The 72089-nt window shown below is 35.9% G+C and overlaps 2 protein-coding genes across 2 annotated transcripts; both read left to right on the top strand.

Annotated features, from left to right (window-relative positions):
- Positions 1-17728: 17728 nt before the first annotated feature.
- On the top strand, positions 17729-51834 carry EPYC (epiphycan). The gene is made up of 6 exons (XM_061205550.1): positions 17729-17893; positions 38352-38523; positions 43559-43717; positions 44555-44757; positions 46063-46158; positions 51664-51834. Exons 1-6 carry the CDS (start codon positions 17729-17731, stop codon positions 51832-51834), a joined length of 966 nt encoding a protein of 321 aa, XP_061061533.1.
- Positions 51835-58541: 6707 nt separating this feature from the next.
- Positions 58542-59705, top strand: CCER1 (coiled-coil glutamate rich protein 1). Its single transcript, XM_061206252.1, has one exon. It carries the CDS (start codon positions 58542-58544, stop codon positions 59703-59705), a length of 1164 nt encoding a protein of 387 aa, XP_061062235.1.
- Positions 59706-72089: the final 12384 nt, after the last annotated feature.

Genomic DNA, 72089 nt, shown 5'->3' on the forward strand with positions numbered 1-72089 from the left:
AATCAGTTGAAGGCCCGTAGAGGAAAAACTAAGGTTTTGAGGGGAAGAAGAAATTCGGCTTCAAGATTGTAATATAAAAATCCTGCCTCAGATTTCAACATTCATTCTCCCCTATAAATTTCAGATTCAAGGCTACCTCAACTACTGCCTGAATTTCCAGCTTGCTGGCCTGCCCTAGGAATTCTGGGCTTGCCAAGCCCTCACAATTGTTTCAGCTAATCCCTTAAAGTGAATCTCTATAGAATATACATAGATTCTATTGGTCCTGCTTCTCTGGAGAATCCTGACTGATATAGAGGGCATTTGCACCTACCCTAACTTGCATCATGTACATCACTGACAAGGAAAGGTGTTGGTTAAAAACCTGCTTAAATTAGACTGTTATAACAGAACCCATAAATGGCACTATCTTATGTTACATGCTGACTCACGCTGGCCATTATAAATCAAAGGCATTTTTTCATGCATACTTTCAGAAATCCTACACGCTGCTTTGAAACTCTACATGACGTTAAGATTTCAGGCAACTTCAAGGATATCACCTTAGATTTCAAACGATAAATAAACCTCCCTTGGCCCATTCCCACTGCCCCCGGGCTCCACACACTTGCTCCCAAATTCTTCTTGATTGCCTTCAATGAAACCTCATTTGAATACCCCACGAGAGGCATTTACGTATTGTACATTTTACATTCCTAGAAGACCTTTAAATTCCCTGTCATTTTAGAGATTTTGAGGTTCTATGTGGGATCTTTGCAATGACTTGCTGGGTTTGAAGAGATCCACTCTTACTTTTTCTCGCTCAAGTTCTGAACAAATTAGAGTTGACCATAAAATACAGGACACTCAGTTAATTTAAATCTCAAGTAAATAATAAATGACTTTTTTAGTATAAATATGTCTCAAATATTGCACAAGACATACTTATGCCTTTAAAACATGTCACTCACTTGAAGTTCAAATTTCACTGTGTTTGCTGTATTTTTATTTCCTAGATCTGGCAACACTCACTAGTAGTTGAGAGATATAATTACAGAGTTAACCAAACAGGAGAGTAAAACGTAACATTTGCTATTGATATAATAATCAGTAATATTGGCAAAATAATTAATAATTGCCAGAGATTTTACTTTAACTTTTATAAGAATACTATAACAAATTATAATCATAAAAACTGATTAAAGAGCTTTGACTTTTCCAGGTAGCATAGTGCAATTGACATTTTGCTCAGAGCTGATGGAGGTTAACGACAGATAACACTTCTTCAACTTAAATGATAATTTTGAAAAATGAAAGTTGTATAAAAGATAAAGAAAAAACAGTATTGTCTGTAATTTTAAACCATATAGACAAACCTCTATAACTTGGTATATTTCCCTCCAGTCTTTGTGTGTGTGTGTGTGTGTGTGTGTGCATGTGTGTATGTATGAGTATTTACACAGAATGTGGTCTAGATGTGCATAGGCAGAGTGAAGAATTGGTATTATAGTCTCTCTACTGCCTCCTGTCAACCTCTCCAGCTCTAAAGTTTATCATGTTTATTAATTTTTATTCCCTATGACTTTTGAGTGACTGGCATATCATGACTGAATAAAGACTTCTTGAATGAAAAAGGGCTCTTATGAAATGGTGAGTAGAAGAAAAGTTAGGAAAACCCAACAGTAATTACCCACTGAGTGCCTAGAATGGTGCGTCTTTCAACCAAGTGTCAGCTCAAGGACTGACACAAGATGTACTGAATAATCACCCATACCAAGTACTGTTTCCAAAATAGACACTTTGACCATATGAGGAAACAGTGATCCAGGTGGTCTTTACTTGGATCCTATGTATTTCTGCACTAATTTGTGTTAGTATTGTGTTTCTATACTAACTTGACTCAATAAAGCTGAATGGCCTGAAGAGGCTTACAATTTAAATTTTGAAATAATATCTTATTTATTCAACAAACATTGATTGGAGCCCTCCTTTGTTCCAGAGAAAGAGCTAGATAATGGGTATCCAAAGGTGGGAAAATAAAACATAATTTTTGCCCCCATTAAAGTAGTAACAGTGGGAGAGGTAGTACCCATAACAATATTTACCTCATTTCAGTTTTGTGGAAGTTATATTTGATAGTACATAAACACAAAATATTTGATAAGAAATATGGTAAAATAAAGCAGGATGCTATGGAGAAGAAGAAGAAGCACTTGAAATGGGAATGAACTTGGTGTACTGGAGGCAAAGAGGACTGATGTGGCTGAATCTTTGATGAGCAAGGAACACAGCAGGATAAGATCAAGTTGGAAAGGCACTAGACCATATCAGAAAACGTATTTCAGCTATATTTGTGTTTTTCTATTTAATTCTAAGCATAAGAGTCATTGTTTCATTCTGGATATCAACCGTATTATCAGAGGGTTATCTTAGTAACTCCGGTGTAAAACTATGCACTGTAGACAACTTAAAGAAACTCAGACCAATGCATTAATTAGAAATATAAATTTAGTAGTCCTTCAAATGGAAAAGTTCCTTAGTCATTGTAAACAGTTTGTCTATACTTTCTCTTGTAAAGAGAAGCATTTATGATTCTTTGAGGCATTTACTTGGTATTTTAAATCATAAAAAAAACGACTAAGTAGAATTAAATCTTTAGGTTTGGTGTCCATACCACGTAGTATACTATACAGTTGCTTTTAAAATTTTTCATCAATTATTAATAAACTTCCTAAAACCCCATTCTAGCTCTCTTTCTTAGGTATATTTGTTTTCTTTTTTATTATCTATCTTTTTGTTAATGATTTTGGTATTAAATAATTAAAAAACAAAGTCTAAAAAATGATTATAACTGGGGAAACCTGTGAGAATAGGAGAGAAAATCTTAGTAGCGACTTCTAAAACCTGTATTGAATGCTATCTGAAGTGGCAAACACCAGAGTAAAATCAACGTTTGAAACAGAAAGAGTGAAAATTGGATGATATTTTGGGATCAGAATCAAGCTTGAAGCAAAAAGCCTATTCACCTACACTCCCTGTGAAGGCCAAGATGAAAAACATAATATCTTGTAAACAAGTACATGAATTAACTTATTCAATCCAGAACAAGTGATTTAACCAAGTTAGACAACACAAAGTAACTCCAGCCAAGAGAAGACTAGATATTAATTGTAACAGAGCCAACAAACATCAGACTTAGAAAACTTGGGAATGAAGTGTTAAGACTGCTGGCATTTATATGGCTGTGCAGACCTTAAAAGTTAGACGTCAGAAAATATTTTCTAGTAAGAACATCATAAATGTACTGTGTGATACAGTTTCCTGCTCTGATAAAAGCCTCTTTTGATTTCAAATGTTTTCCTTTAGCAAATATTTGCTAAAGGAGACAAAATTTCTCAAATAGGTATATAATGTACACAGTGTGTGGGTTATCCCTGAAGATTGACGTAGGAACACAACCATAATTAAAGTAGCAACAGTGGGAGAGGTAGTACCCATAATAATATTCACCTCATTATGAAACGTGGTCAATCTTTAATCTGGTATAATATGTGTATTTAGTCTCGGTTCTTTCTACATTAGGAGAAGTCTGTAAAGCCATATACCCCAAGTACTGTGCCTGATATATAATAGGTACATAAAAAATAAGGCAAATTAGGGAGTACATTAATATATTAATCTTTTTATTGGTGTGAAATGAAAAGACTGGATATTTAATTTTTTTAGAACAGTTTTGGATTTACAGAAAAATTGAACAGATGGTACAGAGATTTTCATGTTACTCTCTCCCATCCCCTGCACACATTTCCTCTATTATTAATATCTTGCATTAACATGGAACATTTGTTATAATAAATGAACCAATATTAATACATTATTATTAACTAAATTCCATAGTTTATATTAAGGTTTGCCACTTGTGATGTACAGTGCTATAGGTTTTGGCAAATGCATAATGTCAGGTATCTACCATTACAGTATCATACAGATTAGTTTCCCTGCCCTAATAATTCACTCTGCCTCACCTCTTAATCCCTACTCACTCCCTCTACACCCCTGGCAACCACAGATCTTTTTACTGTCTCCATAGTTTCCCTTTTCCAGAATGTCATATGGTTGGAATCACACAATATGTAGACTTTTAAGATTGGCTTCTTTCACTTAGTAATATGTATTCAAATTTCTTACAAGTTGTGTTATGGTTTGATAGCTCATTTTAAAAAATTGTTTTAGGAATGCTCCATTGTGTGGACATACCACTGTATATTCATTCACCTTTGAAGGATACCTTGATTCCTTCCAGTTTTTGGTGATCATAAATAAAACTACTATAAACAGAGTATTCCCAACCTCTTCCTTCCATCCTTTATAACATTGCTGTTATTTATTTTATTTGTCCATATGCTATAATCACCTAAAACATTATTGCTATGATTATTTAAACAACTATTTATTAAATTAAGAATAGGAGAAAAGGTTTTATTTTATCATCATTTATTCCTTCCCTTATGCTCTTCCTTTCTTTATGTAGATCTAAGTTTCTGACCTATATCATTCTTCCCTCTAGACTTCTTTTAACATTTCTTGCAAGGAAGATCTGCTGGCAACAGATTTCCTCAGTTTACATTTGTCTAAGAGTATTTCTCCTTCACTTTTGAAAGTATGTTAGACGAATACCTAATACATTAGGATTTGGGGCTTTTTCCCCCTCAACACTTTAAACATTTCACTCCATTCTCTTCTTGCTTGCATGGTTTCTGACTAGAAGTCCAATGTAATTCTTATTCTTATTCCTCTAAAGATAAGTTTCCTCTACCACATAATAATTTTTTCAAGATTTCCTCTTTGTCTTTGGTTTTCTGGTGTTTGCATATGATATTTCTAGGTGTAGTTGTTTTGGTATTTATCCTGCTTGTTGCTCTCTAAGTTTTCTGAATCTGTACTTTGGTGTCTGTAAATAATTTTGGAAAATTCTATTATTAGTACTTCAAATATTTCTTCTGCTCCTGCCTGTCATCCTTTTCTTTCTCACGTTTCTATTATACACATGGTACACGTTTTGTCATTTTCCCACATTTCTTGGATATTCCATTTCTTTAATTGTTTTTCTTTTTTTTTACTTTTTGCATTTCACTTTTGGCAGTTTCTATTGGCATATCTTCAGGCTCACTTATTATTTCTTTCGCCATGTTTAGTCTACTGATGAGGCTATCAAAAGCATTCTTCATTTCTATTACAGTGTCTGTGATTTCTAGAATTTCCTTTTGACTTTCTTGGAGTTTCTATCCCTCTGCTTACATTACCCATCTGTTCTTGAAAGTTGTCTACTTTTTCCAATAGAGTCTTTACCATCTTAAACATAATTGTTTTAAATTCTCTATCTGATAATTTCAAAATTCATGCCATATCTTAGTTGTGTTGTTACTTTGTTTGCTTTGTCTCTTCAGACTGTGTATTTGTTTGTTTTGTCTTTAGAATGCCTTGTAATTTTTTGTTGAAAGCTGGACACGATGGATTGGTTAATAGGCACTGAGGTAATTAAGCTTTTAGTGTGAGGCTTTATGTTAATCTGGCTAAGAGTTGGGTTGTGTTTAAAGTTTGACATAACTGTAGGTGCCAGAAGCTTCAATTTTCTCTAGTTTCCTTGTCAGACTGTTTTCCTCCTGTTGCCTTTGGGTTTCCCTTGGAACTTCTTAAATAGAGTCTGTGACTCTCACTTGTAATCTGTTTTTATATCGATGCCCTGTTGGTGTGACAGTAAGGTGCTGGGAAGGGTAAGAATTCTATATTCTTATAATTAAATACCAGATTTTTAATAGTCCCTGGGATGTGATCTTCAGAACATTCCTTAGCCTTTTTTTCTCATTCTTTATGAGAGACAAGTCTAGCAGGGCCTGGATTTGTTTGATTGCCCTTTTCTCAAGTCAGGTAGGGTAGAGTACCTTCCTACGGAGGGCGTTGTTAAGTTTTCTTTGGGCATACTTTTAAATATTTACTAAAATCCGTAGAATAGTGGCAGAGTTAAGAAAATATACAAAAAGAGTGAAATAATAAACAAATTGACTGAGTGAAAAATGATGGTGATGGAACAAAGCAAAATGAGTTTCAATACAACATAATTATTATTCCAGAAAAATGATTACAGTGAATTAAACAGAAATAAAAATTCAAAGGTACGCTAGAAGAGATTTGTCCTGAAATTAGCAATAGTAATTAACCTGCAAGTGAAAAATGGACCTTCTTCTTCTGGAAAGATTGATATGAAACTGTAAAGGGCAAACCATCATTTGTGATGTTACCAAGGTTCAAAGCCTAGAAAACATCTTGTGAGCCTCCAGAGAGGAAAAGTAAGTGACCTAAGCAGTGGAAAATAATTAGGCTGGTTTCAGACTTTTCCACTGCAACCTTTAGTGCAAGAAGACAATGAAGCAATGTCTCAATGTTCTAAGAAAAATGTTACCTAAGACTATCCCACCAAACTATTTGTCCTTAGAGTAAAAAGTTCGCAGACATTTTAAAAAATGCAAGGACTTAGGGAACATAGCACATAAGGGATGGAAAGGAATATAGCTTAAAAAGATTTGTATCAAAATCGTACATTCAAAACTAAAGCAGATGTGAAAAAAAAAGAATAGGTCATTGGTATTAAATACTATTGTGTATATATCTAAGGTCAAACATAAGACACATAATTGTATAATGGGACAAATAATTGGTCTGGATCCAGATTCCTATATTATAGTTTCAACTCTGATGCATTTTAGGTGTATAATCTTGGGCAAATTAATAATAAGAAAGATTTCAGGAGGCCGTTGTGAAGATTAAATGTGTTATAATATGTAAATAAAAGTGGAGGATACATTAGAACCCCTCAAAATATGTTAGCTAAAGCAAGCAAACATGTGTATTCAGACAAAAAGAAAAATTATCAATCTCTGATAAGTAAAATATAACAAAATTGGAAAGTGAAAAGAAGTGCAAATGTAAATGAGTGCATATAAACTAGAAATATTTTTAAAAGATTTAACTCAATAACTTTCATAATTTTTAATGTTTAAATGGATAATTTTGGATATTTTCTGGATAAAATGTCTATCAAACTTTTACCAATTCCTTAAATTAAAGTTCAGTAAATTTTTCTCATATTAAATATAAGTAAAGTTAAATATTTTAAATAAAATATATTATATCATAGTATTGTATCTTGTAATATTATTTACACCTACCTCTTTCATCCCTTTTTATCTGTAAATATGCAGAGATAATAACATTTTGGGTGGTAAACATGTGGATGATTATTTTGCCTTTTTCTCAAAACTTAATTATAGTCCTTGAATTTTCATAATGATGAATATGTATAATTTCTACCAAAATAATAAGCTTTTTATAAAAATTCAACATAAAAAAGACAAGTAAAATGTAACAATTCAGAGTCTCAATTATGATAAAATAAGCATTAACAGTATCTAAAATTGTTATTTTAATTTTTACTGATTAAGCATGAGTAATGTGAAAATGACAAGGAAAATGTAGTATACCATAAACTATGCATGAAGCAGAGACTTAATGATACTACCATAATATCTTGTTCATCAATGATTTGTATATATCTTACATCCAATTCATTTGCAAGACAGAAAAGAATCAGAAATTTAGCAAAAGAAACAGCCAAAATAGTTTTCAGAAAGTCCATGCACAAAAGTTAAAAGACTTTGCGACTCATGACTAATTCACCCTTCTTTCACTAGTTTTTCCTGGGAACTACTCTTCACTCCCTTTTCAGTCTGTTGCAAGCTCAAGGAGAAAGCATTTGGCCAAAGGTCCAAGTCAGTTCATTAATTTATTCAACAAATATTTATTGAATGCCTAATATGTGCAATGTACTAGAAGTACAGCAATAAACATAACAGATAAACCATGTTTTGTGGAGATAACATTCTGGTGGAGAAAATAAATAAACTAATAATTTATGCATTGTCATATAGTTGTAAGCGTTATGAAGAATTTGGTGCTCTTTTATATGGAGTGGTCAGGAAAGGAGTAACTGAAAGGTAACATTTAAGCAGAGCCTCGAATGAGGTACAGATTCAACCAAATAGACACCAAATTCTCCCAAATCTATCGTTATTTTTTTGGTGTTTGTTTTTTGAGTGATGAGCCTATGATTTGATCAGAATCAATAGCACAAATGGAAATATTTTCTTGGGTTATGAGAATAAAAAATTGTCACTTTCTCTTTTTGATTTTAACCTAAAAAGATATAAGATATGGAGCAGATGTAGCCAACACCTCCATGTGGAAGACCACCAATTATGACATCAACCAAAAGGAAGTTCTCTGGAAAAACAGAAACTTGTACTTTTCAGTTACTTGGGTCAATTACCTTTTTTCTTTTTCTTTTTTTAATAAATTTATTTATTTATTTATTTTTGGCTGCGTTCTGTCTTCATTGCTGCTCGCAGGCTTTCTCTAGTTGCGGCGAGCAGGGGCTACTCTGTGCTGCGGTGCGTGGGCTTCTCATTGCGGTGGCTTCTCCTGTTGCAGAGCACAGCTCTAGACGCACAGGCTTCAGTAGTTGTGGCACGCAGCTTAGTTGCTCCGTGGCATGTGGAATCTTCCCAGAACAGCGCTTGAACCATGTCTCCTTCACTGGCAGGCGGATTCTTAACCACTGTGCCACCATGGAAGTCCCCAATTACCTTTTGTCTAAGTCAGTTTGATTTGGAGTTGTCTATACTTCTATCCAGCAGTCCTAAGTGGTATGGAACTATCTCAGATTCTCATCAAAAGTCTGTACTATATATCTTCGTATGTAACACAAGAAAGTCTTCAGCAAATAAACATAAAGCCTTGCTGCATGAGGCCCATGAGCAACGGCTTGAAAAGTGTCACCAACCAGACAGATTGGCAGTTAGCTAGAACAGAAAAATGCAATTAAAAAAAAAAAAACAAAACAGAGAAAGAAATGAATTTGGCATGTTAACCAAGAACCAGTTATCATAAGTGGAAGTAATCCTATATATCTTAGAATAGCCCAAGGAAATCATTACAGTTTATTAAGTGATTGTTTATTATTTTGAATTACTTTGCATTTGATTCATACAGTCAATCATTAATTGATTGATTCATTCAAAAAACACTGGGCAAAAATTGTGGGCCAAGGACTACTTTAGACATTAAGGATGCAACTGTGAATATGACCAGTAAAGATAATGCACTGTGGAGTTTGTATTCACCTGAGAGAGACATATATAAGAACAGAAAAATATAATAACAGGTTGTAGCAAGTGCTATGAAAAACAACTGTGGTGAGGCATCACCTTCTTTTCCCATGAAGGAAGAGGGTCTGCTTTGATGGTGAGGGGGACAGGGAAAGGCCCTTTGAAGTGACATTTATGCAGAAATGTAAACTATTTAAAAAGTGAGCCAGTCATTCTAAAATGAGGGGCAACGATATTAAGTGCAATACTTGGAGGAAACAATGATTGGGCGTGATTCAAGAACAGAAAGGTCATCCATATGACTGCAGCAGAGTGACTGAGGGAGAGGTGTTAGATCTAAGCTTAGAGAAGTAGGTAGGCCCCAGCTGATGGGGAGCTTTCCAGGACATGGCTCAGGAGTTTAGATTTTGTTCAAAGAGAAATATAAAGCTACTGAATGTTTTCAATGAAAAAATGTGGAGTTTTATATATTTACATTTTAAATGACCTCTTGCTGGTCTTTGGAGAGTAAATGATAGAAGCATAAAAGAGGAAGCAAGGAGACCCAGAAGTATGCTCTTTTGGTAGTCCATGGGAGAGAGGATGGTGAAATAAAATATATTTTAAGTAGAACTGATCTCTTCGATAGATTGGATGGGAGAGACACATTAAGGAAATGGAAGAAATCTACAATAATTGTAAGCTTTGGGCTGGAGTCAACTAGAGAGATGTGATATCATTTAATAAGATGCAGAGTAGAGGAACACAGTTTAGGGGGTGTCCAAAGGCCATTATTTCAGGCATATTGTGATTTTCCAATTAGACATCCAAGTGAAGATGTCAAGTTTTAAGTAGTCAATGGCATAAAAGAGTCAGCAGCTCAGAGTGAATTGTGCAGACTGGAGATGTAATGCTGGGAAATTTAAGCATAAGGCGGTGGTTCAGTGCTGTGGTTAAGAACTTGGGCTTTGCTGCCAGATGGCTTCAGCTCTGATTTTGGCTCTGCCTCTTACTAGCTGAAGTCACTTAATCTCCCTGGACCTTGGTTACCTCTCCAATAAGTGAGGATGACAAAAAATGCCAGGCACATAGTGAGCATTCAAAATGGTAGTTATTATTAAAATTACTTTTGTTTTTGTTGTAATTTTAGAGTGGAAACAGATGAAGTCACCCAAAGACTAAAACCTGAGGTACTCCAACATTTATAGGCCCGGTAGAGAAAGAGACGGCTGAGAAAGGAATTGAGAAGGAAGGTACAGCCAACGAGGTATGGAAACCAAGGTGGGCTGCCAGGACAGCAGTAAAGGCAAAGCCAGAAAATTACCCATACAGAACCCCAAACTGCAGTACAATGAAGAGTGAATGGGAACAGAGCAAGAAGAAATAGCAAATGCATACCATATTTTTTGAGAATTTTTTCTGTAAAAGGGGTCATAAGATGGGATAGTAGGAGGAGGAAAATGTGGAGTCTAAGAGCCATTATTTTTTAAAGATAAGACATAATATCCGAAGTCATAATTGAAGAATTTATAGGATGACTCAAGTCTGTAGATACATTTTTGGACTCTGGAGTGTTTTAAAATAATTTGATTTTGAATTTTATTTTAGAAATGGCATGTGTTCTCACAGCTACTACTGTACCCATTTTTGTATTTTCATTCAGTTCACCTATGTTACGTAGAATGCCTGCCTGACTGTGCACAGACCATGTATGTCTGTACATAGAATTGACCTAGTAGGGAGGGGAGATACTGAGGGGGAGGAGATAATTAAAGAAGTGTAGACCTTGAGAAGAGGAAAGGGAATTAGATCCTGGGCATCATTTGGGGAATTTACTTTTAAATTCTTGCACTGTCACAGAAGGGAAAACAAAGAAGACACATACAAGTGCAGGTGGATTTTATAGTGGAAAGTTAATTGAACACTTCTCTGATGACTTCTACCATCACTCTGTTGATGTTCCGTGAGGAGAAAAGGAATATAAGACTTTAAGGACAAAGAAAATGTTATAATGTAGTCATCTTAGAGTGTTGGAAAGGGAATCAACATCAGAAACACAGCAGATCTGCTGGCTAGGGTTGACGCTTATCTTTGAGAATTTAAAGTAACACCAATTGTTGTACATGATTTTTACTAGGAATATACTCAGATGCAGGAGAGAAGAGAGTTGGGTGTTGTGTTCAACCGAAATTTAAGTCTTCATAAATGAGTATGATAGAAGGAAAGCAGAAAGTGCTTGAAAGGGAGTAATTATGATAATGGTCCATCAAAACTAAAGTTAAGGAAGGATTTGAAGATAGGAGATTTAATAAATAGTGAAAAAGAGATGCAGTCTGTGGAATGAAGTTCTCACGAGGCAAAAGGAAAAATGATAACAATACCCCAGTAGTAGGGTTATATAATGCCCAGTGATAATAAGCTGGAGGGTATGACAATAATAGTGGGTAACTTTACTACACATGAGGAGATAAGGCAACTCTGAGGCCACCACGGTACGTGGATTATGCACATGGAAGCATGTCACCGGACATGATGACCAGGTATCAGTAGAGAGTGTGAGTGAGCCAGGAGCAAAAGTCATTGACAAGGAGAGGCTCGACTAGGAGGTCCAGCAGTTGGGGACAGGGAAGAGGTTGTAGGTAATTAAACCAGATGTCATGAGTTTCAGAATGCATGGAGTTTTTTGAAAGAGTAAAAAGAAGAAATTGTTTGGAAGAGAAAATGTAGAGCAAGGAACAGTAGAGTGTTCTTTGAGTTATGTGAGTGAAGAAGAGAACACAGCCACTACTTTAAAGGACTGCAGTGCAAAACCTTTGTCAGGAGACAGCCAGATACTTTTAAGATTAAGAAAAGCAAAGGGAAATTTTCCAAGAGAAACTGAGGACAAAGGAGAGTTTCTGGGTTGCGGATCAGGCTTGAAAGTTTCTGGAAGAGGAGACTGGGTAAGATTAGGGAATACAAGCAGCACATCGTATATGAGTTTATGGTGATGCTGGAAGACTTGGAGCTTTGGACTTCTGCTGATAATTAGGTATCTGAGGCAATGAGGGAATTCCTCATAGTGGGGTAGCTAATCATTTCAGGCAATGGTTTTATTCCTTATAATCAGTGGAGTGGGATATCTATACCGTCCTGCAGGTCTTACTGATGTGGCCTTTGGGGGCTGGGGACAAGGGCAGAGCGCAGTGGACGGTCCTCAGAGTGACTGCTCCTCTCTGCTCACCACTGTTACAGAACAGAGAGAAGGCACTCATTAGCAGAAGACCATTCCGTTTAAAATTAATTCTGTCTCAGCAAGTAGGATGGCATTTAATTAATTTTGTAGAGAGTTGTAGCCAAAAGGATTTGTAAAATGTTTGGGGACTTAAAGGGATAAAGGCATAAGGCCTCTGTTACTAGATAATACAACTAGTCATAATAACTGATCTCCCGAGGGTGTCTGATAACAAAGTTCAGGCTCTATTAAGAAAATTATCATGAAACTAGAAGATATTTACCAGGGATATGAAAGGCTAGAACTGGTAATTAATCCTCCCTCACTGTTCAACGGAGATTAGAGCCTCATGAGGTGGTTACAAATTTGAGCTCCCACCGTTCAAAACAGATTTTGAAATATTGGAGAGAGTCCAAATAAGAATAAGAGAAATTATTTTTTAAATTGTCCATTTTTTTTTAAAATTTTTATTGGAGTATAGTTGATTTACAAAGTTGTGTTAGTTTCAGGTGTACAACAAAGTGAATCAGTTATACCTACACATATATCCAAACTTTTTTTTTTTTTAGATTCTTTTCCCATATAGGCCATTGCAGAGTAATGAGTAGCGTTCCCTATGCTATGCAGCAAGTTCCTATCAGTTATCTATTTTATATATAGTAGTGTGTATATGTCAGTCCCGATCTCTCAATTTATCCCTCCCCTTCCCCCTTATCCCCTGCTAACCATAAGTTTGTTTTCTACATCTGTGACTCTACTTCTGTTTTGTAAATAAGTTTATTTGTACCCTTTTTGTTTTTTTAGATTCCACGTATAAGCGATATCATATGATATTTGTCTTTCTGTGTCTGACTTACTTCACTCAGTTTGACAATCTCCATTTTTATAAGGAAAGAGAATTTGGAAGAAGAGAATACTGACAAATGATCATTTCTGCTTTCAGTTCTATATTAAGACTCGTACTTGTCTTAATCTAATGTTAATTCTGTATATAGTATTACTTCTATATATAACACAAGTAATTTGGTTATTAAATTATCATGAAAAAACTGCATTTGTGCAGAGTGTTCTGAGGCCTATAGAAGACATCACTTAAACACCAATAGTTAAAGGATAGTGTGCAAATGTTATTTCTGGAAATAGTCTTACAAAGTCAGCCAGAGCCTTCCAGAAAGCAAGGAACTAGGTAGATCCCACCTCACCGTCACCTGACAATGTGTGCAGAGTACTAGATTAAATAATGCAGGAAGAGGAAGAAATATTAGATATTTTCATGGATATTTTATTCATCTATTTTTATTCTAAAGCATTTGAAAGAGCTGAAAAACTAGTGGCAGGTAAGCAGCTTTCGAATCTAAGTAACTGAGAGATATCTGCCTTTTTACGTTCACCGATATCCCTTAGATGGGCCCAGTAACATCTGGGAACTTGTCCCAATTGATTTTCTCTTTGTTTGTGTCACATGTGACACTGGATAATTTAACCTCTGTAAAGAGTGATGATCACTCTGATTGAGAATGTGTTAAAAAAAATTAACAACATATAAAATCATCTAACACACAGTGTGGGACATTGCTGCTGAACAGAGCCAGGGTAGGAATTCAGATTCAGGTCTCTTTCCAGAAATGCTTCTGAAAGCAGCCTCTACATGATGTGGTAAGACTGCCAGCATGCAGGACTGCCAGGAGGAAATCACTGCCTCCAAGATGGCCTCTCTATTGCTTGAGAGGTCTTGGTAGATTTCATACTTTACCTTGTATCACTGCTTCCATTACAAGTAAAGCTGGTCCCAAAAAAAATAATTCACACTGAGAACAAATTATTTGGAAGCAGGTATAGATGATGGGAGTAATGACTGAGAGTGCCCTGAATAGACGGGCAAAGCAGTCTGAGGGAGGAAAGATGGGAGGGAAGCAGAAAGGGGAAGAGAGTTCTGAAGACACGCCATCTCCTCCGTCAGTTTGTCCAGGACCAAACCTATTTCCAAAGTCTAGTACGTAAAGCTATTCACCTCTGGTCACGAGGAAAGATTCCTGATGCACAGGTGAGAGCTAGATTTACATAACGCATACCAGAATACAAAATGCAAGTTTTATCTTTCTCTAGAACTTTTGCAGTGTGAGTGGAAGTGAAGAACAGAGATTTAATACAAATATATTTTCTCTCCATACCTGTAATAAAACTCAGTTTCGCAAACCATGTCAGGTACCAAAAGCCTAAAACAAATCTTGTACTCTGGGAGAAAATTTTTTTTAATGTAATTTGATTTGTTTGGCTCTGATAGATAAAAGAGAAGAAAAGGAGCCTTCTTTTCAAAACACTCAGATCATATTTATGCATTATTTCTGGGCATAATTTTTCATAAATATTCATGCAAGAGGTTCATGGTTTGATTGCTCTCAAAGCATTCCAAGCAATCAAAATAATTTTTTTGTTTCGTTTTGTTTTTTGCTTTTACTTACCCAACATTATACAGGTAAGGTTTTTGCAACATTTACTAAACTTCAGTCAACATTAGTGAAAATTGAAGAAAACAATTCAAGATATGCAAGGTTTGGGAAAATTATTTCTTATTAGAACATTTCTGAAATATCCATCTATAGTATCACTGTTTACATTAATGTCTTAATTGGTGAATTGGTTATAGATGAGATATGTTAAAACCAACTTTTTCCATTTAAAATTTTTAAGGTGACACATTTGCAATTATACCTCCTTTAACATAATTTCAAGAGCTTCATATACTCTGTAGTTTGAATTCTACTGCTTAATTTGAGTGATTATAAAATAATTTGGAGTTTTTAGAGACTGAGAAGTATTTCCCAAGGTTAGCTTTTCCAAACAGAAAATTGAGTATTATAAATTCCACCTCCCACAGACCAGAATTCACAACTATTGGTCAGGGGCAAACACCACTGGCTCTGCGTCCTCAGTCACTGTGTGCCATTTCACCAAGTAGGAGCCAAAGGTAAGTTTTTACACTTGCTTTCTTCTCAGGTTATACACTTTTTTCCCTACTATAATAACCTTTAAAAAAAATAATTCAACTTGCTTTAATATTTTGTGGTGAACTTTGATTCAATCAGTTGGGTTTAATTTTGCTCTTTTTATATTTATATTATTCTTGGAAGATCCAAAATTCTGAATTAGCTTAGGAATTCATAACATACAGAAAAATAGTTGATCTTAATAGCCATGACAATAAAATTAGATGCCAATAAAATTATAGTAGTTTCCAATATATTCCTTAAGTCAGGTGCCCTGACATGGAACACGTTCTTTGCCAGTATTGACAGGCACTATTGATTGTTATTGATTGAAATATTATGCAAAAGAAGAAAATGATAAGATTTCAGGTGTTTAAAATATACTGATGATTATATTATAATTTTCCTTTTACAATGTCTTTTTAAGCTATATATTTTAAATTTTTATATAAGTATATGCTATTAAAATGTCATTAAATGGTATAGAGTGGACAATATGTTTAAAGTTTCAACAAAGACATTACATTAAATACTAATGTAAGTATTCGAAGGAAGGAACATGCTTTTTTAAACTACACATGGATATGTGTTCTTCATATTTCTAAGGTTCACAGACTGCCTTATTGATGATAGCTTTAGGGGATATGTCAAATGTAAGTAAACTCTAATATGCAGATATATATAATCAAACATAGAGTATGAAGTGAGAAAAAGAATAAGCAAGTGCATAATTTTTCTGAACAATGAAAGTTGCCAGAACCGTACAAGGAAAATATATATTTTTTAGGTTAGTGGTGGCCACGGTTAATGCTTCCCATCTGAATATGGGAGAATGGTTTCTGAAAGATTTGCAAATCACACTGTTTTATTAAGTAGGACTTTGTTGATAATTGCATAAAACTGTTCCAAATCTGAGATCCTGCAAAGACCTCTGCAAAGGCAAGTAAAATAGAGGCTTAGTTTATCCAGTATGAATAAAAAATTTATTTGAAGAAAGCATAGGAAAGGATAAAAAGGAGCTCCTTGTACTACTTCTTATTCTCAGAGGAATTTCATATCCTTCTGCCTAAACCTGCTTCATAAAGACTTTCTTTCAAGTAACTGAAGGTCAGTTTGTCTGCCAGTGCATTCAAGTTTAAAAGGAGTATTTATCATGAATTCCTTTTTGTATGTGTGCATAGGTACAAACACCACATGTACTGTTCTTAAAGTAAACCCAAGAAGTGTATCCAAAATACAAAACCTTTAAAACTAGACATGCTTGATAAAAATTTTACAAATACTTTGCTTCCTCAATGAATGATCACTAGGTAACACTTTTCATAGGCCTAATTTAAATGTTTAAAATTAAACATAAGAGATTTTTTTCTAAACTAAAATGTATGCAAAGGAGTACATACAGAATTAAAATAATTAAAATTATAAGATCTTGACTGAATCTCCCAAAAGCATGATGTTATCATGGAAACTAAGAATAGCATTTATTAAAGAATTACAAAACAAAAGATTGCTCTAATCCCATGTGTGTGCAAATCCTCCTCTAAGGAAATCTTGCTAAATGGTGACTTTTAGACATGTATTCCTATTGATTCTGAGTTTAAACTTTAGATAGCCATTAAGGATTGAAATAAAACACTAAGGAATAAAGGAAAAAAATAATTTTCTTGTCTGCTCCATTTAGTTAAGACAAGTTTTGAAAATATTGCATGAAATATTAATTTTATGTGTGTATATATTAAATTATGTATGTATTAATGACACCCAGAGGCAACAAAGAAGAAAAAAAAAAACCAAACCTTCATTATTTTGTCTGGAAAAAGCCCTAGACTTAAATGTACAAGAAACAGTCCTAGCTGTATTACTAGCCAGCTCTGTCTTGGTTTCCTCATTTGTAAAGTGGTGTGACAGTTACAGTGATTATCATCATCATCATCATCATCATCATCCCTACATCCCAGAGCTGATGAAAGAATCTTAATGCTTAGTAAGTGGTAAAACTCTTAGATAATGTGAAGGCTTTTGTGAATAAATATACCACAATCTTTCTGCATCCCATTTTCTCCATGTTTCTCTATAAAATAAAATCAATTTCACCATAATTCCAATATCTACTGTAAAAATGTGGATAGGTTTGTGAATTCATTTGAGTATCTGGCATCAATAGTCCTCGCAAGCCACACAATTTCATGTGCTATGTTTATAAATTATCCATGGAAAGAAAGCTACCAGCTTGAGTTTCTCAGTATTGACAGTGATTTATCATTCCTATTTAGTGCAAACTATTCATAAGTTATTATCAATTAAATATGTATGTGTTTTAATATTTTATGATTAGGAAAGTTTGAAAAATGAAAACATTAGCAAGACTCGTTCTGGGACTTGTCGTCTTGGATGCTGCTGTGACTGCCCCAACTCTAGAATCCATCAACTATGACTCAGAAACCTATGATGCCACCTTAGAAGACCTGGATAATCTATACAACTATGAAAACATACCAATGGGTCAAGCTGAGGTAACTGATTCCTCCCACTCCTGAGACTTTTTAAAGCATTGTATGAGGAATTATTAGGGTTTCTTCTCTTTAAATAGATTTCTGTTTACTTATAAGTGGAGATGTTCCATCTTAATAATTTCATATTAACTTTTTCTCCAGAACATGTTCAATGTGATGGAGGTTAACATTGGGAAACTCTTTTGCTTTCTTTATACTTCACTTTATTTTCTTTATATTTCCTCATAAAATTGAAAAATAAAAGAGTTTCTATCAAGTTAGAACAGAGAAAATTAGGGGAAGAGGCAATCAATGAGGAAAAGGTGAATTCAAATAGTACACATAAAATGATAAGTAAGTTTGGGAAGTTTGAAGTAAAGAGAAAAGACATGAGATTAAAATGTAATAGAAGAAAACTAAAAGAATGCAGAAAAAGGACAATGATTTGAAACTTTACTGTATTCCAAGCACAAATACGCTTCCCTAAATGACTGATTACCCTCAGCAGTAATGTAGGCATTGGCAAGGTTACAGACCATTACCTAAATCTGATATGACATGTTCCTAATTAAATGGTAGGCTTTTTACATAACTAAAGGATACAGACTAATTTTTCTGAATCAGAAAACAAGCAGACCTTGAAATGCTGGAGTCTAATGAATGTACAACATTGACAAAAACTAATTAAGTACAAATAAACCGAAAGGGAAATTACATCACCTTTACAAGATCAGAACATATTTGGGGCAGTCATTCAAGTGTAAATTTTCTTAGAATAACTACTTTTGATAACTAGGGAAATGAAATATTTAGACAAAAGCATGTATTTAAATTGTATGGGACTTAGATACATCTTTATTAAGATAGTAAACATTCTCATTATTGTTTATGTTGCCTTCTAAAATACAAGAATTAGATTTTCACAGTACAGTAGTTTTTATGTATTCTCCCCCTGCACTGTTCTTTTCCTGTCTTTCTCTCTTTTGCCATCTGTCTCTCTCTCTCTCTGTCTATATTTCTCTTCCCTTCTTTTTAGTAAAGTTTCAGGCTTGACAGCAGGCCGCTTTTCTTCTGAACATTTAGTTATGACTCTGTTTTTAAGTCTTTATCAACATTCAGTGCTTGATTCATTTCACTGTGTGGCTTCTATTATGTGAAGGGGATTTTCTGTTGAGAATTTATAGTCATTAATACCAATCTTGCTATATGTGATCTCTGTATCTCTAATCTAATGCATCAATGTAGAGTATAAGAAGAAAGTTTTTCAGTGCTCAACTCATCTGCCCTGTTCCTTTTTCCATCTTGCAGAAATATTTAAAAAAAAAAACAAAACTCAGTGCATATCTGCAGTTATCTACCAAATTAAATATTTTAATTTAAACTTATTTGTCATTCTTCAAAAAAATATTTCATTGGATTGGTGAGTACCATAGTGAATTCTTTATTTTAAGTAGGGCTGGGGAATTTGGATTCAAGGGTTTATTTATTCACTTCAGAAGACCAAATGCATAATAGAGGGACTACCATTTGAGACCAAGCCTACCCTAGGCAAAACTGTGAAGGAAGTGAATTTTATCTGCAGACTGCTTTTAAGCTATTCCTTGCTGTCAGGATCCTTTTTGTTGCCCAGGAGGCCCTAGACATTCTCATGAGAGTCTGAAGTTCTTCCTGCCATCAAGGAAAATTAAGCTAATATATATATACATATTAGCTTAATTAGCTTAATTATATATATATAATATATATATAATTATATATATATTATATATTAGCTTAATTATATATATGTATATATATATAAAGATGATTTATTATACAACCTTTCCTCAGTATTTGCTTATTCTGGAATAACAGCCTTCCTGTAAGGTACTGAATATGTGGCATTGTATCCTTACACACCCTAGCCCTTACTTCATGCAAACATTTCTAATTTTCATACTGGCTAAGCCAGACTCAGAAACCCTAACAACTGAGGGTTCCAGAAAGCCACTGATAATCCCTTGTAGTTGACTGAAATATACAAGTCAGCCCTGATTTAACAATCCTTTGTGGTGAAGTCATCATCAGAAAACTGGTTTTAGGTAGATGATAGATATAGATACAGATACAGATATAGATATAAATATATACATGTGCTATAATAAAACTATAACACATTTGAAAACATCAATTATACATATTTTTTAAAGATATTTATGAAGTTGTTCCAACAGCAAAAATCAATCAACCAACCTACTCACCCACCACCTATTGGAAAAAAATCCCAAAACAAACAAAATCAATATGATAAAGAAAATAAGATGACATAAGGAACAAAATTCAGAAATTTAACTCAGATCTCAATAACTTATTACTATAAATTCTTTACAAACAAACAACTAGCATATATGAGAAAATATGGAATAAACCAATACTTCCAGTCATGTGAATGGATTCTAGAATTTGGTTAACATGGCATGAATTTCTTGAATGCAGTCTTGTAAGTTCAGATTCTGGAAGGTCAAATAAACTTATTTATCTCGTCTTTATAAATTAAAGGCAGTGGTTGCACATGTTCTTGATCTTATGTGACACTTTTTGAGTGAACACTGATAACACACCCATATAAGGTCCAGTTGATGAAAAAGTTCATAGTAAATGATAGATACAGGGAACGATGGGATCAGATTCTTCAGTTTTTTGTCCTTGATGCCAAGAGTAGGGTTCTGCATAATTTAGCCTAGAATTTATTTCATCTGTACAAAAGACAACTTTATATTCTAAAGTTGTAAATTTATAGGATAACTGCTTCTAAATGCCAATTTCTTTCTTTTAAAGTCAAAAACTTGGCATCTTATGCCAATAGAGTAGACCCTTTGGTCTAAACTTGGAATGATTAATACTTAAGGCCTTTGATATATGTGGTAGGTAGAATTCTAAGATGTGCCCTAAGTGGCCCATCCCCTGATGTGTCCATGCTCTTTGTAATTGTTAACATCATGAATATATTGGGATATCACTCCTGTAATAGGTTATGTTATACGGCACAGTTGAAATTTAAAAAGGGAGATTATCTTGGTCAGCCTGACCTAAAGTCATGAGCCCCTTAAATCAGTGTCTTGAGGTTAGGGACAAAATTTGAAGCATGAGAGAAATTCAATGCAGGGGAAACTGTTTCTGGCTTTAAAGATATCAATAGATGGGCCTATGTTCATAACAAGAATGCAGGAATTCTCTAGACGCTGAGGAGAAGCTGACAGCAAGCATATAAGGATACAAGAAACTCAGTCCTAAAGATACAAGAAACTTCAAGTACTTCAAGTACTACATGAGGTTACAGCCCTGGCCCTCACTTTATTTTGGCCTTGTGAGACCCTAAGCAGAGAACCCAGTCAAGCGATCCTTGGACTTCGGATCCACAGAAACTATGGGTTTAAAAATGGGTACAGTTTTAAACTGCTAAGTTTATAGCAATTTGCAATGCAGCAACAGAAAACTACTACAATGTAATGATTTAAACTTTTTTTTCTGAAAGCCAGATTTGAATTACTATAAGGCTGCAAGGCTTCCATTTATGAGTCCAACAATTTATCTAGTCAGTGAACCAAACCACCCCTGATTCCCAGGGTTAGAATCTCAATAGAGCTTTATTGATTTCTATTGGTGGTAGTATATTCATTACCTCCTCAGTGGTTGGAAAAGGGTAATTGAAAGTATTTCTGTTTTGAAAATTATATGCAGCAATAGTATTTCAGACTCATGACTTATGATGATCTAGAATATCCAGGATCCACTGGATACTATGTTAGAAAAAGACTTTAGGCCCAGCAATTCCATCATAATGTTCTATATTAGCCAGTGGATAAATTTGTTGGTATAACATAAAGTTGTTGCAGTTTTTACTGAGCTTTCATTTTACTTTAATGATATGGATAGGAACTGGTTATAAGCCACAAGACCAAAATGCAGACGTTTTGCTTACTGATGAATACTAGCTAACCCTGAGCACTTATTATGTGTCAGTAGTGTTCTAGGAATATCACATGTATTATCTCATTTATTCCTCCCAAAAAAACAATGAAGTGCCATTATTATTCCCATTGAATATAGATGAGGATATTGAGACACAGAGCAGTTAAGTAACTTGACTAAGATTACAGTTATTCATAATGGGTAATCATAGTGATGTTCTCATATCAGAAAATAATTTCCAACAGACTAATGAAAGATTATATTATCCTCCCTCCATTTTTTACCACTTTCTAATTGTCCTTTTAACTTGAACTGGTTTCGGTTGAGCTGAATGCCAGGTGCATTCTATACTGCACTCTTAGAAAGAAAAGCATTCTTCTACGGGTGAATAATGTGAACTAGAAGTAACATTTATAGACAACTGACTGTTATCTAATTACTGTAAGGAAAAAATGGCTTAGACTAACTACTTAGTTAGACTAACTACTTAGTCTATACTTCAAAGAATAATTGTGAATATGTATTTGCCAACATATATCTAAGTTATGAGTAATAACCTGAATATATGCATATATACACATATATATATACATATATATATATATATTTGGGAGTCTAGGATCCAGGGAAACATTTCCCTATTTTCCTTAAAGGGTTCACCAAAAAACGAAATAGTTCAAAATTCTGTATTCTTTGAGTGGCTTAAGTTGAGACTGCGTTTTTGACCAAGGCAGGTATTTGTTTCCATTTTCATGCTATAGTTTTTGGGTTATTGATTTTCCATTCCTCTTAGGTCTAAAAAAACATTGGTCCTGACCATGAGTAATTTATTTTGCCCAGAAAAGTACTCAGTGACTATGTTAATATTTATGGAAGTTCTGCTGAAAGATATGAACTTCCATTCCTCCAGGAAATTCGCCTTGGCTCCAACCAGATAATTAGACTTCTCCTCACCTATATCACATTATTTAGTCTTACATAATTACCTCTACTTAAGTGAGCCTGCACTGTTCCTGCTTGTTCAATAAATACCAGGAATGTTATACCCTGTGGTCCCAAGAAGCACTTGGTTGTATTTGCTGTAGGGTGGCGTGAGGGCATTTACAACACCACACAATGCTCTTTCATGAGAACGTGGAGGAACAGGTTGCAATTTTTGAGAAATTTGTTTATTTTCTGGGCCATACATCTTGTAACTAAGTGTGCTTATCATTTTGCTCAGAAAAATGGCTCTTAATTGTTGCCTCATTCTTCCCTGGTGTCATATTATTTCCCACACCTTTATTTTCCTATCATCCTACTCTCCTCATGGAGATTTTTTTGAAGTATTACCATACATGCTTTAAAAGCTGCCTTATATACTTTCTGGAATGAGATAAGGTATGCATGCATAAGTAAATAACATTAACAACTAATAAAAAAAAAACACATCAGTAACAATTGGCCAATAGGAAATTTCTTGAATGAGGAATGCTTTTCTTGCTATTACTCTCCATTGATCTTAAAATGAAGGCAAATTTTTCTCTTTCACAGAAAGAACAAGTGGCTAGATTGTTTAAAATTAACCCTATAAAGAAAACTCCCATTGAAATAAACACACTCAGCTTCAAAAATAGCACTTATGGATGAAGAAGCTATAAGCTCTTCAAAGGGATGAAAATTAAATTTAGTTAAGTTATAGGAATGGGAGAGAACTCAGTGAAGGCAGTTGTATCAATTAACAATGGAGCAATGATTTCTTTTCTCTTGTCATAACAGGGTGTTATGCAACACATATTATTATTCTTTTAGAATACGTATTGATGGTCTGTAACACCTGAAATTACTTAAGTAGAATCAAACTAATTTAGGACTACTTATAGAAATCAACATCCACTTTAGATAATGATGTATAAGAAGGATCTTAAAATTAGGTTATCTAAGTATAATAAATTGGTATAGAACTTTGCTAATGCTAGAGGATAGTTTGTCTCAAAACTCATCTTTATACTTTCTGAACAAAAAGTAATTAAATTACAAATATTTCTACAATTTATTTCCTCTGGTGAAAAAGGCATGCAATACTTTTACCTTTATATTTGGAATTATGTCTCACTTTGGCCAATTTATACAATACGTTTTAAAGTTTCAAATATATGGTTGGCATATAAAATACCCCTTATTGGAAGAAGTAACTTGTTAAAGTGTCAGTCAGCCTGAAGTAAATATTCTTTTCAGGATATGGCAAAAAATAAAAGCTAATCTTTCTCTTTACCCTCCCTTTGCACTGAAGGTGCTCTGGAGGATGAGAGGAAAGAATTTTGCTGATGATCTTTTAATACGATTGTCTGACTGACTTTCCATATGCTTCTTTCAAAAGCAGCCTTAAACCATTTGATTCTTATTGTAAGCTATTTGAAAACCTTAAAAAAATGAAGCAACAAAAATGTACAATCATGCAGGCTCACAGGAAACAAAAAATTATTCATAGTATTTGCCAGTGATTTGTTTGTGTTTGTATCTGTATTATACATTATTTATGAGACCACAAATATAAGTTAATTATCATAACTGTCCCTTGAAATAAGACTTGTTATTATTATTATTATTATTAAAAACAACTAAGGATCAGAATGTTGCCCAAGGTTATTCAACTAGTAAGTTTCAGAGTAAAATTTAAACCAGGTTCTTTTAACATCAAACTAGAGAGACCCTGGCACGAAAACCTCCATTATTTTCCTGTTCCTTCTCTTTCATCTTTACTTCTTTTAGCTGTGTCCAATATTGAGGTTTATTTTCTCTGAAATTAAGTAATTTGATTATTAGGAATCAGAAAAAGATTTTCAAGTGATTGCAATTAACACACTATCTAAGCATCTCTCTCAGTTGTCAAAGTATTTAAGGGAGAGACAGGACAGATGATCCTTCTGAACTGAAAGCAGCTTTGTCAAAAATACGGGGACTGAGCAATCTTTGCCAAACACGTTTCTTCCTCATTCATTTTCAAGATAAAGTAGAAAATAAGATACAGCTTTCACTGCCAATGTTCATGGTCACATTCTTTTAGATAATTAACATGAATCATTTAAATCAGTTTGAGTACCAGACTTATGCTTAGAGCAGAATTTCACTGCACTTAGCATACCTACATGCCAGCATGTGGAACCCACAAGAATATTCTTTAGTAACTCAGGCCAAACGGCCCAGGGCCTTTTAACATGTTCAGAAACCAATTTCTGATATAATGATAACAACAAAGAACACTTTCAAGACTGAGTAGCAAGTGGTGGGATCATTTGGGAGAAAGATAAATTTAAAATTCTGTTTTGTTTTACAAATATCTTACTTACTGTTAGAGTAAAAATCCAAATAGCATTCTGGATTTCGAAGACTTTAACAAAAAGGGAGATGGGCCTATAATTTAAATATTATGTGCTGAGGAACTGAGCTTATTGGTTAGGTATAGACTGGCAGAGTGGCGACCCTAAACTAAGCAAATAAACAGATGAGGACTTTTGCTTCTCACTCTGGCTTTGCCTGGGCACTTAAATCATTACCACACACACTACGAAGAATGGTGGGAGAAACCACTAGCTCTGGGTGTTGCTCGTGTGCACACCCCATTCATCCTTGAGAGCCAGTTTTTCACAGTGTTGAGTGACATGGGCTATGGAGTCAGTCTCCTCATGTGTGAGTCCCAAGTCCATCACACCAACTGTGTGGCCTTGGACAGTCATACAACCTCTCTGAGCCTCAGCTTCCTATTTATAAGATAACTCGTGAGAATTAAATTAAAAACTTAATGGTTTAACTTAGAGCCTGGCACATAGCAAATGTTCAATAAATGTTACTTTTACCATGGAATCAGTCACTGAATCAACAGCCACGGAAGCTTATGCACTGGTGATCAGAGAAGCCGTCAGGGAAGGGATGGGATTTGTGCTATAATGAAGACGAACTCTACTGGGCATGGGTTCACCTTGCATCCACTTCCCAATCTCTTGCTGAGAGCCAGGAACACAAGCAGGTAAATCAGACCAAGTCCCTCCCTGTCCCTCAGTATCTCTCAGTCTAGTTATCTTATAAACACACAATTTCAACACAATAAAGGAAGTGAAAAAATAAGAATAAACAAGATCAGTAGTTATTGGGACATAAGGTTTCTATGAGTTCAGTCACAAAATATATACATATGCTGAGAAATTATGTCTCCAAACCTGCCATTATTTTACTTATATGTTTATCCACCACCTTTTTTGAACAGTATGTAAGTCTACTTACATGAATAAAAGCTATAATGAATACAGAAATAGATATATAAATACATATAATAAATATAGATAAAATTAGATTAAATATAAGCTACATGCAATAATATTATCTCATAAAATAGTTTATTATATATATAATATAGAGTATATTATATTGTCTATAATATCACATCTTATATTGTATATTATTAATTATGTGTTATATTACATTATAGTATAAAAATATAAATTAGGAGAGTGAGGCAAAGAAAAAATAATAGTTGAGAAAATAATATGAAGCCAGGGGCCAAGTACATATTTGAAAATGCATACCATTTTGTATTATGATACATATAGATACATATAATATTGAAGTTTTCTGGGCAATAGTGTTAGGTTTTAAGGAACCTCATACATGCTTCCGCTATGCCCTACCTAACTTTAGAATCAACTGAGGGACAGAAATGGGACTCAGACAAATAACATTCAAAATATCCCCTTTATTACTGATAAAGGCTAGGTGGTAATATATGACTTAGGTGTGAAGCAACTATGGGCTTCTTAATACAAAACTTCAGAAATAGACTAGGTCATCAGTCACAGGCAATGCTGGTCAACCACAGGCCTCAGAATGCAGTAAACCTTAGTGCATGCACAGAGGGGCAAACCAGAACTTATGCTCCTGACAGGCAGGCAACTTCCCCTAAAAAAGAAGATGAACCACTCAGGCCAAGCTCCTTCTCTCACTCACCAATTACCCTGGTCTTTCTTCCTCTCATAGGAGGAGTGAGTAAAGGGGCCCACAGAGGATATACCCACTCCCCAACACGGTGGCCTCTCAAGCCATCAGGCTTGCCCATTAGGCTCAATATAGCTTTCCATGTCAAGAGAGAAAAGCAGCCCATTTCTTAGGACAGTCACTCCTACCTTCGTGAGGCCTGCCCTCATGCCAGCTGGCACTCTTAGATGTCCTCTGGAAGTCTGTAGATTTTGGCCCCAGAAAACTCTGAAGTGGATCCAAGAACATCAGTGAATTTATCTCAAAGGCCTCTCTGCACCTAAGATTGAAATTTCACTCTTGGTTCTGCATTCTACCTCAAATTATATCAAGCCACATTATCTAATGTCAGAGTTTATGAGAGTTTCTGCAATGAAATGAAATGCTAAGTAAATACACTCCAATAAGACAATTCCAGAAACATAGAGGACACAGATTAGCATATAGCTCTCCTACCTCTATAAAGTTTTTGAGGAAAAATTAAAAACTGCACATTAATGTCTCTTGCGTATTAAAGTCTAAACTTGTTTAAATCCAAAGATATTGCTGTACCAAGTCAGAATTACTTGCCTTGTGATTTAAAAGTCCAAAGAATATGCAGTCCAAAACTCCCCTTTCTCAATTTCTTTTGCTTCATCCCAGCTAGATGAATTCTTTTTGCTTGGGTCAAGCTGGCTTCTTTCAGTAACTACAACCTGAGTAGCCTCTGCTAGATACAGATGTAGCTCTTCAGAGGCACATAAATTGCTATTTGTTCATTTCCAAGTCTCCCATGACCTTGATATTTAAAGAGAATGAAGCATTAATTGCACATACAATATTATCACATTATTGACCTTAACCCGCATCAAATTTTTAAAAACCAGATAATCCTGAGTCCCTAAAATAGTTATTCTAGGCAAAAGTATATTCCCCAAACCAGTACATACTGTTACCAGAGACCAAGAAGAGAGCTGATGGTACCTGAGAAGTTGGAAGATGGAAGAAATCTTGGTTTGACCTCATCCAGATATTGGTCAGCGTATGTTCATTGTCTCTAGTCTGCATAGTGTGAGCTCAGGTACAATTGGGAGAAATCTCCCACCAGGAGTTAAATGATGGCACTGTTTTACCATTATTAGAGCAGCTGTTCTCAAAGCGTCAGCATCTCCTGGGAGCTGGGCAGGAATGCTAATTCTCAGGTCCCACTCCAGACCTAACGAATCAGAAACTCGAGAGGGGGGCCCAGTGATCAATGATTCAACAAACCCTCCAGGTCATTCTGATGCACCTACGGTATGAGCAGCACAGCATCCCCAAACACAATGGCTCTTCTCTCAGAGTATTATTGGAGATATTCCTGTTTCTTAGCACAGTTTTTATACATCCTGTTTTCTAGCACAGGTGATTGACGGCAGGCCCAATTACCAGGTCCCTCTTAGGCTTCTCTTTCTTTCTGCACACTGCCTCTGAATTCCCATTTTCCTGCTAAGCCCTGGTATTCTGGTACCTGGTGTTGCACTGAGTATGTGTTCTGTCAAGTGACAGATTCTGTTGTAAGCACGGATCTTCAGCCAGGGGTTTCTTCAGTCCTGAAGCTATGTGCCCCAGGGCAGGGGCTTTTACTCTTGCTTCAGGCTGTGGAATTCAAGAAATCCGCCTCCCAGAGAGTTTCCACTTCTTCCCCATGTTTTTGTTTTGTTTTGTTTTGTTTTTCAGCTGGAGAATCAACCTCAGCAGATTCCTGCACTGAAACTGCTGTTGATGTTTCTGAGGCCTGTGGTCCTTGGGAGGCTAGTAAAAAACAATCCTTCTACCGTATTCTCATCAAGACTTTACTCAACATTTCAAAGTTCCAGGACTTAATTAGCATTTCTGTCTCCCACGTCCTATTCTGCGGAATTAATTTCCCCTCTAGTGTAGTGGTTCTCGACCTCGGCCATATGTTTGAATCACCTCTAGAGTTTTAAAACATTTCAATGCCTAGACCACACCCTAGACTATTAAAATCAGAATCTCTGGGGGTAGGACCCAGGTAGGGTATTTGACATCCCTCAGCTATTCTTTTAGTGTGTCAGGTACTACCTTTTTAACCAGTTTAATATGCTTTGTAATTTGGTCCCTTTACTTCTCTAGTACTGTGTGCTAAATGAGAGCCTTTTTCTCTTTTCTTTCTGGTCCAGATTTTTGTTTTTCTGACATAGTTCTCCAGATTTTGTCTTGTGGCATCTTCCACAGAGACATTAAAAAATCAGTAAATTACAAATCTGCCAAAAGTAACACTGTTCAAAAAATCTTTGGAAATCTTCACATTTCTGAGTTGGATAATCCTATCCTGGACATGTTCTCCTGCCATACTAATTTCTAACCCCAGATGGGACCTGACCTCTTATTGCCCTACATAGCCTTTTTCTTAAATGCCTGATTTTCATTAGACCCTCCCTAATTCCACAAATTTCTCATTCTAACACTCCTAGGCCAAGTTATGGTAAACCTTGTCTTGAGTTTGCTAGGAACAGAGAGGCTTACACTGTTAAGGTACACGCACACACAGGCATTGAAATAATTCAAGAATTACTACTTGGTAATGTTGTCATCCATCAGGTCGTACAATTATTGGCTTGTGATGTCAGTGTACTCCACATAAGATGCAGATAGGTGGGCCCCAAAGGATAATCACAGTGACAGCATATCAATATCTTTGTTAACATTCAATATGGACTTTAAAGAGGTAAATGGTATATATGCAAATATATTAAACACTCCATTTCTTAATGCATATAAGGAGAAAAGCAAATAAAATATATCTAAAATATATTGAGGATTGATCAACTCTTTTTAAAGTGTATTTTCTCTGGAGTTATGATATCAAAACTCTGATCAAAGACATAAACATGAAAGAAATCAAATACAGAACATTTAAGATAAAAATCCTTCACAAAAATAACTATATTGAATCTATAACATATATAGAATGGATATTGAAGGGGATCCGTACATTTTGGTACTGAGATTAAAAAGTAAGATCATAGAGTGAAATATTGCCAAAGCCAATTAACTGTTATTCAGCAGCCTTCTCCTACTGGCAGGAGGATTTCTATCATGTTAATGACTGCAAAAACTTAACGATAGTCAGCAAATCTAAGGATTTTGAACCCTTGAAAGACAGCCCTTCCTTTACATTATGTTATTATAGAGCTGATATACCCAGGGTCCTTTGTTCTGCTCCTACAAACTTTTGATTATAATCAGGCCCCCAAGTGAAGCTACAGAGACTACAGAGAACATATTGGTGGCAATAACAGGGTTCAGGTTAGCATCCTGGTTTAGTAGAGTCTTTGGAATTTGTTTAAAGTAATTCTTCCTCTGAGAGATAAAGTCAGGTTTCTAAATTTGTAAAATTTTTCAAGCCTTTACCAGTGATCCTGTACATTAGGAAAAAAATTAATGCAATAACTATCTATTTTGAAGGCAATTGGCTACTAGCTGCTCCTCCCTGGGACATCCTCCAAAATGCACGTTTTCTTATTCAAAATGTCTATAATTACGTCTGATAATATATACATCATCAACATCATCATCAATGAATAGCAGTTGTAAGCAGAGAAGTTCTACATATTAAAAGGCACAGCTTGTTATAGTTTGTGCCTCAATAAAGCCTGTGTTAGAAGGAACAATTTGCTTTGTGTTAGGATGGGAAAGATTGAAACTTAAAAAAATACTAAATTACTTCATCATAAAATAAAGAGCTAGCATTTGAAAGTTTCTAAATATCTTGGTTTTCAGTCCAACTTCTTTGTTTTCAATTACTGTGATTGACTGTCTCTCCCTACCCCCCCATCCTCATGAGATTACTGATTTCAGCCTACACTAAATTGTCCTGGCATCCTTACTTGGGGAACAAGGGCAGTAAGGGGAAAGGGAACATGAACTGACTTTGCTATTAAATAATGTTTCTACAGCCTTTGCCAAAGTTCCCTACCAATATTATTTGGAGACATTCAGTTAGAACTAGATGATATATTTTGTGAGAACTAAGATATTGGAAACCTATTAAGTTTCTGGAGTCTAAGGGGATGATGGTGAACAGAGTCCTGAATAAACTGGGATAAAACTGAAGTAAAAAATCTTTCTGGCAAGTAAAAATGAAATATTGCCATGTTCTGACAATAAGGAAAGGAAATGAGAAAATAAACATGTGAACAAAGAAAAAAATGCTGAGGTCCCAGAAGAGACACAGACTAGGGAGGGTATGATTAAACAGAACCTTTAAATCATCAGCTTTTGTTTCTTTTGCATTAAATTTTTCACTTAAACATTGCACTAAATACAAAGAAGCATTACCATTTAGAGTTATCTATGAAGAGTAACCATACGTTAGGATAGATTAAAAGAAAAGGAAGCATTTACATGTTTTCGTCAGTACATACATATCTTAGCAAGTCAATATCAAATGTTATGATTATTATATGCTATTTTGATTAAACAAAAAGCCATTAACTAATTTTGATTTTGACTTGCAGATATTTATTCATTACATAGATTTATGAATTTTGACTTAATAAAATACTGAGATTTAAAAATAAATTGAAACAATGGTGAATTCACTAAAATTAAGTGATATAATATTTCAGTAAGTACTATACCAAATAACCAAGATCAAAGAACAGTTGTTTGTAAAAGAGAAGTCAGAGAGGATAGACAAAAAAATGTGCATTTATTTTTTCTAATGTCAATGATATGTGCTAGATGGCTCAACCCCCAAAATATTAGAAACTGTTCCAGCAGTTTAATTAGGAAACACATAAGAAAACAAAAATTGAAAAGGTCTATATTAGGGCAAGTTACATTAGCAGCTGTAACAAACAATTCAAAATCCCAATGGCTTAACACAATAAAAATTTATATCTTGCTGACATGACTACCCAATGCAGGTCAATGAGTTTACTGTCTTCCAAGTAATTACTCAGGGATTCGAACATCTTTCATGCTATAACGTCACCATCCTCACCTTTGTCACAGTGGATCTTCTGTTGACAGACTAAGGGAAGCGAAAGAATCTGAAGAAAGTATGCTTATTCTTCACTGAATTTGACCAGATGTTGCACATGACCTTCTCTCCCCATCAGTTGGCTAGAACTAGTCACATGACCCAAGTTAGAGTCAAATAAATTGGAAAATTTATTTTAGCTGAATGCCCAGGAGGAAAACGAAATGATTTGGTGAATATATGAAATTGTCTTAGCCATCATGCTTAACCAGACTAGAGTTTCATTCTACATAATACTTATTTCTCACGAAAGTGAGAGAAAATTATAATAAATGTGGCTTGAATTTTACACTCTACCTACATCACTGTTATGTGATTTTTTTTTATACTTGTCAATTTCAGGGAACGACTGGCTGCCAAGTGCTCCCACAGGGCAACAGGGCCTTGGTAGGTGTTCAGCCTTCAGGTTCAGCAACTGACTAACATAATCAGTCACCATCAGAGCTGATGGTAGGTTGATAAATGACACCAAGAAAAAAAATCATGTGAGGCTTAAAATACGTACAAGAAAGTCCATTTATGAATTTATAATATGAAGTCATTCCCAGCGATGACAATGCTCACTTTTCCTATCCAGAGCTCCTCTTCCTCAGAATGAAGATATTTAAGAAGTTAGATTATTCAGCATGATTTTTTTTTTTTTTTTTTGGCTGAGTACAGAATCAGTAAATATTAAGGACGTTGTGCAGTTCTGTGGCAACGATAATCAGGTTCAAATCCTGGCCTTACTACACAGAAGCTATGTGACCTCAGGCAGTTTATTTAACCCTCCCTCCTTCCATCCTCAGTTTACAAATCTATTAAATGTGCACAATTATTGGTACAGATTTTTGTGTTGTATATGTGACTATTTAACTAATATCTATTTCCCCATGAGGGTTAATGTTATATACCTTATTGTTGTTTTTTCATCATTATATTTGGTGGCTTAAAACAACCATTTATTTAGCTCACAATTCTGTAGTTCAGCAATTTGGGCTGTGCTATGCTTCTAGTTTGCACTGGGCTCACTCATATATCTCCAACCAGCTGTTGGGTTGGTTCAGGGATGGATGGACTAGGTTGGCCTCAGCTTACATGGCTTTTCTGTACTCCATGTGCCCTGTCATTTTCCAACAGGCTGGAGCCAGCTCGTTCATATGATGACTGGGCAGGGTTCCTAGAGAGCAAATGAAAACATGCAATATTTCTGGAGAACTACCCTCAGAACTGACACAACAATACATTCTGTTGACGAAAGCAAATCAGAAGGCCAGTCTAAATTCAAACTTCAAGGGATGAGAAATTACCCTCTACTTCTTGATTGCAGGAGTTGAAAAGTCATGTTACAAAGGATCTTAGAAAAGGAATAATTGCAACAATCCAAAAAAAACACACAAATCTACCATGAAATCAATGGTGGATGTGCCAAAAGAAGTACACAAAGCTCTGAGAGCCACTCATCAAACATGTTTGTCTAAGTCACAAAGATCATGAGATGTTTCCTTGAGGAAGTAAGACCTGAACTAGATATGAGGGGCAAATAAGCAATTACAAGGCAACTTTGGGAGGTGGTGGATATTATCTAATATCTTGATTGTGATGATGGCATCACAGATGTTTGCATATATCCAAACTCATCACACTGTACACATTAAATATGTGAAGTTCTTTGTATAGCAATTATACTTTCAATAAAGCTGTTAAAAATAAAATAAGGGAAAAAAAGCTGGGGAGTGGAGGGAGTTCCAAGCAGATGACTAGTGCATGCAAATGTCCTATAGAAGAAGGAACATGGAGAGTATAAGAAACAAAAGATGGCCAGTGCAGCAAAAGAGAACAATTGGCAGGAGATGAAGGCAGAGGACACTTGAAGGGCAAACCATGCAGGACTCTGTGAATCAAAGAGTTTTTAATTTATTTTAATAATAATAGCAAACCTTTCCATGGCACTTACTATGTGTCTGACACTATTCTAAGTGTTTAATGTGTATTAACGTTTTCATCCTAACACAGCTGTAATATTTATATCAGGATTTTACAAATAAAGAAACTGAAGTTCAGGGAGGTAAAGTAACTGCCTTAACAGCGAGGCTAGATTCAAACTCCTCCAGTCTGGATCCTTCCTCATAATCAATATGTTGCAGTGCTTCTTCAAGGCCATTGTTCTGTTGGTTATCAAGAGCAATAAAAAGCCACTGAAGGCTTTCAAACAGGGGTGGACATGATCAATTTTGTATTTTTAAGAGTTTATTCTCACTGAAGGTTGAATATATAGTAGAGGAGATCCCAACTTCCTGTAAGTAGACTATGACTGTATTTCAGGCAAGAGAACAAAGTAACTTAGATTATGGTGATGGTAATAGACAGGGAGAAAAAAACAATGGTATTTATAGATGTTTAGAAAATATTAATGACGGGTAAAATGGACAGTTGATCATAACTTAAGTGTAATGTTTGGCACAGACATTCAGTCTGGTTGATTAGACAATTATAAAGACTGGTGAACCTTCCATCATTTACAAATTCACTTATTCATTTAGTGATCCTTTCACTCATTCATAAAGACAGGAATCAAATCTGAGTAACAAATTCTTTCATAGCATTCTTTCCATCACACATATATTATATTTTCATTGAGTTCCTCATTGGAAACTTAGTGCAGATTAAGCGCAGAGATGAAAAAATATTAAAATATCAAAAACCAAAATACATTAGTTTTTATTAATTCAAACACAATGTTCAACAGCAGCAAATGGTTTGTGAGTGTTCTGAACAGGTGTGAGCGGCGTGCTCAACGAGTGGTCTCTACTGAAGGAATCAGCGGTGAATGAGACAATTAGGAAGAAGTGGGACCGCTGTTTCTGAACATACTAATTTTTCATATTTTTACTCTGAAATGAAGATAAATAAGTAGGCTTAACGGTAGTAATATGGTTAATATGGCTGTATGGATCATTTATATGTGCTTTTTGCTACGGGACAAATGGAGATTTGATTGAAATTTGTTTTTTGTTTTTTTAAGTTAATTTTTATTGGAGTATAGTTGATTTACAATGTTGTGTTCGTTTCAGGTGTCCAGCAAGGTGAATCAGTTATACATATACATATATCTACTCTTTTTTAGATTCTTTTCCCATATAGGTCATTATAGAGTATTGAGTAGAGTTCCCTGTGCTATATAGTTATCTATTAGTTATTAGTTATCTATTATATATAGTGTGTATATGTCAATCCCAATCTCCCAATTTATCCCTCCCCCCCCACCTTTATGTTATTGTCACTTAAAATGGTGCTGAGTACTTTATAGGAAGATTCTTCTATGGGCAACGTTGCTGACTATTGGAGAATAAAAGTCTCAAATCTTTTGCAGTATTATTAATAACAATATAAATATTGCCGGTAAAAGTCTGAGTACACATCATCTGGTACAAAAAACTGTAACTGACTCACTTTCTACTGAGATTCCTTATTTCTCCAGGAGCAGAAACTTCATCTAAGACACCTCGGGGTCATTTCAGCCCTGATTTTCCTGAGATTGCATTGAGGTGCTGGGTTGCTTCTGTGGAGTCAAGTCTGTGCTGGGTGTGGAGGCTGAGGCAGGGTGGAGGACTCCGGCACTATTATCTCTCCAGCCTGACGTCTGCTGAGACGTCACTCTACCCAGGTCACTGTCTATGGGCTATGCATTTGCCATCCCTGGTAGAGATACACCTCTCTCGTGGACACGGAAGGTGCTTCTAAACACAGTCTACCATGGCATCAGTCATCTAAAGGACAGTAAACAAGAGAATAGAATGAGACGACAATCAACTCAAAGATGTACCCTGCTGGTACTGGGTCAAGAAGATAAGCAAGTGCAGTGATAACTAAGCTCAAGGTCACATGTGGGAGTGACCTTGTATTGTGTTTTTAAACTTTAGGGAAATATAATGATTAGATCAAAAAGTCAATTCAGTAGGGAGCAAGTCAGAGTAAAATAAGGAGGCAAAATGAAAAAGAGTGGAGAAAAACTCCAAAAGAATGAATATTTATATCAGAGGCTCAAATATGTTTGCATTTGAGTGTTACCAATTGTAGCCTGAGAAAGGGGGGCAGGGATATTTTCTGGCCATTTGTGTTTATTCCCAAATTTAGGTTTCTGCAGCATAAGCATAAAAGTCTGCCACACAGAGAGCCAGGTGGTCACGTTTCCCTGGCCTCATTTCTCTGTGTGCATTGCCTCACAGCTTCACATCACGGTATGAAAATTGTTAAAGAGGAAAAGACGACAGAAACCTAACTCACTTCTATTCGATGGTGAGAATAAATGGTGTCTGCAATGCAAAAGGCTCTCCAGACACAGTACTTTGAGGTTATAGTTGTGTAATTTTGCTGAACTGAAAAAACATTCCTTTTCTTTGGTCTTAAAATTTATTCAACATTCACATTTTATTAGCAAGTAAGCATGAACAAAACAGTTTTTGATAAACACAAAAGTTATTTTGCCTCATTATATTGAATGACAAGTGAGACCTTACAGCTTCACATCAAATCAGTGGAAAAACAATTATCTGTAAAAAGTATGTGCAAACATTCTTCTACAAAGCTAAAGATTCAAGGCAACGTGTCTGGAATGTGTTTCTCCCTTTAGGCTGCCTCCATTCCATGAAAGATCTGTCTCAATTTCCGCTCTTCCCAGAGCCTCCTTTTGGTCTCTCTGCAAATCCATTCCTTCTGAATCTGCCTCCTTCCGACCCTGCAGATGGAAACCGTATGTTTCTCTGTTTAGGGAAGTGTGCCCAATCTTCTCAAGCAGAGATTTCTGGACACGTTTTATAATATCTTCATGTATGGCTTCCTAATGCACCAACTACACTGTAATTTGCTTTTGGTTTGCTTTCAACGCATTAATACATTCGTTGATTTTTTCTCAGCAAAATCTCTAAAATTAAGCATAGAGCTGTGAATTAGATTTATTTTGGACAAGCAAAATTTTTTTATTATATTCAGTAAGTACTTGTTGATCACCTACTATGTTACAGCCTTGAGGTACAAAGATAAAAGACATAACTCAAAGCGTACCATCAAGTAGGCTTGGGTTGGCAGAAACCTGATGGAATCAATCCCATACAATGTAGGAAGGGCTGAAATGGAGAAACCATAGAAACATAGGAGACACATCCAGAAAAGTAAACTGACAAAAAAAGTTTAGCGTTCCTTAAAAGGATAATTCTCATTTGTGAAGGAATGTATTCAAGTGTATAAAAGTGACATTAAATCATAAGACTATCTTAAAATTTTATGGTTAACTGAAACATCTATCTAAAATAATTCAGAAAATATCTAGCTTATTTATGTACTTATTTTACACATGAAAGTAATAGCTTGCATATCATTTTGACATTAAATAAGTTAGAAAGTAATTTGTGTGTTTTTCTTTTTTAATGAAAGCAAATAAAGAAGGATGGAAAGAATCAGGAGGCCATATCAAGGTGATAAAGGGAGAATTTGGAATTTCCGGGATGCCTTGAAAAAACTAGGCCTCAAAGGGTGGTTCCTACATGTTGATAACCAATTGTCTTGAACAGATTCCCTGCCCAAAGTTACAAGGTCGGCAGGAATGTAGGGTAGGGAGGTAGGGATTTACTAAGGGATACAAAGGAACAGACATTGAGATAAGGGAAGAAAGTTGAGAGTAACGGGGTGTTTTAAATGAAAACAGTATTCTTAGAAGCAACAACTCACTACATAAAATATGCAAGTAAGAAGAGAAAAGCAAGTGTAATCTAAAATAGAAGCCATGAAAAAAATCTTTGAGAAGCTTTTTAAATTTTATAAAAGTGCCTCCTATCGTCAAAGCTTTCAAAAAGGTCAATTTTAATACCCAAATATTATTGGTAATATTTGTTATTCAAATAATAGTGAAAATATATGAGAAATAGCATTCCATAATCAAATCATGTAGTTTTCTTGTGTCCATATATTTTATTTTAGTACAAAGGATACTTTTCACTAAAAATGCAATTGGAGGAAGTGTAAGTCATTGTAAAGGAACAGAATATTTGAACCTAGAAAACCAAGGATTAAAAGGACTTGAAAATACACATCAATTTCTTATTGGTTATTGTCTACAAGAGGAGTAGAACTGGGGCTGCAGGATGAAGGGGACTTTGGATTTTACTCTGCACACTTCTGGATTAATTTGAATCTTTCACAACAATAACGTATTCTTGGAATGCTACGTATTTAGAAAACAATAAACGAGGTTATTTTTAATGTTGTAAAGAGCAGTAAGACCAAAATTAAAAAGGCATTGGAAACTATTACTAAGATTTGAGAAACAAAATTAATTAAAAACAATAACAGTAACTGGAACCGCATGTACCTTCCCAGGCAAGCAGGCGTCCCACCCTGTTCAACTTCAGAACACCAGCGACCTCTTCCGGCAAAGATGGATACATTTTAAATTTGTGTAACTGCCACAGAGGGTGATTGAGAAGGTTGCCTGATGAAATTCTGCTGCTTTTTCAGATTGAAATAGCGACAGTGATACCTTCGGGGAACAGAGAGCTCCTCACCCCGCCACCACAGCCAAAGGAGGCTGAAGAGGAAGAGGAAGAGGAGTCCACCCCCAGGCTGATTGATGGCTCTTCTCCACAGGAGCCTGAATTCCCTGGGGTTCTGGGCCCACACACCAATGAAGGTCAGGTCCATCAAAGCTGGATTGTAATGAAGTCCACTTGTTCATTCCTCAAAACTGCCAAGCTCCAACTCTGCAGGGAGCCCCCATGACCCAAGGAGAAAACTTTGTTATAGGCTAGGTTTGAAGCAGGAGATATACATGTATTTTGTATTAAAATATAAAGCTGTTTTAATAATTCCGCTTTGGCATGATGGACATGATCAAATAACCAAAGATTTGGGGTCAAAATACTTGTCTGGCATCATTACTCAGAAAGCTTTGTAGTGGAATGCATTTCTAGAACAAACGATACACTATCAGCAAGATCAGAATCCGTGTCTGAGAGATCAGGCCCCAGCAGTTCAAGGAGATCAAGTGATGATGGATGCCGATGATGATGATGGTGATGATAGTAATAATATTTTACATTGATTGAGCACATGCTTTCTGTGGGCCATAATGCTCAGCACTTCACATTATCTCGTTTGACTACTGCAACCTCCTTGTGAAGGTATTAGTATTAATTTTTTTCATTATTACCAAGGAAACTAGCTCAGAAAGCGTAGGAACTTTCCAGAGATCACATAGCTATTAGGTTCACACACTGGGTTTGAAGCAAGCCTGTTCTGATTCTTGTCTGTGTACTTATTGGAAAACAGGCTTCTTTTCACTCAGTCCTGGGAAGCAGCAGGAACAGGAAAAGAGAAGAAAGTATTTCATAACATCGGACTCCATCTCGTAGGGCCTGAAGTTGATGTAAACCATGGCCTTTTATTTAGGTCATGAGAAGGAATTCCTGGTGCTGAACCTGATTCTATGATTTGTCGGTATTTCATGTTAGAATTTGTCAGTGTCAACCTTGGGGGCTGTTCAAGTGGGCTCACACCAGAACACTTTTACACACACAAAGAATGGTGTTGTGAGGGGGTATAGAGTTCCCATGGCAAAGGTTTAGTTAGTATCAGGAGTCTCTGTACTATAAATTCTGGAGATACAAGACTTATCTTAAAATGACTACTGTTTTCACAGATATTTGTGTCTAGTACAGAGAGACAGACATGTAAACCAACTTAGAGACAGTAATGTGTTATAGGTAATATAAGAAAAGTTTGTACAGGACACACTGAGAGAACAGAAGAGAGGAGAGAGCATTCAAATCCCAGCTTTGAGACTTTGCTAGATATACAGTCTTGAGCAAAGCATTCAATATTTTTTTGCCTCTGTTTCCTCATCTAAAAAATGGGATAATAAATAATAGATCTTACCTCATAGAGTTGTTGTAAGGATTGAGTGAAGTTAGTGCCTGGCCCACAGTAAACATCATAAATGTTAGTTATTCTCAATACTCTATTCTTGATAGAAGAGTATATCTTTTTTGTTTACTCTCAACAAACTTTTCAGTGTGCAATACAGCATTGTTAACTATAGGCACTGTGTTATAAGCAAATGTCTAGAACTTAATTCATCTTACATAACTGAAACTTTACACCTGTTGAACAGCTCTCTTTCCTCCTCCTTTCAGTCCCTGGTAACCACCAATCTACCCTCTGCTTCTGTGAGTTTTTAACTGTTCACCAATAAGTAGTGTAAAAAAGTTGCCTTTTGTGAAATGCTGCTTATACGCCAGCCACTAAAGTGTTTTATGTACATTAGCTCTTTGAAGAGATATAACAATACTAAGTAAGTACTAGTTACTATTATCTTCACTTTATAAATAGGAAAGCTAAAATTCCAAAATACTATAAAAGTTGTCCAAGGTCATGCAAGTGGTACGTAGGGGTGCTGGAATGAAAATAGAGGCCACTAAATCCTGTCTTTAATGAAGACACCATATTCTTTCCACATAGTCAACCTTCTATGAGGTAGCAGAACACGCTACAGGCAGAACCAGGGAGATACACACACAGTGAGAAGGAAATGTACGTATCCAGCAGAAAGTCCTCAAAATAGGGAAATTAAATATCTCTAGAACATTTCTTACTTTTAAGTAATTTCAGATCTTTCAAAAGTTGACTGATCTGGCATCATTACCTGATGAGCCAGGAACAATAGAAGAGCAGAATGTCCAATCTTTTTAAAAGCTTTAGTAAAACTTATGGCTCAATAATGTCAGTTTTGAAACAATATAAGAAAAAGTATGACTTAAAAAAATTTTTGTCTCTAAAGGAGTCTGAGAATAAGCAATGAAGTTAAAATTGTAATTCACATTTTACTTTCCAAAGAGGAAGCATCTCTCGAAATTCTAAACTTTAAAATTAAATTTAAATCTTATAAATTTATCAAAGGCAAATAGTTTGGAAATATTTAAAACATTAAAAATCAAAATATTATTTGTTACTATGAATACCAATTTCTAGAAGTAGTATTCTGAAGCCACATAAAGTAGGCTTGAGTTATGAGTGGAAAAAACTAGAATTAAATAATAACTGGTGTGACTATATATAATTACCCTAAGTGATTATTAAACTAGCATGACCATGAATATATAGAAGAACAAAATGCTTTACTTTCTAAAAACTGTGATAAGTAGCAAATATTCATTTACAGTGATTAGAGAAATTAGCAAGTATTAAATATTTCATAGCTCTCCCTTAAAATTTTTTCCTAGATTTACATTCCTAAAATAGTTTTCATTCCTGAAGCTGTTATTATAAGTGATTTTTCTATTTAACAACAGTAATAAGACCTTAGTAGGTGCATTACTAGTTCTTGATTTCAAACCACGAATGGCTCCTTCAACGAAGGCAACCAAATGTCCCGATTTGCCTGGGAGTGAAGGGATCCCAAGACCGGGGGCTTCCAGTGCTAAAACTAGCAAAGTCTCAGCTAAATGGGGATGAATTGACACTGAGCAATCCCAAGAAAGTCTTCCATCACTTTCTTCTTCCATCTCTCATGGCTAGTTCACTTTCCCCATCCATCTCACGTCTCACAACTTTTTTCTCCTCCTCCCTAAACTCCTCAAAATCATCAGAGAGCTTAGCCGCCTCCTTCGCAAAGAAAATGCTGTCTTCCGGTCAGCAGCTCTTTGGTCTTTCTGTTTGCAGACGTATAATTTACCTACATCTACATCCATGCATCTCCTCCTATTACAACAGAGGAACAGTCTGTCCTCCCACATGTGGGATGTAAATTCTTCCGATTGTTGTTTTTTTCCCCCTACTACACCTATGATTTATTATCAGAATTTTGCACTCTTTTTCCAGTAACGGTGGTAGAATTACATTAAGTTAATTCATAATTTTTCCAGAGTATGACTAGTGACCAGAAGCAACTAGGAAAACTGACAAATTATAGAACAAACTTTCTCTCAATGAACTAAATGATACATACAGGGATTGAGTTAGGAACCTTGGTTTCACAGATGCGTCCTTCACACCACAGATTTTAAATTAAACTGAAATCTTCATTCTTCCCATTGTGTTTTGAGTCCCATTTCCTGCTGCCCTCTCAGGATCCTTTTTATATTCAGTCTCTCTTCCTCTGGATTCTTTTCTTCAAATCTCTCCCACTTTAGTCCATTTCCTCATCATACACACCACAAATATGTCTTCTTATAGTTATCACCATCTTTCTTCCCTTTTTCTTTACAGTCAAACATCTCAATAGCATTGTTTGTATGTGCTGTAACTATTTCCTCACCTCTAACTTCCTCCTTCAGTGGCTGTAATCCAGCTTCCAGCCTCATCACTCCACAGTGTTTACTCAAGTTTCCTATAATCCCCACAGTAACTAATCCAAGAGACATTTTTCAGTCCTTAACTGACATCTCAGGAGGCTTAGATTATTTTCTATTCCCTATTCCTTCAAACTATCTCTCCACTTGGCCTCCATCGTCCATCCTATTGTCCTTCTTTTCTTCTGGCCATTGCTTCTCTATCTCCCTTGAAGCTCACTGTCCTCTACATGACCAATAAACAGAGAGTGAAGGACGGGTAGGAGTGTGTATGTACGGGGGTGATAGAAAAAAATTAGATTAATAAATGGAGATATAATCCAGCCTGACAACTCTTTTGGATCTGTTGTCTTTTCTATCACCATTACCCTAGCCAAGCAACCATCATCTTTTATCTAGATAACTCATCTCCTCTCTGCCTACTGGCCCTCCCTCAGTCTTCCAGCTTACCTTCAATCAGCGTGACATCTTAACATGCAAATCTGATCATGTAATACCCCTGTCCATCCTTAGGATAAGGAACAAAACCTGTAACACAGCCTATAAGGCCCGGGTGTGTTATGTCTTAAAGATTGCAATGCTCGCTGTGCTGTAGCTACAGGGACCACCCTTTGGTTCCTCCAAAGTGAAGGGACTTGGCACCTGCTGCTTCCTCTGCCTGAATGCTCTTCCCTCTCACCTGCATAATCAAGTCTTGCTCTTCCTGCAGATTTCAACTCAATTATCACCTCCTCAGAAAACAATGACTCTCAGACTGAATCAAATTCCTGTAGTTTATGCTCCTATGATATTTCTTGACATTTACCACAATCATCATTTTATTTATTTGTGTGATTAACATTCGTCTTACATAGCAGATTATAAAACAGAACTGTCTCTTTGGCTCACCACTGTTTCATCAGCTAGCACAGTGCCATTTACAATGAAAAGATTTAATAAATGCACATTGAGTGAATTAATATTAATGATTATTGCCCTATCTTCTTCTTGATTTTGTTTCAGTGGGTTGTTTAAATATTGAATGAAAGACCTAATAAAAATATTATATGTGATGTTTTAAATTTATAAAAACCACAATCTTAATATTTACATTTGAAAATAGAATTTCCAGTAAATATAAGAGCAATAACCATGCAATATTCACTCAGTAATTTAAAATAAAATTTTAAAGCATTACAAAGAATATACTAATTTTGGGGTAGCCTTAGTTGGTATATTTGACTTTAATATTCCATTTAAAGAAAACTATATGAGAAAATATTAAATATGCCAGAATAGTCTGTATGAGACTCGAATCTTGTTTAATAAATATTCGTAATCACATAATTTGTTAGAAATTGCTTTTGTTGCTTACATATATTGTTTGCCTCTTTCTTTTAGACTTTCCAACCTGCCTTCTGTGTACTTGTATAAGTACCACTGTATACTGTGATGACTATGAACTTGATGCTATTCCTCCGCTGCCCAAGAACACTGCTTATTTCTATTCCCGCTTTAACAGAATTAAAAAGATCAACAGAAATGATTTTGCAAGCCTAAGTAAGGATGATGGCACTAATATCCTTCTCTTTACAGACTTTTCCTTAAATGTTTGCACTGTGAAATGTTGGTACTGAAAATGAAACTTGAATATCAAAATATGACTCAAATCAATTATTTTTACGTTTGAAGGTTTGTTTTACAAGAAAAAATGATGAATAATTAAAGGTTGTTATGAAACTATATAGTTGTTGATATTCTCAAACTATTTTCAACTAAAGAAAAATCACAAATAATTCTATTTTATAGGTTAAAACTCATTATCATGTAACAATAAGAGTAGAAAATCATGGTCATATATTTACTAGGATCTGGCTTGTTTGAATAGACTTCCAGTAAAGCACAATTGCTTTATGGTTGATGAATGCAAACCTGAATCTGACTTTATAATTGCTGTCAACTTTGAAGAATTTTGGTACTTGTCTTCATTAAGTGTTTTAATCATTCGAAAGTTTCTTTTTAATGCCTTTGTATTTTAATGCTAATGCATCTATTACTATTAGAAAATACAACAATCTGCCATCAATGAGAAAAATGTTTTAAATAGAAAATCCAGACAAAGTTTATGAAGAATATAGGGAAAAGACCAGTTAAATATAATGAGTCAATTTCTTTGCTAAATTTACACTTTCTTACAAGTGCATAAATATGAATAGTATTTGGGGAAAACAATTAAATTTTTATAAAGTTGTTAGAAATAATTGTTTCATTAATTGTCCATTGCTAATTAAATTCATATTTATATTCGCTTGTATATGGGAAAATTTATATTCCTATTTTTATGTAAGCAAAACATATTCAAGAATATTTAACTACTTCCCTCATTCTTTTTTCCAGATGATCTAAGAAGGATTGATCTGACATCAAATTTAATATCTGAGATTGATGAAGATGCATTCAGAAAGCTGCCTCAACTCCGAGAGCTTGTCCTGCGTGACAACAAGATAAGGCAGCTCCCAGAATTGCCAAGCACTTTGACATTTATTGATATTAGCAACAATAGACTTGGAAGGAAAGGAATAAAGCAAGAAGCATTTAAAGTGAGTTTTAAGTTTGAATATGAAAGACTTTCATCCTCCCATTCCCTTTGCTATCAATGACTAGCCTTTTTATTTCCACAAAGGGATTCAATTTGATGAGACTTTTAACACCTAAAATAAACTTTACAACACTATGTATCATGCTTTGGGGAAATACTGTGTTCTGGTACATTCTGAGGCTGCTCAAACACCAAGAACAGAAAGCAGAGCTGGAATAAGAAGTGCGTGGCTATCTGGAGCACCAGTCTATAAATTGCACCTGGAAATGCCGTAAGCTGGATGAATTGTATTTACCAAAAACGCCACTTAACAAGAGTATCTTATGTTGTTGGAAGGACAACTACTTGTACAGAGTGTGAGTGGTGCCTTTGAGGGTAGAAGCCTTCTAAATTATTTTATAAGGAGAATGGATTCAGTTAATCTTATGCATTTTGTTTTTTAAGTGAAGGAAACAAGTTTGGGGTTAGAGTGACTTGCTTGGAATAACAGCACAGAGTCTGAGAATAGTAACCAGATTGGCTTTCTTACCCACTCTTACTCCATTCAAGCTGCTCCTCTAAATATATGTTGAACAAATAAATTTAAACTACTGTTTGAAGGGACATCACATTACTTCCATGGAGGCTACAGGGGGTTGTGTGGACCCATTAGCACTGAGCAATGGTGGAAACCCTGTCTCTCCACTAGCACTCCTGTGACACCACCCTGGTGGGCAAGGAAGTTAGGGCACCTCATTAGAGCCTGGCAAAGGTCGAAATCTAGTCTCTCCACTCAGATTTTGTTGGCATGGGTGGTAGTGAGTCACAGTTTGTCCTGTGATGTTTGGCTAGAGTAGACCTGTTATTGTCTAAACTTATTCTGTCTTGCTAGGCTGCCCTTTACCTGGTACTTGGGCTGGAGCAAGCCGGATTTTGTTGGGGAGAACTTTTCATTTCTCCATTCCTGTAACATGAAGCAAATTCTTGCTATGTCTCACCAAAATCCTCAAAATCCTATTGCAGAGTGTCTTATGTGGGAAGTCGCTGCCTTGCCTAAATAGAGAAAGTTAGAGTGGGCAAACAAAGCTTCTGCCTAGAGACTGAGAAACACATTTCATTTGCATCAAGAGATATTTGCTTGCTTTCAATTCTTCCAAAACTCATTTGAATTGTCCAGTAACATAGAAAACTAATTTGCCTCAATTTTACAAAACAAGACCTGAACAAGCATGTATTATTTCACAAATAGTTTCACAGACAGGGAATGAAAAATGCAACTGTAGCACCACTAATTTTTATTAAGACCCTACATTTGGAATGTTTACAGGATATGTATGATCTCCATCATCTCTACCTCTCCGATAACAACTTGGAACACATCCCTCTGCCACTCCCAGAAAATCTACGGGCCCTTCACCTCCAGGTAGGCTTCTACTAGTAAGTTATCCCCAACACCTCCATGGAAAACAGAAGCAAACAGGTGAAGGTGGGATGCAAAAGCTGTTTATAATGGCATGTTGATACATTGTGACAATTTTTCTTTTTTTTTTCTCCTGTCTTTAATTCATTCTCTCTCTCAATCTGAGTACAAGGTAATTGTACATTCATGACTCTTATCTCTACTGATTTATTTCTGATAACTTTAGTCTTTATTTTCATTCTTTGCCAAGTCATAATGCATCTTTTTGACATACAAATCTTCTTTAAATAAAATGAGAGCTTCATCTGCTGAAGAAATGTGTAAAGATTAGAAATGGAAGAGAAAAAAGAGGGAAAGAAAAATCTAATTTGATTTCTAGCTTTCAGGGGGGAAAAAATGTCAGTTTTAGCTCTTGATTTTAGGTTCCATGTACTGAGGAAAATTCAATCCTAGGGCATTCCTATCTGCTGAGAGATGACAGACTTCCTTCTCTCTGGATTAAGAAAATGCAGTTCTTTCTAAACCAGCATATTTGAAAGCTTGCATTATTTTAAATCCCTTTAAGCTACATTTTATCTCTGAAATAATGAGTGAAAACACATTTTCAAAATGTTGTGATCTAATATTTTCTAAATATATTAAAAATATGATCAATTAAAACAAATGTTTTCGGTTGTTGAAACAATGAAAGATAAATGATTTATTTCAGATATGAGTAACTTTTGTTCTACAGCTGTAATCAATGTAATAATTTCATCTGTGGAATAAATCTGTAGGGAACACAAGCATTATGTGCTCAAAGACACGCTATCATGTTGTAATATTCCAATCTTTTAGCAAAAAAAAAAGTATTGACCATCACAAGAAGTGATTTTGCTACGTGAGAGCAAGTCTGATTCTTTTTTCTCTGTGGATCCTGTAATTATTTACCTCTGTGAATTTTCTTTTATTCCTATTTATATCTTTCCATATTTCTTTTTGGTGTCTTTTTGTGAATATCTGTCTATGAGTCTTGTCTATGAGTCTGTCACTTTTGAGAGTTTTTCTGGCTGTGTTAACTTCCTTAATGTGTATTCCCTTTCTGGTGCTCGTCCTGTTTCTCTATGGCTCTCTCTTGGTCTCTCTTTTTCTGGGGGTGAATTTCCATAAATATGAGGATTTCTTGCCTTGTTTAGGATTGGAAGAGGATTTTCAAGGGCATCCTCAGGGAAATTTTGGAATTTTTTTTCCAATTCTGAATTAAATTTTATTATTATTGTCTTCTTTGATGATATTGACTTCTACAGAGTAACCAGGTCTCTGATGTTTTACATTTAAACCGAATGTGCTTGTATATACAAGATTTTTTTGAAGTAATTGGCTTTACAGTCCCTATTCTAAGGTTTAAAAAGGCATTAAGTAAACCTTTTAAAATATTTCTCTTTCACAATCACCTCACCAATATCCAGTATAAAGCTGTTTTTCATTTAAATTATCTTCATTTTATATTCATTTTTAATGCTCATATAAAAATCTCCTTTTTTGATTCATTTGAAAAATGTTTTTCAACATATGGTATAGTAATTAAGAATGACAACTCTGGCAAAATCAGATTCCCTGGGCTGAAATTCTACTTGACACTATTTAATGATTGGACAAATATCTAAACCTCCCTGCATCTCAGTTTTAGTTTATAAAGTGGGTACTGCATTTACTGATACATGATAAGTATCACTTAAAGTTGAGGCATGATAATTATTAACAATGTGTATCTATTACCTAGCAAAGAAAATAGTACAGTGCATAGGCACTAAATCTGTATTATTCCTCATGGGCACTTTGTAATAATAGAGAGTCAATCCATCAGAAAGATGTAATGCTTATAAACACATATGCACCTAACAACAGAGCCTCGGAAGTTATAAAGACTACACTATCGGAATTAAAGGGGGAAATAGACAATTCAACAATAATAATTGGATTCCTCAATACTCCACTTTTAATAGTGGATAGAACAACTAGCCATAAGATCAACTAAGAAACACAAGACTTGAGCAACATTATATACCAACTAGCCCTAACAGTCATCTATATAACATTCAACCCAACAACAGCAAATATACATTCTTCTCAAGTGACAAGGAACATCTCCAGGATATACAATATACTAAGCCACAAAACAGGCCTCAACAAACTGAAAAGAATTGAAATCATACAAAGTATTTTTCTGATTACAATGAAATTAAAATAAAAATCAACAACAAAGAAAACAGGAAATTCACAAATATGTAGATATTAAACAACACCTTCATTAATAAGCCATGGATCAGAGTAGAAATCTAATAAATTAGTTCAGCAATATGACAGTTTACAAAATCAATATATAAATACTAATGTATATGTATATACTAGAAATGAAAAATCTGAAAATAACATTAAGAAAACAAGCTTATTTATAATAGTCACAAAATAATAAATTACCTAAGAATAATATTAATAAAAGAATGCAAAATTTGTATACTGAAAACTATGACATATTGTTGAAAGACTTCTGCACAGCAAAGGAAACAATTAACAGGGAGAAGAGATAACCTATGGAATGGGAGAAAATATTTGCAAATCATACATTTGAGAAGGGGTTAATATCCAAAATATATACAGAACTCAAACAACTCTATAGGAAAAAACAAATAAGCTAATTAAAATATTGGCAAAGGAGTTGATTAGACATTTCTCTAAAGAAGACATACAAATGGCCAATAAGTATGTGAAAAGGAGCTCAACAAGACTAATCATCAGGGAAATGCAAATCAAAACCACAAAGAGATGTCACCTCACACCTGTTAGAAGGGCTATTATCAAAAAGACCAAAGTTAAGTGTTGGCAAGGATGTGGAGAAAAGGTAACCTTTGTACACTGTTGGTGGGAATGTAAGGTGATACAGATATGGGAAACAGTATGATGTTTCTTCAAAAAAAATTAAAAACAGAACTACCATATGATTCAACAATCCCACTTGTGGGTATATGTCCAAGGGAAATGAAATAAGTATCTTGAAGTTATCTGCACTTCCATGTTCATGGTGTCACTTTTCACAATAGACAAGATATGGAAACAACCTAAATGTCTGTCAATGGATGAATGGATAAAGAAATTGTGGTCTATGTATACAATGGAATATTATTAAGCCTTAGAAAAGAAGGAAATCCTGCCATTTGCAATAACATGGATGAATCTGGAGAAATAAGTGAAATAAGTCAGCTATAGAAAGAAAAATATTATATGATCTCTCCCATGTGTAAAATCTAAAAAAGTCAAGCTCATAGAATGGTGGTTACCAGGGACTGGGGGGTGGGGGATATAGGGAGATGTTGGTCAAAGGGTATAAAGTTTTAGTTATTCATGATAAATAAGTTCTGGAGGTGTAACATACAGCATGGTGACTGTAGTTAGTAACACTATACTGTATACTTGAAATTTGTTGAGAGTAGATCTCTAGTGTTCTCACCAGACACATACACAAAAGGTAACTATGTAAGGTGATGGAAATGTTAATTAGCTTGATTGTGGTAACCATTTCACAATGTATACATAAATCAAAACATAATGCTGTGCACCTTAAATATCTACAGTTTTATTTGTCAAAGATACCTCAATAAACCTGGGGAGAAAGAGAGCTAAATAAAGGAAAGATATCCCCATATTCATGGTTTGGAAGTCTTAATATTAAGATGGAAATACCCCCCAAATTGATCTACAAATGTTTTATATAGAAACTCACAAGTAATTTATTAAATTATTTGAACTAATAAATGAGTTCAGCAATGTAGAAGGTTATAAAATCAACATAAAATATCAGTTGTATTTCTATGCTAGCAATGAACTAAACCACAATGGGATACCACTTCACACCCACTTGGTTGGCTAAAATAAAAGAGACAGACAATTACAAGTGTTGATTAGGATGCAGAGAAAAATGGAACCCTCATACATTGCTGGTAGAGGTGTAAAAGAGTGCAGCTATTTTAAAAAGCAATTTAATACTTCCTCAGAATATTAAACATAGAGTTATCATATCACCCAGCAATTCAACTCCTACGTACATATGCAAGAGAACTGAAAACATATGTCCACACAAAATTTGTACACAAATGTTCATAGAAGCATTATGCATGAGAGCCAAAAAGTGGAAACAATCCAAATTCCCATTATCTGATAAATGGATAAACAAAAATGTGGCATATCCATAGAGCAGAATATTATTGAGCAATAAAAGAAGAAGTACGGATACATGCTGCAGCATGCATGAATCTTGAAAATACAATTCTGAGAGGAAGAACCCAGTCACAAAACATGATATATTGTTTGATTCCCTTTGTGAAATGTCTAGAATAGGAAAATCCATAGAAACAGAAAGTAGCTTAGAAATTGTCAGGGGCTAGAGGTTGGGGAAAATGGGGAGTTATTCCTAGTATCTATGGGGTTTCTTTGGGGGATGTTTCAAATGCTCTGAAATTAAACTGTTGTGATCCTTATACAAGTCTGTGACTATACTGAAAACCACTGAACTGTACACTTAAAATGGGTGAATTTTATGGTATGTGAAATGTATTCAATAAAGCTATTTTAAAAAATCTAGTTCTGGGCCCTGCCCAGATCTATATCTTTCTGATATTTGCTCACTCTCTCCCTCACTTCACTTCAGCCATGTTGACTTTTTTCCCATTCTTTTTTTTTTTTTTTAATTCAGGCTTTGATTTCTTTCTTTTTTTTTTTTAATTAATTAATTAATTAATTTATGGCTGTGTTGGGTCTTCGTTTCTGTGCGAGGGCTTTCTCTAGTTGCGGCAAGTGGGGTCCACTCTTCATCGCGGTGCGCGGGCCTCTCACTATCGCGGCCTCTCTTGTTGCGGAGCACAGGCTCCAGATGTGCAGGTTCAGTAATTGTGGCTCACGGGCCTAGTTGCTCCGCGGCATGTGGGATCTTCCCAGACCAGGGCTCGAACCCGTGTCCCCTGCATTGGCAGGCAGATTCTCAACCACTGCGCCACCAGGGAAGCCCCTTTTTTCCCATTCTTAAACTTTCCATACTAATTACTCAGAATTGGAACTTGGTGTTCTCTCTGCCTGGGATATTCTTGCCTCAGCTCTCTCCATGCCCATGTCTCCTTGTCACTCCATGCTCAGCTCCACTGTTGCCTCTTAAGATAACTTGTCACAGTTACCATCCTTTCTTCTGAGTTCACATCGTTTTTTGGAAATAACTTGTTTTCTTTAAATTTGTTTTTTCACCTCCTTATTGTATATTCCCATTACTGAAGTACAAGCTCCGTACTTGTGTATTATGTTAATTGATTTATCCCCACTGCTTAGAAAGTGCTTGATGTATAAAAATCACATAACGTGCATTTTTGGATGAGAGAAGGAATGAAAGAGTAAAAACAGGGGTGAAGCAAAATGGACTATATTATTAATCAATACTAAGAATATGTTATATCATGTCTAATCATTTATTTTAATCTTTTTTAGAATAACAACATTCTGGAGATGCATGAAGATACCTTCTGCAATGTTAAAAATTTAACTTATATTCGTAAGGCACTAGAGGATATTCGATTGGATGGAAACCCTATCAATCTCAGCAAAACTCCTCAAGCCTACATGTGCCTACCTCGTTTGCCTATTGGGAGTCTTGTCTAATTTCAGATAATGGTCAGCATTATGATGCCTGCTATAACAAAACAATTCTTACCGCTCTCTTCCAAAAGAAAACTCAGCATGATACTTTCAAAATGTGTTCTGAAAGATGATATAATTACATAAAATACAGCTAAAAGTTTTAATATATGATAGCAACTTAGTAATCTAAGAAAACACGAGATGAATCAGGAATAAACTAAAAGATGTACAGAAAGAGCAAAACTAAAAGATAGAAAATATTTCACAGATATTCTTATATATCACATGTAATTTGCAAGCTTTAGGGATTCATATCCTCTATAATTTTAAATTAATCATATAATAAAAATTAAAAATTAACATTTTAGGTATATTGCCAAGATTTAAATGTTTTTAATTAAACTTTTCTCTCCTTTTTTTTTTCACTAAAGCATGTTTCTTTTTTCAAATTCATTAAAGAAAATGAAGAAAAGAATAAAAATATTTGAAAATTATAATGGCTTTGTGGAAAAATATTCATTATAATCACAACATGCAAATAACCATAATAATACACATAGCTTCAGTATTTGAAAAATATTTTATCATCTTAAAGACCTGCCAACTCATTTTAGACCTTTCCTAAACTGACTAGTTACTTGGCATATTTCTGTGCCTGTGAAAAAAATAAAATATACAAAATGGAAAACATAAACAATGATATGAAAATCACAGTAGGGAAGAAGTTGAGGAGTACCTTCTAGAAAAAGTTGATCTTTCTGAAATGTATGATAATAATACAGGCACTTGCTTAAAAACTGAAAGATAACAAAAGAGTATACAATGAAATGTGAGTTTCCTTCCAGCAGCAAACCCTAAGCTCCACTCCTTAGAAATAGTCAATGGTTTCTTGCATACTTTTATCAAGTTTTCCATAAGAAACAAAAACTTGCGCATAAATAATTTCCCCTTTTTTACAGAAAAGTGTATGTGCTTGCTACATGTATATATATACCACCAATATGTATGTATCAGTACATGTAAACATGGATTTTTAAGCACAAAAGATAATCACTATTCTGCACCTTGCTTGTTTCACTTAAAAATATTTCTTGGTGATTTTTGTCATATAGGCACATACAGCTCTACTGATTCTGAACAACACATATCAACCCATTACATGGATATACATTGTTATAATAGGAGCCAATTCTCGGACACAAAATACGTACCAGGCATCTACTAAGGTGTTCTGCATGTATTAATTCACAACATCTTAGGAGCTGGAGATAGTAATGACTATTCCAAGTCACAGATCAGAGACAGAGCTTAAATAATTTGCCCTGGATTAAGGGCTGACTCCAAAGGCCTATCCTATTCCACCCCACTGTCCCGCCTCAAATACTATGAATGTGACTTTTCCCTGTTTTATAATACAAGAAAGTGGTGTACAGGCTGGACAGAGAAGTTGTTATGAACTGAATGTTTACCCCAGAATTCATATGTGGAAGCTCTCACCCTCAATGTGATGGTGCTTGGAGATGGGGCCTTTGGAAGTTTAATTAGGGTTAGATGAGGTCATGAGATAGGGCCCTCATGATGGGATTTGTGCCCTTATAAGAAGAGGAAGAAAAAGAGATTACTCTGTGTGTGTGTTTGTGTGTGTGTGCGTGTTTATGTATGTGCACATGCACTAAGGAAAAGCCATGTGAGGACATAATGAGAAGTCAGCCATTTGCAAGCCAGGGAGAGAGCTCCCATTTAGAAACCAAATCAGCTGAGACTTTGATCTTGGACATCCTAGCCTCCAAAACTCTAAAACTGATCTCTGATTAAATACAATCCTTTTTTTTAATGACAACGTTTTTTTCTTTATGAATTTGCTACACACATTTACTTTTCTCTAAATATTACAGGTTATTTTCCAAAAGGGAGGACACTGCATTTGATTGCCCCATATTACAGTGTACTTTAAAACTATTTATAAGCAAACATTTCCATTTAAAATTCCTAAGTAATTCTTACTGAATACACAGGTTTTTCAGATGACAGGCCTAAAATGTGTTGTGTTAATCCTCTGAAAACCCTGAGTTATTATAGCGTTAGTAATATTTTCAAAGAACGACAGCAAATAATACCTACACATAGTACTATTATGAGTGTAAAATTCACATCCTTACTTCTCTTTAAATCTATAGCAACATTGTCTTTGTAGTTATCTCATTACAAAGTTAATTTTCCCTTCCTAATTTACTTAAATAATATGAGAATTCATAAATGTTTCGAAAATACTACAGTGGTATTCCCTGATGCACAACATGCCTCACCAATTTGCAAACTAACCCCACAACTTCCCAAATTATGAAGAGGAAGCAATGAGTGATTTTAAATCCCTTTTTTCTCACTTTCAAAAAGTCAGAAAGGCTTAATACCTTGTATTTAGCCTCTGGAACTGCTAGATGGTTTTAAATTACATGATTATATTCACGGTGGAAAAAGGCAGGTTTTTGAGAGTGCATAAAATGAGTTCTATTGACATTATTTTTCGTGTAACATAGCAATGCATTGGTTACAAAGATAAATCTGAAATACTTGTTGTATTTCATTTCTCTGACCAAATGTATCAGGTATATCCAACTTTTCTCTAAAGAATTTTATTTACAAGTTTAATTAGCTGAGGTTTGAGTTCCAAAAGCCAGTCAAAAAATACTAAACTCTAATAAATATACCCAATGCCACCACACTAGAATAAATAATAATTAATATTGGCAACCTGGAGTAATTTAAATAAGGTATTCGTGATCAGATATATTTATAAAGGGTCTAACTTCACATAGTTTCTTTCATATAAGGACTTCCACTGACTGAATTTTGAACGAGTTACTACTGCCATCAAGTGTTAGGATTCATTCTTTTCAAGTCACCCAAATGCACAAAAATCAACACCAAGACTGCAGTATTTTCAACTTAACAACATAATGCTCTGAATAACATAAAGCATAGCAAAACCAATGCTGTCACATGGCACTTACCAGAATTTCAAAATGCAACAATATCATTAAAATCTCCCAAATAAAGTTGTAACTAGTTAATATGAAGGACATATTTTACTGCATTGACTTGAAACATGTGGCAAACAGACTCTAAGTTGATCCCCAATGATTTCCTGCCTCTTGGTGTTCATGCCTTTGTGTAATCCTCTCTCCTTGAGTGCTGGTAGGACCTGGGCCTTGCTTCTAACCAATAGGATATGGCAAAGGTGATGGATGTCACAAAAGTCAAGCTCCATGATTATGATACACGTGTGTGTGTGCGTGTGTGTGTGTGTTCATTGTGCTAGGAAGCACTAAGGAGATGCTCTCGGCTGGCTTGATGGGGTGAGCAGTCATGTTGAGGAAGCCCATGGAAGGGAACTGTGGGCAGCCGCTAGAACCACTGCCGCCCTCGAGGACCTGCAGGTTGCCTCGAAACCTGAAGGCTTCCTTCAGCCAACATACAGGTAAAGGGTACGGCCCTCAGTTATACAGCCACAAGGAAACAAATCTGCCAAGAACATGAATAATCTTGGGAGCAGATTTTCCCGAATTGAGCTGCAGGATGAGAACCCAAACGGCCAAATGCCTTGACCACAGCCCTGGTAAGACCCTGAGCAGAGGACACAACTAAGCTGTTCCAGGATCCTTGGAAACTCTGAGATAACAAATGTATGTTGTTTTAAGTAACTAAGTTTGTGGGAACTTTTAATGTAGCAATATAAATGAATACAATATATAAAAACACGGTGTGTTATATTTTAATGTTGAATCAAAATAATTCATTTTGCAGTACTTAAAGAGTATGGGTCAATTTTAAAAGTCTTTAAAATTTCTTAGTTGCATTTCTGATGGTGGTGTTTAACATGTTCTGGTGCTACTTTTCTTGGGTGATTTACCAGTACATGAACATTCTGTATTATAACGTCAATCTATTGAAAAAACCAATAATCATAAATTGTAATTTGCTGCTTCTCTTAAGAAAGAGTAGCACAAGACAATCCTGCATTAATGTTTTTTAATAGGGAGGATGAATATGAAAGGTATTTATCTCACCATGAAAAAAGTGTATAAAGCCAGTATTATTGGTATAAAGTTCACATCAACTGTTCAAAAAAATGATGTCCTTAATTACCTGTGAGTTAATTTTTTTTAAAAAAAAGAAGAAATTGATGGGAATTCCACTAAGCAGCATGTTCAATTTCTAAAGCTCTTAATTAAAACTCAATATCATATACCAAGTATATTCTTAGAAAAATAAATCTGAAATATCACCATTCCGTTTCAAGTTAAACAGATCAGAGGCTGAGGCCAAGTGTGTGAGTCTCCATCCAAAAAGAGACATTGGAGGCTAAAAATGTCAGCATTCTGCACTTTGAGTCAAGCAGGCTTGTCTCCTCAGCAAACCACAGAGCAAATGAACTTGAAAGATGCCTGTGGAATCTATAGGTCCCACAGCAAAGGGTGGAGGGCTGAACCAAGAATCCATGTACTCTTCTCAATTTTCAAGCAGGAAGGCATAAATGACCTTTGCAAGCATCAGGGCTTCCCCTAATTTTGCTTCTCTATCATTCAATGGAAGCTTGTATGGACTCAGGTTCCCAGCGGGCAGTGTTCCATTTTTGCACAATTCCACTCAACACAGGAAGGTGATAAGGAGACATACTCAGTGGTCTTCTGTAGGATCAAGGCTGGTAGCACTTTCTTGATGTCTCTCAAAAGTGGGACAAGAAAAGGACACAAGGATGGGGATGTCTATTTTTGCATCAGGCACAGGGTGAGTTATCTTTACGTATACTGTATCAATTTCTTTACAAGTCCTAAAGCATGTAAATATGATAATGATGATAGTTTACAGTTACTGAGTGCTCACAGGGTACCTGTGCTAAGTGCTTTAATCAATACCTTACTTAATCCTTAACATAACTCTTTGGAACAGGCACTATAACTATACCCATGGTATGGGTAAGGAACTGGAGGCTTCCAGAGGTTAACTGGTGAGTTGAAGTTGAAACACCTCTACTTTTAAATAGACCTTGTTTTTTAGAGCAGTTTTAGATTCACAGCAAAACTGAGAAGAAGGTACAGAGATTCCTCATACACTCTCTCCCCCGACTCATACAGAGCCTCCTCCATTATAAACATCCTCCACCAGAGTGGTACCTTTGTTAATAATGAACCTACATTGACACATCATTATCACCAAAAGTCCATAGTTTACATTAGGGGTCACTCTTGATGTTGTACATTCTACAGATTTGGATAAACGTATAACGACTTGTAACCACCATACAGTATCATTCAGGGTAGGCTCTTGTCTATTTAAATCAAAGCCCATATTCTTAACCTTAATACTATAAAGGCTCCCAAGGTACCACACTGTCTGGTTAACAAAAGGAAAAATGTAATTGGCATACTAGCATTCTTAGGTACAAACCCATGGTATACATCCTGGTAATGTTTAATCAACGGACATATGTTTTGCATATGTTACAATTAGTAAACTGCTTGTCCATACAGATTCCTTGTACTCATCACCAGAGTGCTATTTAAGGTGCTTGGGCAGTGTAGTATAGTAATCTCATTGAGAATTTGGACTCTGAGGTCAAACAGGCTCAGGTTTAAATACTAGCCCTGAAATTCATCAGTCCCACAGCCTTAGGTAGATTAATTTCATTTCCTAATCTATGAGACGTGGTAACAATGCCTACCTCCCTGAGTATGTGTGAGGATTATGCGCCATGAGCCCACCTGCGCGCAGTAAGCACACGCAATAAACGTTTGCCGTCTTGTTTCAGGTACGTTGACACAGAGATCCTAGGATTTAGAAGAGTGGGCACAGGCCACAAGGTAAAGAGTGGGGCCCAGTTTTCTGACTCCGAGGGCTTTCTCTTTACCCCCTGGGCCGCCCCGAAGGTGTAGGATATTGTTTTTCGAGACACAAATTCTTCCCCAACCCCCGCCTCTGGGTTCAGCCGAAGGTCCATCTTCTACAACCTCGCACCTCCAGGTGGTTTAAGGGTTCAAATAAACTGCCTCAACCGTTTCCTAACGTGGGCAGCACAAACCCAGCCTCCCGCCCCTCGCCACCTCCCTCAAAAACTGCGTCACAAGCCCCCTGCGAATGTTCATGGGCAACCTCGTTCTGGGCGGAGCCCCAACTCCACGCCCAGGGAGAACGACCTCAAGTCCAATTGGCTGTCTCCCGGGGCAACCAAGGATGTGGTGGGCGCACGGGGCCCCTGGCCGGTATTTAAAGGCTGCCGTTGCCCACCCCCCCCCCCCCTCAGTCTAGCCAGGACGGTGACGGTGAAGCACCTGAGTTGAGAGGGAGCAGCAAGGTAACGCGCAACCCCTGCCTCTCCCGTCCCCAGCCCGAGCCTCCAGTGAGGCGGGGGTGTGTGGGACCCGGGAGCGGGTCTCACTGCGCGTCGCCCACCAGCAGCTTCCTCCCCCACCATCCTTACCCAGCCCCAGTCCCACCCAAACTCACCTGGACGAGACAACCCGGGTGCCAAGGGGCAGAGATTACGTGGAAGAACGATCGAGCGAGCAGAGGAGAGGGGTCCTTTTGGAGAGAAAGGCGTGATCCCAGCGCCAGGCACGTGGTGCTGCGCAGAGAGAGAGAGAGAGAGAGAGAGACACGAGGCTCTTCAGACCGTCAGATCTGGCCAAACTTGACAGCAGCTTCTAGGACCTCTCGGAGCTCCCTGAATCATGACCCAGCCCCTCGATAGCAAAGAGGATCCTCTTAACCTGGGCCGCAGGGGGGCGTCCTCTGCCCCATTAAGCACCTGGTCTTCCTGCCATCGAAGGCGCAGGGGCGCTCCGGTTTACAGGTGGTGGCATCGCTATGGTCCCAAGGCCGAGTATGAGCCCCCGAGGAAACAGCCGAAGCAACAGCACGGCTCAGGACCTTGGTTCCAGCCACCCAGACGTCCCTCTTGGGCCGTGTATTCTAATTGGGGGCGCTGGGGAGGACCCTGGCACCCACCTCCGGAGGGATTCCGGAAGCCCCCTGGCCGGATGCAAGTGATCCGGGTGTACGGCCTGCACCCATTCTGCCTTTGCTGCTGCTCCTGCTGGCGCGGGCCCTGGAACCCCGGCTGGGCGAGGCCCCCGGGCAGGAAGAAGCACTGGGGCCGCCGGGGCCGCGGCCTGCGCCGCGACCCTCGCCGCTCCTTCCAGAGGAGCCCTTCAGAGGATCTGAGCACGCTGCTGCGGCCGGTCAACCTGTCCAGGTGGCGGGTACCCGGCCTGCGGGCGCCGCGGAACACCACCCAGTTCATCATGAACCAGATCTACGAGGATATGCGGCAGCAGGAGGAGCTGGAGCGCCAGCAGGAGGCGCTGCGGGCGCAGCAGGCCCAGGCGGGCGGCACCGCATCCCCGGCCGGCTCCTTCGGAAACGATGCGCCCCCCAGCGGTGGCGAGGAAGACACGGAGCTGCGGGAAACTTTGTATAGCTTTGGGCAGAATCCTTCTGTAGCCTTCAGTCCTGACCCGGATGGGGAAAACCAGTCTCCAAGCCCACAGCTGGTAGAGGAAGAGGAGAAAAATGATGAGGAGGAGGAGAAGGAGTGTGACGAGGAGGAGTGTGATGGCAAGGGGTTGGAGAGCGAGGAGGAGGATGCAGAGGCAGAGGCCAAGGGTGAAGAGGAGGTCGAAGAGTCTGACTCTGCGGAGGAGGGGGAGGAGGAGGAAGAGGAGGGGCTGGAGGAGGAAGAGAATCGTTTGCCTCTGGAAATGCCCTTATCAATCCTAGCGGGGGCGGAAGAAGAGAGAGAGAACCTTGTAAACTGTACTTATTTAAACCCAAAACAGATAATTCCCAAAGTGCCACAGGAAGCTCTCCTTATGGTACAGGACATTAACTGTTAGACATCAGGAAAGGGACTGAGGAATGAGATGGAACTGATGTGAGGCTAAAATGAATTAGCAACTTATTAAAAACGAATTAAAAAATGAGTTCCATTAATAAACATATCTATGTAAACCCCTTCTTTGGCCATTATAAAACGTTTAAAAATTGGTGTGTTTGTGTATGACTATGAGTGAGGGAGGGGGAGCTTTCAAATATAATTTAACTGGAAATGATTAAAGGCCAAATATTCATTACTACAGTTTGAATAGTTTCATTTGGTGTTTTCCCCTCTAGATGCTTGAGGTTTTTGTTTTTTGTTTTTAAATTCTGGCAATGCTGAAAATGTTTCTTTTTATAACAGATTTATACATTCCATGCCTAAGAAGCATGTGCCGTGTCTATTGAATGTCCATCAGTGCTCTTAACATGATAGCTGAAACCTTTTTAAAACGCCTATTTTAATTTTTTTTTTCTTGTAGTTTTTCCACCTTCAGAGCCCATTTTTGAGGGTTGTATCTTGGTAACCCCATTTGCAGTCTCTTGTGGCATCGCTCATTTATATTCCTTGTTCCACAGTGCTATGGATCTTCCTCAGAAGAACGTGAAGTTGCTTCTGTGGAGCTGGTTATCTGCCATGGCCTCAACAATCCATAAATCCACGAATGGAGAGGATTCCCCATGGTCAGAAGTCAACTTGCACACCTAGTTAAAATCCAAGGAAACTGCAAACAGTGGAACATAGCTTAGATTTTGAAGCCTTCTTCCTGGATGTATTCCTTGTCATAAGTTCACAGGAATAATAAAAACAGTTTTTGCAGAATGGATTTTTTTTTTTTAAAGATGATTGGCCTTTTGGGGGTGGAATATCTTTTTTTTAAATTTCTTTCCCAGTTGTCTTCCTTATAAAGGAGAGTAAAACAAATATGTTTAAGCGCAAGCCTGCGTGAGCTAGTTTCTAATGTCTAAACAATTACCTATGGAGAATTCATCACTCGAAATAACGGCTTTTATTCAAACATTTTTAGGAAGTAATACCGTTCTTCTTGGACCCTTAATACTCATAACTTAATAAAGGTTCCAGCCATAGCATATTTCCAGAATATCCTTAGATGAAGAATTTGAGCCCCACTTCTCAAAAATTACATCTTTTGACAAACTATACTTCTAAGTATAGTTTGAACCATAATTCAGTATTTAGTGAAGAGAAGACTCTAGGGTGATATCTTGCCTGGATGCTGATTTTATTGCAGCTTTCAGGGGTGATAAGCTTAAACTGTTAAAAATAATAAAATAATTAAGTGTTGAATGAAACTGCTTCTCACTTCTTATTTTTTAAATATCAGACCTCTTATTCAGCAATACTTCTGTGGCCAACAGGATGAACATAAGAAGGAAAACTCACACAAACATTGTGGGATTTTTTAAATCACACCAAATCCTCCAAACTACAGCAGTGAATAACCAAACATTTATTATACTCTTAAGAAATCACTATTTTCTACAAGATGCAATTTTTGAGTGACCTATAAAAGTAGTATAAAACTGACCACCCATTATGCATTTCTAATGCACAGGGGGAAACCAAGAATCCTACTGCTGATACTGGTCAATAAATCCTTACAAGTCATAGTCCCAAAATACTTTACCCATGATCCTCAATCACTAAGTTCTCATTAAAGAAACACTTTCATTTAGGACAATTTCTTCACAATCATATCAGGACAATCCTCAAGTTATTCTTATAAAAGATTCCACTTTTACATTACAAAATTCAGCACACATTAACTGCCTCCACATACGCAAGACATTACCCAGTAGTCATTGGAAGGGATGCAAATATGAGCAGTGCCTCAAGAGTTTCGTTCAGGAACCATTATTTAACAAATAATTATGGAACTACTAGGGGCCAAGCACAGTGAATAGTGATAAGGATACAGTGGTGAGTAAGCAAAATCCCCACTCTCATGCTGCTTGTAGTTTAGTTGAAAGGACAGACACTAAATGAAGTTAGACAAATTAGTCATTGCAAGAATTCTAAAGGAAACACACTATTATGAAAGTATATATGACAAGGGAACCCAAGAGTGAAGCTGGGGATGTTTACTGTGGGCAGAGGGAGGCTTGAGGCTAAAGGCCGCTGAGAGCTGGGAGGAGCTTGGTGCCTTTGAGGAACTGAGGACAGAAGGACAACAGTGTCCTGAAGGAGTGGCCAATGAGAAGTGAGAGCGGTAGGCAGAAGCCATATTACCTGCTCATTTCTGCGCTATCCATATCTTCTGAATAGACACCAGCAAAAAATTAATGAAAGGAGAAAACAATTAGTCATTGATGATTCTCTACCTGAACTCATTTTTTTTTATTAGCCAGATACTGTGATGGTCCCTTTACTAACCCTGAAGCCTGATGTGAAGTGATTAAATCAAGTCGGGGGATGGGAGGGTTAGACATCCCAGTACACCTATTACACTTTTCAGAGACCTACCCACCCACTACCATGTAGTGACAGGGTCCTAGGCATTGCTGCTCAGCATGACTGGAGCTCCCTGGAGATGCTCCACACCGCCTGATGATGATTCAGGAGTATCAGTGTTACTGTGGCTCAGAATAAACCCCGTCTTTAGTTTTAGAGGTAAGTATGCTTGAAGAAAATTCACAATTTTTAAAAAATTCTCATTCTCAAAATCATTTCAAACTTGAGTGGACACAATGCTAATGAGGTGACACTTAGCCATGTCTTTCAAGAATGGAAGTATTATTTCCTTTGTCAACTGTCGGAAAAATAACTTAATAAATCATAAATATATTTAGAAGGCCTAGGTTTGCTGTCTCTTCTCAGGTGTTTTTACGTGAGAGATTCTGGTATTTTCCTTTCCAGTGACTGACAGCATTTCTTGATTTATCTTCATTACTTTGTCTCCACAGTAACTTAAAGGGATTTTTTCTTTTCTGTGAAAATATTAGTCTTCTAAGGATGGTAAATACACTTGACATTTAGAAATCAACTCTGAATTCTGAGTATGGTTTCATAAAATTTTATAATATCTGCATATGAGGACAAGAGTTATTCCAACATATTTAGTTCCATGAAAATAAACACAAGAGGTTAAATAACCCAGCTATACCAAACCCACAGAGTCTGGGAAGAATATGATATGAATATCACCCCTTAGGTGGTCTTGGGGTGAGGGAGTAAATAGGATGAGAAAATAGCTTCTTCAGTTTAATTCTGATTTTAACAGCATAATAAAATGATATATGGGGCTAAATTGTATTTTTACAGGTTCAAATTAACGTAATCACAATTGAAAATTACTCTTAATATTAATGCTTCTGAATCATTTTGGCCTTGATTATCTGTATATTTAAAGCAAAATTAGAATGTGGCTGTATCTTAGCTGTTTCAGCATTAACATTTTTCTACATCTATTTAACTTTCAGCCAGTTAATGGAACATAGCTCAACCTCAGGGTCAGCTGATGGAAGAGAAGAGTTTGGGCATCTGTATGTTGTCACTGCTGCCTGAGAGCGGTGGTGGTAGTCTTGGGTCTCTGTTTCCTCAGACATAGTTGTCCTACCTTATTACCACTCACAACGATTGTGAAGACCAAATAACCAAATATTTAGGAACAACGTCATTATATACTGTTAAATCACTGTTATTGTACACAAAACTACATTTTATAATCAAAGCCACCATCTCAATTTCTTTTATTTATGTATTTATTTTATTTTTTCCTTTTTTAAATCATTTTATTTTATATTGGAGTCTAGTTGATTAACAATGTTGTGTTAGTTTCAGGTGTACAGCAAAGTGATTCAGTTATACATATACATGTATCTATTCTTTTTCAAATTCTTTTCCCATTTAGGTTGTTACATAATATTGAGTAGAATTCCCTGTGCTATACAGTAGGCCCTTGTTGGTTATCCATTTTAAATAGAGCAGTGTGTACATGTCAATCCCAAACTCCCTAACTATCCCTCCCCCCCGCCCTTCCCCCCCGGTAGCCATAAATTCGTTCTCTAAGTCTGTGAGTCTGTTTCTTTTTCGTAAATAAGTTCACTTGTATAACTTTTTTTTCAGATTCCACATATAAGTGATATAAGATATTTCTCTTTCTCTGACTTACTTCACTCAGTATGACAATCTCTAGGTCCATCCATGTTGCTGCAAATGGCATTATTCGCAGCAATATTTTTTTCGATCCATCTCCCGGAGTAATGGAAATAAAAATAAACAAATGGGACTCAAAAGCTTTTGTACAGCAAAGGAGACCATAAACAAAATGAAAAGACAACCCACAGAAAGAGAGAAAATATTTGCTAATGATGTGACCGACAAGGGTTTAGTCTCCAAAATTTACATCATCTCAATTTCTGAACATTAGGTCAGTCTCGATCCATTAACAAGGCTCAGGAAACCTCATCTCATTGTAGTTTTGTTGGACTGAGATATCTAGATATTATAGTTGTTACTAACTGAACTAAGCACGAACCAGCTTGTCCTGGAAATTCGGTTTTGATTTCTGGTAAAAAAAAAAAAAAGTGCAAATGCAGTGCCCTGGCGCCTTGATATTGAAGCTGTGGTCCATGGACCAGCTTTAGGGGCATCACCTGACAGCTTGTTAGAAATGCCTATCACTCAGACCTACTGAATTAGAATCTGCTTTGTATAAAGACGTCTAAGTGATGTGCATACACATGAAAAACCTAGAAGCTCTGTGGGTTTTTGATCCATCGTAGAGCCCTCTTGGGAATTTAATGATTGAGACTGTGGCCTATGGGTTCAAAACTTCTGTTATTTACTACTTGTGTGACCTAAGGCATATTCTTGAAATTTTAGCTTCTCATTTTCCTCATCTATAGTATCTACCTCATGGTAGTAAATGAGATTATGATGATTAAATGGGTCAGTGCTTACCACACACTCAGAACAGTGATATATTCAATATCTACCAGTTATAATAATAAGTATTTAATACATGCACAGATGATACCACTGACATCTGGTATCTAAAAGTCACCTGTTAGTAATTAGAGCAAGTATAAATGTAATATCTAACAAGATAACTAACAAAACGATTCACTAACTGTCTTGTTTTCTCTTGGATAACTGTAGTCAGATACATTACTTTGAGCTGCACATTTCATTGTGCAGGACTGTGAAAACCACTTAAATCTCTAGAGCTGAACTCATTCCCCAAGTACACTTTCTGTCCTTTATCTCCTCCCCTTACTACCAGGTCATGATGTTTCCTATCTTTTTATGGCTGACATTAATACTCTAATAGCTAGAGCTAAGAATTAACCACTCAAGTCAAGATCATTCCTTCCCATACAGGCAATGCATCTTTTCAAAATCAAAATGCATGTATCATAATGCTTAAAGAGGAAGGTTCTGTCTTATGCTATACCTGAAGATAGTGAAAATTTCAATAAATATTAAATACCTACTATAAGCCACTTATGCAGAACACAAAAGCTATTCAGAACAGAGATCTAAGAATTCAGAAAACATTTAAGTATATGCAAGATTTTAACATGCATTATCACATATAACCACACTATGAACTAATGCTTTATTTTCCTTTTACAGATCAAGGACCTGCAATTTAAAGAAGTAAATTGTTTCGGGACTTAAAGTCCTCTATTCTGAGTTCAAAGTTGTGGGTCCACTGTACAGTATTATTGGAACATATCTCCCTGTTGTCTTATTTAAAACAATCTTTCTAGGAACAAAATTTCCTTTAATAAGCTTAACCTGAGTTCCAAAGAGGGTAGAAAAAAATATAGTCTCTTCAGTGTGAGGTCGGTAACAACGGTACCTAAGGAAGAAATACTGATATCTCCATCACAATTATAATTGTTAGTAGTAGTTTAATAGCTTATATAATTCATATAATGACCATCTAACAAATTGTTGATTAATATTTTTATGTATATGTGTACCAACATACACATATTTGGTGGGAAAAAAATACCTGAGTGGAATAAATTAGCCTAAGATACTGTTGTGGTGCTGTTCATCTATAATTAAAGTAAAATCAAAATTTTACTGTAGGAAAATATTCATAAAATTTGTAGGTAATTTTATGTGTATAAGATAACTGGTTAACTTTCATAATATAACCACATTATTGAAGGTTCTGTCTTGTGCTACACCTAAAGATAAACCATTGATATTAGCATCTTCTGATGTTTTCATATGGCATTTGAACTTTTTATGATTGATACTATGTTATCATGAAATATTTGAATATTCCCTCCTATGAATATATTTAGATTTTAGCATGTTACTTTTAGTTCTAGTAATTTAAGACTTTTAACTGATGTTAATTTATCAATTCTCACAAAAATCACTAGTAGATTTGATAATTCATACGGCATTTATCATTAAATAGCACTACCAGATGCAAATGGAATATAGAATGCTGCTATATATAATTGTATTATTTGTGATTTTCTATTGATTGTAGCATTCCCTTGAACTGAGAGATTATAATATAAAATAACAAGCTGAGGTCAAGACTAAATGGCTGTACATTTTCCCTTGCTCCCAGGGAATTTTCCAAAGTCATGCTTGATTTTTTATTTTTCCTTAAAATAGTTTATGTTTTTCTTTTTCTTAAAAAAATGTTTTATGAATTCCACACTATTTCCTGCAATAAACCCATGACCTCAAAATATACACTAGCACAAATATTTAGATACAAAACAAAGTTAATAAAACTAACTTTCCTTTCTCTCATTTACTTTCTATTTTGCCTTCTTAACATATGCTCACCAACTATTAATATTTAGGTGCCACCTAGTGGCAAAGGTATTGGATTGGCCAAAAAGTTCATTCGGGTTTTTGTAACATCTTACACAAAAACCTGAACGAACTTTGTGTCCAACCGAATAAAATCTTTAAATAAAAATATTAATGGTCATGGTGTTCCTGTCGTATTTACAGATGCATTTTTTGTTGACACATAATACATTGACACATATAAACGGAGTATTGCAAATGTGTTGGCACAAAGGGTCATATTAAAATATTTATATTGTTTATTTGAATGTGTTGCCATACATTGTGTTAATAATAGTACCTTTTTGCCCGATGAGACTAAGCCACAAAAATAAATTATCAAAGTTTGTAAAGGAAAGAGGGAAAACATAGACCCACAAGAGGCCTTGGATTTCCATGGATTATTATTTTTATACTTATAATAAATTTCACTGTTAATAAGAGTTTAAAGGCATTACTACAAGAAAAATCTATTTTAGATTCCCTTTGACATTGACTCCATTAATTAACATTAGCAATCTGCAATTATATGTGTTTTGCTTTTAATACTGACAACAGAGAAGAAAATTAACAAATCTGGAATTTATATGTTTACATTTTAAATCCAAACTCCTAAACTAAATAAAGCTTAATACTTTAATCCTGATAAATAAAATGAGAGTATATGTCCCTTGGCCTAGTTTTAAATGCAAGACTTGTGAAAGTCAATTACCTCCTAGGACTTGAGCATCATTTAATTTATTAATGATCACAGCCACTTATTAGAGCACAATTTGTTAAGGAAAGACACAAACCTGTTTATTTGTTGGTCTGGTACCCAGAGGATAATTTATATTTGTATTACTGCCCTATTTCCAGCTCTTTCCAGCTGCTTAACCACTTCTATTGGAAGCATAAATCAGTGCTAAGGACTGGCTCTGCCTTAGACAGTTAGTTTCCACATTTACAACTTTCTTAATAATGCATTCATCAATTGTCCCAGAGTAGGTACTCCTGCTTTGTACTTCCTTCACACTCACTCCATTATCCTTTTACAATTACAGTTGACTGTGGCTCTTTTCTGCCTAGAAAATCCTATAGGGCAAGGAACTGATTTTCTACTTCCAGTGCAGAGTCTTGCATATAAGAAGCCCTCAATAAACATTTTTAATATTATGAAAAAATAGGTATAACTAAATCATATGCAATGAACTATGATTATCAGGTAGTTCTAACAGGGAGGCATAGTGACTTATTCATGATGTGTGTACTAAAACCACTTTCAGTAGGAAAGCATAAAGAAGGGTGAGCAAGGAAGGAGCTGTTAGAGGAGCAGGTACCCGACCACATCTCTTGCAGCCTGAATTCTCTGTTATACAACAGACTGGTCCTCATGGACAGACAGATCCTTATAGGAACGGAACACAAAATCCTTTGATGTAATAGGGAAGCTCTTGGCTCTGACTTGCTGGGCCACAGATTCATGAGTATGAACCTCCTTGATAATGCCCACAACAACGATTCTCCTCTTAGGTGCACATTATAATAAACTTAAAATGTATTCTACAGTTTAAAGTACATGGTTTGGAAATTGAAAACAGCCAACACATTTTATTCCATGTTTAAACTAGCATTTGCTGAGCCCTTACCCTGTACCAGGGCCTGAGCTAAGCACATGTGCGTAGTTTACCAATGAGAAAGCTGATGCTAACAGCTATCGAGCAACTTACCTAAAGTCACACAGCTAATAGGTGACAGAGGCTGGAAGCCACACAGTCTGTTTCCTTATATCATTAACTCTGCTCTGTGAAATGATGAAATTTTAAACTCAGTTCAGATTATACAAGGATATAGTTCTGAGTCAATATTCAAAGTCAAACTTTTGCAGTCATACTACATATTGTAATACTGTCCGGGAAAAATGCTGAGTCTCAGTAATTGACGTCCAAATGTTCTGTGATAAATTATTTATGAGATGAGAGATTTCAAAGAGAGAAAAGAAGCAGAGTGCAAAACTGCTGGAATATTCACATCATTCGAGAGGTTTCCTGGCCCCTTTCCTCTTTCTTCTAAGGTGAAAGTATAAAACTCACTCTTATTGCAGAATTCTTAATTCTCTAAATTAGGAATCGGCTGTCACTAATGGAAGTGGGTGGAAATGAAAAGTTGCTAGCTACTGGCAGGAGAAGAGCCTAAGGGCTGACACATGGCAGTCACAGTTAGGGGAAAAAATTAAATACAGTATAAAAAGTAAAAGCAGTCACCAATATCAGGAAGTCAGTTGAAAGCATCTGGGTCTAATGAAGAATCCAAGTGTAAAAGCTGAGATAGTTTCGCCATAAGGAAAGTATCAGGAATTAGAGTAAGAATCTAAATAGGAGATGTGGATGAAACATAAAAAGAAATAAGAATTTATCTAGGAATAATGCCATGGAAGGTATTACAACTCCTATGTCCCTAAGATTACCAACAGACCCAGCCATAAGTATAGGCAAAAGACAGGGTGTTTACATCTTGTTGTACTTTAAAACTCTATTTTCTTTAAAATAGTTTCTATTGGTCACTGGCATATTCATATTCTCTCTAGCTTAAACATCTCACCTTAAGCGTCACCACTCCTTTAGCTTAAGACAAATTTTATCCTTATAAGTCAACTATTATATTCTGTATATATCAGGAGAGAGTTGGCAATTAATAATTCCTGGTGAATATATTAGTATATTAGTATGGGTTTGTTTATTCAGTTTGGTAAAGTTGTTGCTTTGAGGGAAAGAGAGACCGTAGGGAGTAGAAGAGAATAAGATCTGATGGGGATTCAAATGTGGTGATGCATTGTTGAAGGATAGGAGGAGAAAGCTGATTGGTCTAGATTACATATACAAGACAGAGCCACAGGGCTTTGATAAAATCCTGGAAGTCAAGTATGTTTTAGAGTGCAGAATTTTTCAGCATTTAGGGTGTTCATTACTATTAGCCATTTTTACAAAAAAACTATAGCACACTAAAGTTTAGACTCATAACACATCTACTCTGTAGACAGAAGTTAATCAGTACTAGATGGATTTAACATATCTTAGGGGTGTTACATGTGAACTGCCAAGTAATTTAAATAATTTTACTAGGCAGTGATCAAATGTCAAGTTTAGTTATCTAGGTAGATAAATTTATAATCCATCTTAATATATTTAAGAATCTTTTCTATTCTATTACCAAAGTTACTACTCATTCCTAAGATTATATTTATTTGTATATATATATAATTATATGATTATTTATATATATATACATATCATTATATGATTTACATGTTTACATATAAATACAATTTTGTATGATAAAATAGTTCCCTTTGGTGACCATTATCTTTTGATTACCTATAAAGATGCTTGGTCTAGTGATAACCTAAAAAAGCGATGAGAATAATTTATATTTGCCTTTGCCTTTACAAATGTTAATTATGCCTTCTACAGTAGATTAACTTCTTAATTATGTTCTTCTCTTTTTTGTGGGAAAGTGGTACATTCAGTAAACATACACAAAGCAGTGGGTAGGTCCACTTTTGGAGGCCATTCACTCACCCATTATGCTTTGTATCCCTCCTAAATGTCAGGCACTATATACATTCTAAGTGGTATAGATACATGTATGGGTTATATTCAAAATATTTAACCACTGGTATTTACTATGGGTACCAATTAATCAGAGCAGACACTGGCTCAATACCACCCTGGAAATGACTGCATACAAAACAGAGTCTCTGCCTCCAAGGAGCTTACCATTTAATGGGGAAGATTGAGGAGTTAATAGCCAGTCACTAAACAGTATGACAACTGATCTAATGAGGGTAAACATAGGACAATAAAACTTCTTCAAATAATCCATAAAGTTGTTTTCTCCCTGTTTATACTTTCGCCTATTCTATAATACTTGATGCATTAAAAATTCACAATCCTGAGGCATCTAATTAACAAAAAGTTATCTTCAGAACATATGATTTAATTAGAAATTACTTTTAAGAGGTTTTTTTGAGAGAGTTAATTTTTGAAGGTAGCAGCTTTTTTTTTCTTTAAACAGGACATAAATTTCTCACAGCTGCTAAATCATCCATTCAAAACTACCTTAAAGATTTTTTTGCTTTCAAGTTCCCTTATTTGTAACATAGCATGTAAAGATTACTACATGGATCATATTTCATGTTGAATTGCTTTCAGAAAATGCAGTGATTCAAAAACAGAAAATGAAGCAAAGAAAAATAGCCTATATTTACCTGAATCAACCAACTAAATTATCTCTCACTCTACTTGTTCTGATTTGGGACTTAGGCAGAAATGCTCAGAAGCAAATGAGTTTAAGGAGAAAATGTTTTTGTTAATTTCTAAGACTAAATTGACATAGAAATCTTTGACATGTTAGGCTCAAACATTTTCAGGGTCCTAATTAAAATTTCTGCTTATTTTTAAGTTGAAGAATTTGCCCCCAATGTAACTTTTATCCCTGTACTCAAATGTTAGGATATCTATTTTCTAAAAGTATTTCTAGATATTGAGGGAAAAATTAGAAGTCAAGCCCTAATGCATAAGCAAAAACTATATGCAGTTCTAATGTTACTTACAAATAAACATAAAATTAGACACAAACAAACATTCTAGGGCCACCAGTTAGTATGGGTTTCGTAGGTGGGTCACCTCATTTACTGAAATATGAGAACATTTTACACGTTTTTATTCTTAAGTATGTCACCAGGTATTATGCAGCATGTGTGGTGCATTGCAGATGTTGCTTTGACTCATAATTTCCCCTAGGTGGCGATCTTTTCAAAGAAGTGTTGCCCGCACCTGCACCTAAAAGAACTGAGCTGGTATCAGCACCTAATATTTATACCCGAATCTAGTTGCTATTTTCATCTCCACCGGGAGAAAAAAAGGATACAATTTGGGGACACAATATGATTTTGAATTTTGTCTCCAAAATCTCAATAGATTGAAGAGATGAATGTTATCTACTTTAAATTTTAAATGCATGTTTGAGAAAAGATGTTTCAAAAACATTAGTTTGAATTAAGCTGGGGTTTTAATTAACTAAGGCGGTGACTGAAGCATTTTACTCAAATTTTAGTTTCTGAACTGTCTAAAACTCCTTTTCTAAAATCCTGACATTATTATTTAATGAAATGTTCATCGATCTCTTTAGATTGGTAAATTTATTTTTTCTTTTACACTGTCCACAGTTGCTCTTTTGTGGGTATACCACTGGTGAGTGAGAGGTGAGTAAGTAGGGCTAAGCCCCCTTGCATTTTAGACTCTTCCATACTATACTGAAAAAGAGAGAGAGAGAGAATAACACAGAAAAAGAGAGACTACTTGATGTAAGAACATGGTATGGAGTGAAAAATATTCTAAAATTCACAAAGATACAACCTTTTTTTTCTCTTCCCACATTCTTTTTACCCTGATATATATCTTCTAGGACAGTCACTCATTCACAATTGACATTCATATATATATAAACTTAGCTTTCATCTGCTTTGGAACTTACCTTTTGTTTTTGCTTGGTTTGTGTTTAAATTTTTCATTTCTTCATCTAGAGGTTAACCTTCAAGAGACATAGGGCTGGCAATGATGAAGCATGACTC

Source organism: Eubalaena glacialis, chromosome 11, assembly GCF_028564815.1.
Source record: "Eubalaena glacialis isolate mEubGla1 chromosome 11, mEubGla1.1.hap2.+ XY, whole genome shotgun sequence".
Lineage (NCBI taxonomy): Eukaryota > Metazoa > Chordata > Mammalia > Artiodactyla > Balaenidae > Eubalaena > Eubalaena glacialis.

Bases quoted from the DNA above. Each gene is read 5' to 3' on its own strand.
- EPYC (XM_061205550.1), top strand. From the start codon at position 17,729: ATGAAAACATTAGCAAGACTCGTTCTGGGACTTGTCGTCTTGGATGCT. The intron at 43,718-44,554 runs GTAAGGATGATG...TCTTTTTTCCAG, and splicing joins AAATGATTTTGCAAGCCTAA to ATGATCTAAGAAGGATTGAT. The intron at 44,758-46,062 runs GTGAGTTTTAAG...GAATGTTTACAG, and splicing joins TAAAGCAAGAAGCATTTAAA to GATATGTATGATCTCCATCA.
- CCER1 (XM_061206252.1), top strand. From the start codon at position 58,542: ATGACCCAGCCCCTCGATAGCAAAGAGGATCCTCTTAACCTGGGCCGC.